This window comes from Parambassis ranga, chromosome 1, assembly GCF_900634625.1.
Source record: "Parambassis ranga chromosome 1, fParRan2.1, whole genome shotgun sequence".
NCBI classification, from domain to species: domain Eukaryota; kingdom Metazoa; phylum Chordata; class Actinopteri; family Ambassidae; genus Parambassis; species Parambassis ranga.
In genome coordinates, this window is record NC_041022.1 from 21,777,882 (window position 1) to 21,848,688 (window position 70,807).

The window sequence follows — 70,807 nt, forward strand, 5'->3', positions numbered from 1 at the left end:
TCATAGCCTGGTGTTCACTGTGCTTATCTTCCTGCCTTTCTGCCTCTGCCGTAAAGCCACACTTCCAGCTGACTGCCATGTGCTGATGTGTTCAGGCTGCACCTATATGTGGCAGGATATTGGCAGCAATTTTGGTTGTCAATCATATTTTTCCATAAATAAACCTATTATAATGCCAAAGATCAACATTTTAAAAGTCATTAATGGGCAGATAACAAAACCCCTTCTTGGTAAACAGTAGTAGCTGGAGGATGTTCAACAAGTGTTTGCTGCCACAGAATCCTTTGTCCTCTAGTATCAAACCACGTTCTGGCTTAGCCCTTTGGAACTGTTTAGCATCAATGAGCACAGAACAGCAGCACTAAGCACAAACATGCTGAGTGCAGTTTCTTTATTTGTGCATTAGAGGATTCTTGCCTATTGAAGTCAACAAGCAGTCACCACTTGTGCCATTTGAGACCGGGAACATGGGTTGTTTTAAGACTGAAAGTTAGCGCTCAAATGGCAATCCAGTCCCATAGAATAATGTTTTTGGCTACATTGTTCCACACAACAAAATAAACAAATGGCAAACAGATGTTTGTCTGAGCTTTTATTTTGAAATTTTGCACTGCACATCACATTACGCCACATTTTTAAAGTCATGGAGGCGTTTTCCAGTTGTCCATCTGTCTGTCTGTCCATCTGTCTGTTCATCCCAATGTGGTGGCTCTCAGATGTTGTGTAGTCCAAGGTCACTGTGATAAAATAATTAATAAATAATCATTTATATCCTGAAGGTCAAAGGTCATCTATACTGCGTACTCGTAATATCTGTGCAGACGTGGCTATAAAGTGAAGTGAAGAAGAGGTATTTAACTGCAAGGTGGAAACAGTGTCCTGCAGCCTCCTCTGTTATTTGCTTTTCATTCTTCCTACATTTTCTTTGTGACATTTGTTTTTAAGAAGTAACTGTGGTAAACTTTCCATCTGCCTCCCAGAAATGATCTCGTCTTATCCACTCTAACCTTTAGCTCTCTTTCTTTCAGCCTCCTTGGTCTCTCCTTTTCTGGTCTCTCAGTGCTGTAAATGAGCTGACAGAGAACCTGAAGCAAAGGGACTAAGCTCCAAGCACCAATCTGGTCTCAGCTCAAATGTCAACCACTCTAACACACACACACAAGCACACAGAAACTTTCTCCTCTCACCCTGTTCTCTTCTACCTCTGTCCTCTTAGTCTATTCTTTCCTCATATTATCTCCCCTTCCAAACACTCTTCCTCTCTCTCACCCCTCCTATTCTGTCTCTCTTGACATTTAACAGTCTGCACTCGTCTGCTCTGTAATTTCTTGTCATCTCCGGCAATCGAGGTATCTAAAGGGAGGTTAAGGAGGAGAGTTAAAATAGACCGGACAGGGTCGAGACTAGTGACGGTGACATTTGCTAGCGTGTTCACAGCTGCTGCAGCGACCGTAAACGGAGCTGATGATTTGACGATCATTACGGGACTGTAGTTTGAAGCTGAGACAGCAGGGAGCATTTCACCACGGTGTGACGCTGACACAGTTTGGACTCATCGGTCATTAAGAACCTCACTGTAAACAAGTTTAGGAGCTTTGGTCTTTCTGTTGAGCTGCATCCTCTTTCTTAGAATGCTTTGATGGTTATATTCATACCACTTTATTACTTTTGTTGGCAACTCATGGAACATTTTTTTTTCATGTAGGAAATTGTATAAACTAACTTTCTAAGGGTGATTGCTGCTATAAAGAAATGTTGGCCACAGCAAAGTGCAGTTTAAATGCAGATAAATCCTCAACAACTAGCTCAGTGGAATCATTGATTACATATACAGTACACTGTAAGTGTTCTTGAGTGTGCTGCAGCAAAATAGATTTCAGTGTAAATTGTCCTTTTTGACTCTGCGCACTCCACGGTGCAGCGGCTGCTGGTGGAGCAGGCTGGGTCCTGGGGTGATCATTGGTGCTGTATGATGGGGGGATGGAGACCCTGTGGGCGCGCCAACTCCTGTGGATGTACCATCTGGTGCCCCTGGCACACAAGGGCATTGGTATGACCTGGACTGTACAGAGCAGCATACTATACAACATGGCTCGCTTACAGAGAGAGAGGAGTGAGAGGTACATGATCTTTAGATTAGATTTTGATTCTAAAGCAAATGTGTGCTACCTCTTTCTAGCATGCTTAAAGGTAAGAAAAAGAAAATTATAGATTATCCTGGGTTTTCTTTGAATATCTAGACACCTCCTCTTGCCTTAGCATAAATAAATTATGCTGACCCTTTTATTAGGTGAGAAAAAAAATACTGTCCTGACAGAGTCAAACTGAAGTGGTGACAGTGAAATCTCAGTCCACTGACAGCTAGAGAACCTCTCCAGGGTTGGTAGCTCAGCTCAGTGAAACCCTTTGACCTGTTCAGCATCCTTTAGCCATCACGCCACAAGTGACCAAAGTGAGACAGCTGTGTGTAGAAAATGATCAAGAACCTGACTCGAGAAGCAGTGTGTGTGTGTGTGAAACAGCAAAACACCTTCAAGGCTGGTGGCTGTCAGCAGAGCAGCATGCCTGTGGTGTGACATCATTACCCTGTCGAGCTTGTGTCTGATGGAAAGTGCATGCTAGCCTCTGTTTGTGTGTGTGCGTGTGTTTCACCTATACCCCAGTGTTGTGTGATTGTTTGCTCATGTTCTGAGACTGCAATGCTACACTGACCCCTGCTGGTCAGTGCCAGCAGTGGCCCAAAGCTATGCCTCGTCCTCAGTATTCCAAACATGTACAAAATATTTGATATGAATCTTCCTAAAGTTAAAACCCACTCTGATAATACTGCACCCCAATTATAGTTAAGTATAAAATGATCTTTTTATTTTTCAGCTTCCTTTTTTTAGATGTCCTATTTATGATTGACAGATTATTAATAGAGAAAATTATTTCTGTTCATTGAAGTTTTACTTGGATCCACGTCTGAACATACTTTTTGGATATAGTGATATTTTATACAAGCTAAATTAGTCCTCCATGCCTTATGGGGCATTTTGGGTTTTATCTCTCTGCATCACCCATGCATAGAGACTCTCTGTGGAACAATGAGAAAACAAGTTTTGATAAGACCCCATTGGCCCATATTTGGGTAATATAATGTCAGTGGGGGAGTACTATGTGCACGCCTTTGACATTCATTTGTTCCTCTCGGTCTCGGATGATGATGATCACAGAGACCCTTTTTTCTTTATGATTTTCTCTCCTGCTGCTATTTACAGAAGTCTTTGAGTTACATTTGGGCCAAATGTAAGTATGTGTCACAGTTTGTGGATAATGAGAGCTCTTTTCCTCCACTACAGCCTCGTTTTTAGGATTTACACTGAAAATGTTCTGCATGTACAAGAATGCTGCAGGAGCTCCAGTCAGGCTGGGATGACCTCACCTCACCTGCCTGCAGGCTTCCTGGAGGATTCCTGATGAAACATGTTTCTGTTGCACCTTTCTTTATTCAGCGCTTGTTGTACATCGTTCAATACACCATGAGCAGATGTTTTGTTTGTTTTCTTTTTGTTTTTCTTTGTTTAGAAAGTTAGGACTTCTTTTAGTCTCTCAGCTCCCACAGGCCCCTTTCTGTCAGTTCACTGTCAGCGATTGCTGTTCATTTGTGGCCAATTTCCAACAGTAATATACTGTATATATAATAAAATATGGTTTTGTACTGTAGTTTGCAATGCATTATAGAATGCTCAACGTAAGGCTACAGCACACAGCCCACAACAGTATGCTAATGTTAAAAGTTACTGTAAACTACAGTATTTTTTTAACATCTGTGTGAGGGAAATTTTGCTCTCACAATGTCCTCAAACTTTAAATCCCATTTCAACTTTTAGATGGTTTGAATCTTGCTGCGCTGACAGGATAAATAAACTCATAAACTCATAAACTCAGCAACATCACCGGACAGAACCAGAGTCAGTGAGAGACAGGAAGTCACTAAACAATCCATCCCACCCACTGCACAGCTCACTGCGGAGACAGAGGAGCTCGTTCTCACATACACTCATGCAGCTCTGCTGTCATAAAGAACAGTTTAGGAACTCATTCATACTGTTCATCATTGGAACAATTGAATAGGGCACCTTTGCTAGATCTAAACGATAACTTTTCTCATCCATATCCAACACATGCTCATCACAATGTTGAACAGTCACATCATTTTGAATCAATTCTTTCATGCACAATGACGTGAATTCTTTTTTTTTCTCATGACAGCAGCCATGAATTTCTCAGTAATGCATTTTTATTGGGAACTGTGCTTCATGTATTCAGCATGTTTTTTTCTCAGTGAATATTAAGTAACTCACTGCACACACTTACCCTGTTTTAAATGCCTAATCCTAAACTTACCAAATGGGATAGTTGCTGTGACGGCTGCTACAGTCATAAGCACCTCACAACATGTATATGGAACAGGGTGGGTCTAAACCTCTTCCTACCATATGATGGCTGATTTGTATATACGTGCAGAAAAAAGGGACTTTTTTTTTTTACAAAAATAAGGGGATGACACAAAAAAAAACATTATGTGACTGTCATGTTATTGGATAAGTCTGTGTTGCATATCAATCTTGCTGGAAGAATAATTTAGGCTAAAATTCTGACTTGTGAAAAAGAAAAGCAAGTTGATCTATTGGTGTCATCATCACTGTTGTCATGGAGACTACAGATTTCCTTTGTCTTAGAGACGATAGCAGTCAGAGGTAAAATGGAAAGGTGTGGATGAACTTCATGAAGCTTAAATTAAATAACCTTTTTATATGTTTTATTCTTCTAGTCTGTCTATATTTAAAACCAGTGAATGAGGATTTGTATATATATATAAATGTATAAGGACAGGTCTCCAGCATTCAGCCTGACATCATTTTGCTCTCTTTAAACTTCACATTATGAAGTTAAGACATCTTGTTTGAGTTTATCTGTAAAATGTCCTTGTAATAGTTTTCATGCTAATGTTATCCAGTGCAAAACATACTAAATTATTACAGAATGAACCTGGTTTGGAGTAAAATGATGATGAATGACATTTTGGCTAGTTCATAACCAGGCATTGAGATCTGAGATTTAAATATTTAGCAGCTGAAAAGTAAAAGTCAAAACTTAAAAAGTAAACAAATAGTAAAGATAACTCTCGTACGGTGGCAATACACCTCCCAAATGTAGTGGACTGGAAGGATATGAAGTTTCTTAAAACTCTCTGCCATCAGGTTGTAAATCTTCTCTCTCCTTGGGTTTCTTTTCTTTGTTTACACCTTCTCTCTCCTTGTTCATTTCCTCTATTTTCTTTCCTTCTCTCTTTTCTTCTCTTTCGACCCTCCTCTTCCTTTGTTTGATTTTTTTCTCCTTTTCTGACCTCCTACTTTTTTCTCTCCCATCACACAATGGTGAAATCTTCACCTCATTACGATTGTTGCTGATTAAATCAGATTTTTATGTCTGTATATCTCATTATAGACTTGGTATCTAGTCTTCTACAATATAATTCCAGGTACAAAACTGGGACTTGCTCTTTCAGTAGGAAGCCTTATAAGTAGTCACATACAGTCACAAAGTCTCTGAGACAGTTTGTGAGAATGTCATGTAACCAGCAAAGGCTTTCTAGACATGAATGTCCAACAGGGGACCAGAAACATGTCCTGTCACCTGGATTGACCCGTTTATAAGATGAAAGGTGGCCTGGGTCCACTCTAGGTGGAGCAGTGGACGTGCATGCATTCACAGTTGAACAGAGTTCATGGACCTGTTAATGCTGACTGACAGCTCTGCACTGAGTCCTTTCTACCTCTTATAAAAGTGTTTTATCAGCTAGTACATGAGATATTTCATGAGCTCACACCATTTAAAACTGTGTCATTCACATGTGAATGCACACACATGACGATCCCTTCTTTCAATTGTTACACCTGTACCACTTTTGTTTTTGCGGATCCTGTATAATAGGCTGAATAACAATAGATGCACATACAGCTGTAGGTCACCTTAGCAACAGGTTCTAAGAGGTGAATGATTCCGTTGAAAAAAAATAAAACATATGCACATAAACATCTAGGAAGGGACATGGAGTCCATTCATCAGTCCCTGCATGGTGTGAAAGCTGATTGTTTAGGACCTGCTTTGCTGCCTAGTAGGATGAAATCCCCTCCGAACAACCACATGGGGATCTGAGCATTCATGGCAGGCCAACCACTGAGACCAGCTATGAATATCAGAGGCAGAGACAGGAAGACGGAGTGCATGTTTACAACATCTCATCTCTCATTGTCTCACATTCATATTCTGTGATGTATTGTTTGACAATTTTGGGGGGAAAATTTACAAAGAAATAAACATGTTCAACATGTCACAGAGCTGCTAAAGTTTGCTATAAAGCTTTATTTCAATGCATGTCTTTCCAGGCATCACTAACATCTAACGGCAGTCTCTTTATTCTCCAAATCTTTAGTCTTGTCTTTTTCACATTTTACTGTCAGTCCTGCCTGGTGCCCTTTAAAAAGGATGAGACGAATGAGTGCAGCCATCACTGCAGCGATTTCATGCCACTTGAGTTCACTATCATTTGCTCGCACCTGCCAGACCCACAGAATTTAAAGGCAGCCTGATAACCTCACACAGAATGTAGTGCTGAAAGCACACAGACATACTTCTTCAAATATGCAACTGAAAACACTCAGCATTTATATTGTGTGTATATGAGAATACAATCCTTCAACAATATTATGATTAAACATAACAAAAATATGTCTAATAAAGATCCTCAATTCACCTTAAAAGTCAAATTCATGTCACCTTATGTGAATCTCTGAGACACATATAGACCATCCAGAAGTTTGCTTTTTCCTGCAGTCTGCTGCCATCTTGTGGCAAACTGAATAACTACAGCAACACGTTACAGAGGAAAGATACTGTAGCTCTTATCTGTCAACTACTTTTTTAAAGAAAGAAAAAATTATTCATATAGAAAAGCAGGTGCATAAACAGCGACTCTGAGCTGTAGTAAAGGTTTTGTTTGTTTAATTAAAGCATTCACATTAGCTAATGGCAAAATCTCAGAAGGATCCACCTGGCAAACGCCACCACTTTTTTTCTATCATGCGTGTAAACAGACTGACAGGTGCAGCAAAAATGCTGTTTTGGAGTGCACAGTCTGCACAACAACAAAAGCCACCATGCAAACCACAACCTGATGAGAGGTCTCATATGAACCTACATCAGCAGGCAAACTGTATGTTGACAGGAAGTGAGCGCTCTGTTTTGAACACCATACAGGAGAGGTGTATTGGTGTTATAGAGACAGGTCTTGCACCTGTGTCGCTTCCCTCAGTATGAAAATACAACAACAGAAGTCCAATCTGCTGCAATGTTTGTGAACCAGCGTGTTTCTGTGAGGAAGTTGCATCATTTATTAATTCCAATCAATCAGGCTTCAACACAGACCATGGCGACGGCAACTCCTCCTGCAGCTGTGCCCTTTGTACAGACTAAATGCAGATTACAGCTTTATTTTGAGCCCCATATCCAGATGTGGGTCTTTGGTTTAAAGGGTTATGGTGGTGGGAATAGAGGACCTAAAAGCAAAATGGGGAACTTATTAAGCAACAACAACTAAAAAAAAACATAAGGCCTAAAATAAGAATAGAGCAAAGGGACTTCACAAGCAGGAAAAAGAAGAGACTGACAAGTGAAAAGGGGAAACACAGGGCTGGAAATAGAGACTAATGACAGTCAGGTGAAACCAATGAGCAGTCACAACAACACCATAAAATACAGACCATGGAATGGCAGCTACCAAAATAAAGCAGGAAGTACAACTAAACATATCAGATGTTTCAGAATAAGACAAACAAGCTCAATAGAAGCATGTGTCATAACAGAAAGGAGGCAATGATGACTTATCTGCCTGAGAGTCTTTCTAGCTTTGATTTATTTTTTATTGTTTATTTGATATTTTTTAATGGACATGGACTGTTGCTTGATGAACGTTGTCTGGCCATGTATCTACCCTGCAGACAGCATTTGTGTAGTTGCTTCTTCTGCCAGAAGGTGGAGACAGATGCTATAGTACATATTTAGAACTTATGAGTTACTTTTGGTAACATTCATTAAAAAACACATCATTTAGTGCGCACAGTGTTCCTCTTCCTCTTGTTGCTGTGCTTGTGTGTGTCTGGTCAGCAGTAACAGAAAGCTTTATTTCCTGTTAAACAACAGTTTTTCTTAATGAACTGTACAAAGTCAGCTGTGCAGGGAGATCAGCACATAAGATGTCTGCATTCTTACAACACTGCATCATGCTTACATCCTGCTCCCCTCATCTTCCCTCCTCTTGACTGGATGAAGAGATGATCAATGTTTGATTAGGAAGCATGTCTAAATTCAACTTCATGTGATGGGAAATGAGTTCTTCTCTTGTTGTCATGTTATTTTATTCATTGAACAATTGAACAACAGTATCACCAGATTCAAGGAGTCTAATGATATAAAAGTGATGTGAGTTCATAATAAAAAACAGAAGTCATCATTTTGTGTACACACTGTGTGTCCCTGCTGGTAGTCTTAGTGTATTTGTAGAAGGCTCAGAGTATCCAGTTAACATAAGACACCCTGACTGTGCATGCTTTCAAGACTCTTACATTTAAACTGGAATAATCTTATCTGTAAAAGAAAGGTGTCTGCATACAAGAAATAAAAGCCATCTTAGAAAGTTTAAATTATAGATCAGGGGTGTCCAAACTACGGCCCTCGAATTTTTTTATCTTAAAATGTGTTATTTTTGGCCCGCCAGCCAAACAGAGTAAATCATACAAAATCAACAGGCAATTCTTATTTTTGTTTTGAACTCATTGTGTAACGTTTGCAGGATTCTCTGAGCAGAACATTATCCCCCTCTGTCTGCATCGTGGTGCGTCACAGTGCTGCAGGGCTTGGTTGTTGGTTCCAGCTGCGCAGAGGGCTCGGAAGGTGCAAACACCGGTTCAGAACTTCGACACAATTCACCACGAGACTAAACATGCTTCTGCAGACAACCTGCTATCAGAGAGCGTCTGTACTGCATAAGTGAAGTTCTCCAACACTACGAAGCCCCTCTGTGACATGGTAAAAAAGAAATTAATTGTGGCCACGAATTATGTATAACGTGCACACGGAATATTGTTGTTATTAGTTGTAGTATAGTAGCCCTATCATGGACGGGGCGCATGCAGAATTGTGCGTCCCTCTCTGGGGAACGTGCCGGAGTACTGGGGGGCTCCAGGAGCGCAGGGGAGTGGAGCGGAGCGTCCCTCTCCCTGTCCATCGTGTCGCTCCGGGCCGGGCGGCTGGGAGCGACAAGAGAGGGACGCTCGTTGCTCCCTGTTGCACGGGGAGGCTGCGTCCTGGCCTCGGGCCTTTTTACCGGCGGCTGGATAAAAGCAACTCTCCAGAAATGCGAAAATTTGTAAACCATGAATTAGTTTGTGTCGTGTGAGCAGACTGTCTGTTATAAACTGTGATGTTTTATTGGAGCAGCAGAGCAGTCCGTCTTTGTTTGTTAACGTTCTCCGTTGTTAAACTGTCAGCTGTACAGTGAGACGCGGCACTTATCTCAAAAAGACTTCGTAATTCAGTACGCATCTGGCACGTCATTACGTTTTTACGTCTTGTTGGCATGCACTGCAAACCTGTGTAAACATTAAATTACAAGACCCTTTGAGATCACTGAGCACTAAATGACTCACCTAGTCTACCTGACATTTTACTGATGTCTGCTGCTCCTAAACCAGACCTGCCACATCTGATCAGATCTCACCTTCACAGTAGAGTCATCTGAATATATATATATATATATATATATATATATATATATATATATATATATAAAACATCTTAGCATTCAGATCAGCATACACATTTTTTATTGTTTAAAATAATGACATCGGGGACTGTTGGCCCCGACTTTCGCATTATGGAATCTGGCCCTCCCCGAAAAACGTTTGGACACCCCTGGTATAGAATAAAAACAGGAAACTGCCCCACATGCAACAACAGCAAACCCATTAGTAAAAAGCACATTTTATCCAATCTAACTCTGAACTCACAGAAGGTCACAGTCAGATTCTCGGCTTCTTGTGACAGAGAGTGTCAGCTGTGCGGCATAAAAATGAAGGCTAACTTGTTGGTTTACACACACACACACGCTGTTCAGGGGATTTCTCTTCCACTTAATGACAGGCATACCTCTGGTGTTAACATGTACACTCCAGTACACTGGTTTTACTTTGAAGTCTGTCCCACTGCTTCATGTTGTCGTTGTGTACTGTGGAGTATTACTGAAAGCTTGTACACTGTGTCACTTAATGCTACCACAGACTGGGATGTGTTTAAAGCTGCAGCCACTCTGGAGAACTCTTCTCTCAGTGTACAGGACTATGTGACTGGGTACATCAGCACTTGTGTGGACAACATTGTGCCTACCATTCAAGTCGGGAAGTTTCCCAACCACGTCACATGCTGCGTGCTCGCTCCACTGCATTCACATCTGGCAGTGAGACTGAGTCCAAAGCTGCAAGTACGGACTGGCAAAGGCCATCACAGCAGCTTCCACTGCTGACTCCGGGCACATGTGTCAGGGTCTGCAGCACATCACAGACTACAGGAGCAGCTCTAACACCATCAGCGCCGCAGACAGCCTGCCCGATGACCTCAACACATTTTACTCCCGCTTCGAGACCTCCACTGCCCACACAGAGAGGAGGCCCACAGACCTCTGGACCACTGCACCCCCCTCACCCCCACCAGTCGTCTCATCAGCCCAGGTGAACAAAGCTCGGAGGAGGATCAACCCCCGCAAAGCGGCAGGACCAGACAACATTCCTGGACGAGCCCTCAGAGCATGTGCCAACGAGTTGACACTCTCACCTCCATATTCAACCTCTCCCTCACCCAGAGAATTGTCCCCTCCTGCTTCAAGACCACTACTATTGTCCCCCTTCCCAAGAAGAGCCCCCCCACCTGCTTGAATGAATAGCACCCATACATATAGTAGCACACATGCACATTTATTTGTATATAGCTCCATTTACTTCCATAGTTTATATTTTGTGTACTTATATGCATCTTGTTCTATTTTGGCTTCTTAACCTTCATGGCATTCACTTTGAGCAGCAAAGTAAGAATTTCATTGTACAGGGAAACCAGTTTCTATACTGTGCACATGACAATAAACCTTTGAATCCTTAATATTAAAATCATTATTTGAAATGCACATTTATGAAAATGAACTCTTTTTGTGGTGAAACATTTTATTTAAAATGTATTGCTGTTTTTTCAAGACCTTTAGAAGTTACAGCTTTTATCTCAGGTGAGTGTTAATAAACATTCATGTTCTGGGTCATAAGGTTTATATCCCTTCTGTACAAAGTTCAGATAAAAATAATAAAACACAGCTTTTGTTGATTGACAGCAGGATTTGTTTTATTTTTTTGGTAAACTTTGTTAATTGTTGAGTACCAGTGTCAACACCCGCCGAAGCAAAGTCCTGGTATGTGCTTCGTACTTGGCCAGTAAAGCTGATTCTGATTGGGATTTATGACAGGGTAGGTAGGCGCCTTGTTTGGCCTACATAAACTATAAACTGTGTGTTTGCTCAGTTTATCGTCTGGGCAGCTCCCTTGTTGGAACATGAATGAGGGGTAGCTTAGAAGTGAAAGACAAACTCCAACAGCTGTTTCCACAGGACCAGCCCACTCCAGACAAACCTCTGCTGCATTCAGGTTCCCTCCATGACTTGTTCATCCAGTTTGGTCTTATCATCCCATTTTAGTATGATTGATTGTGTATATTGATACATGCGAGTTGTGTGTGAGGTTGTAAAAATGAACAGTATGACCAAAAAGGTTAAAAAGGATGTGGGGCCCATGTGACAGAGTGAAGACTACATTTTACATCCTGGTGTGCCAGCTCTAGTCTTTATCCCACTGGCACTTGAAGGCAGCACGGTCTCTGCCCCACCTCTGTCCCTCCCGGTCAGGTAAGAAAACCTCCGCTGTAGTTTACCTGTGTACACACGCATTGTCAAGAATCAGTCACCAGACCTCGGGGAGTTCCAAAGCTCAGGAGGGGTCAGGAACTATGGCGGAATCCCAGCTCATGTGCATGGAGGACGGGCACATCGGAGCCCAAGTCCCGGAGTCCAAACCGGAGTTTTACTACAGTGAGGAGCAGCGCGCAGCTATTGAACGACTGCTGAAGGAGGGAGACGGAGCCTTCAAGACGCAGCTCAAAGAGGACAACATGAAGGACTTTCTGTCTGCCAGGGAAATCAAGCTGGTCCTGAACACTTTCAGGCGGTATGACCCCGGTGGTGACGACAGCAGCGGCAGCGCATCTTCTCCCTCCAGGTTGGAGCAGGAAGCCACACAGCGCACGGACGCAGATTCAGGGGTCCATAGCACATACTGGCCCCTGATGTCGGACACAGAGGTGCCGCCGCTGGATATCGGCTGGCCCAGCGGGGGTTTGTTTAAAGGGGTGACCCGGGTGGCTGTCCACACACACCCGCCCAAAGACAACGGACCCCACATCAAGCAGGTGGTGCGGCGGCTCATCCAGGAGGCCAGCAAGGTGAGGGGCCAAGGCTGTTCCTTATAAACCAGTACCCTGCGTGACAGTCATTTGACATGCTGAATTTTGATTAATTACAGGTGAAAAAAGTGTGTGTGTGTGTGTGTGATGCGGTTTCGTTTTTCTCTGTAGGAACTATGTGCTTTACCTCCCTGTTTGAACTGGTATTCCCTCCTACTTGCCAGTAGGTCTGCAGTGTTGCAGTGTTGACACTGAAGCTATGGAAGGCAATGATCAAAACAATCAGCTGCATCCCACAATGCATTTCATTCCTTCTTCTTGCCTATTTGTTTATTGATATCATTAGATAAGGTGCATTTATAAGAAATGTCAATAAGGAACAACAGTCCACCTATAGTGACCAAATATCTGTTTCCATGACAACAGGTATGCTACAATATGTACTCTGAACCATTACTTCTATTAATCTAACCACACTCTTCACATATGTCCATATGGGGTTGTTGAATTAAAAAGCATTATAATAACAAATGCAAGAGTAAAATCAAGATTACACAGTGTAGACTGATTCTATATGTGGATGTTACTGCATTCAGTGTTAGGTGAGACAGTCAGAGTTCCCTCCTATCACAAGATTATAAAATACTAAATTAGAAGCACACGGTTGTTCATAATGTCATTTTGTGAGTACAACATATCCTTTTATTCAAACCGAGGGGCCAAAGGCAACAAGTGGACACTCAGTTGTGTCTCTACACTTCTGTTCCATCGTGTCCACACCAGTGAGTGTTTGAGTGATTAATACCTCCTCACAGTGGGCCTCCAGTGAGCCTCCAGTGAATACGTGCTGCCATTGGTAATGTTTACTCATGGCCTGCCGGAGCTGAGCTGACTCATCCGTTCCGCTTGTTCACAGTGAGGCAGTGACAGGCTCTGCTGGGCTTAGCCTGCCTCTTTAAAACTGGGTCAGGGAGGACGACAGGAGCGCCATGTGTCAAACACACACTCAAGGTGTTTAAATTAGCTTTATTGTGCAACGTCTGTCAGCAATTCCACCTAATTATCGTCGGAAATCCCCTTTCTGTTCCCTGTCTTTCTTAAGTGTTTACTTTTTTGCATTCCTTTCTTTAATGCTTTCTTCCTTCCTGCTTACCTCTTAAGAAGTGTCTTAAGCAGTAAAACAAGACCTTAGTCACTCAACAGATGAGGTTTCCCCTATATTTGGGTTTATGTCATGCACAGCTCATCAGTGTGAACATTACATGTTTCCTGTTTGTTCTTCCTTCCAGTTATTGCTTCTTCATGTTTGCCGTACACAGGTTTCAGCTGAGTATTGTGTTGCTATGTTAGTTCACTCCCTCTTCTGTCAATTTTCAATCTAAACCAGTGAAAGAACAGGCACACATTCTCTTTCCATATACCTGACTTCATATTATGCATCCTTTTGAAGTTGTTTTTCATTTCATTTCATTTTGTGCTGATTGAACTTATTGTGTGTGTGCATCTTATCACAAACACAATCAGGTAACACATGTGGAGCAACCAGTTCTCCAGGTACAAACATATTCAGGTTTGAGGGCAGATATTACACTGCACAGTTTTTTTCTGAATTTGCATGTTTATGATGATGATGATGATGATGAGCTGGTATTGTCCACAAGCCTCAGCTTGTAACTGTTTCTGCCCTCACAGGTCCACTCAGCATTTTTCTTCAGTGAGACACTGAGTGGAAACAACAGGCCCATTCTGCCTGACAGAGGAACATTTGTTGCAAATTTAAAAGAATCTTTTTTTCCCATGACTTTCAAGGAGCACTGACAGAGTGGAATAAGACACAATTCCCTGTACTGAACATGTCTGTACATGTGTGAAACCCCTCAATCTTCAAAATGAAGCTTCTGTCTGTGCCTTTGAGCCTCAACAGCAACAGGACAGACACATGTGAATTCACACTTTATTCCTTGATCACCACAGTTAGTCTAAACTCTATCTGCTTAGAGATCTGTTTGTAGTTTGGTACAGGCTGTACAGGAAGCCACAGAACCATTTTGGAGATTGCCCTATAGGAAGAAGTGGGAAAGGCCCTGTAATACTTGGCAGCTGATTGGATAAAACATCTGTCAGTCACTTTCTTTACGATGAACTTTAACCAACCAATCAACACAAAAAGCCAGCTGAAGATCATCTGACAGTTAGCAAGTATTGTAAGTATATTTGCCATGTATGTTATAATGATATAAAAAGCAGACATAAGTGCAGGCCCCTCCTCACAGGACTCCTAACAAGTCAGGGTCCTGAAAAACCATCCTCAAAATAAGCAAATATATTTACATGAGGTACTTACATGATGACATGATAGTAAAATGAATAGGACGATATAGCTTTGACAACAAGGCAAAAGCTAGCATTAAAAAAAAAAAACAATGACAGTCCTGAGTACACAAAGGTAGCAGAAAGGGGGGGGGGGCTGACCAAGCAGAAGGTCTAAACACACTTGGTGTGGTTAATGAGACACAGGTGAAAACAATAAGGCTAATCACTATGGAGGGCGACCAACAGGAAGTACAACAAAACACTGTCAAAGTAAAACAGGAAGTACAAGAAGAAACCAAGAAACATGTGGGCTGTGTTCTAAACATTGACAGTAAAAACTATGGACAGAGCTTCCGTGACGTCACCCGTTTGTTTCTGAAGAGCCATTTTGAGGCTCGGTGGGAGGTTCCAGGACGTGATGACTGCCACCATGTTGACAGCGTCACGTCCGCCAAAACTCTCAAATAGGGACAAAGAGGGAGAGCACGAGCGGGGTTTAGGGGGGCGGGCGATCGTGGAAGCAGGAAACTCACACTGTGATACGGCAACTGTCTGTCACTCAAGCGGCAACGCCCATAATTATGCGTAATTTTAAGTCCGAATACAATTGAAACGAGTGGGTTGTAAAAAAATTCACCCCCCCTACAATTGACACTAGAAGAGAACCTATCATCTGAGACCAGAGTGGTTTTTTGTACCAGGCCGTAAACATGTTAATTTCTGCTGTGAAGTCGGCCATTTTAACATGGGAGTCTATGGGAAATTACTCGCTTTTGGAGCCAGCCCCCAGCAGTTGCAGCGTGAATTACAAGTTTTGACACTTCTGCATGGGCTTCCACTTTGAGCCCCGAAGGTTGCCTGCTTGGTTCTAAATCACTCACTCCCGACTCCCCATATGGGGAGTTTAGTGTAGGCCACCATATAGTGAACTCATTGTGAAAACCTTTTTCAGACATTTTGGACACTACCTTTGCCATTTTCTGTCGTTGTCAGCATGGCAGTACTAATGCAGCATTAGCTTCACTAATGTTGGTTTTGATAGACTATGAGAATGATCAGTCTGTCATCATTCCTCTTGTACATTGTTAGCACATTAGCATGGTGTACTGTAGACACTGTGCGTGAGTGTGTTTGTTTTAGGTCCATATCTTATTTTGCCTTCATACACTCATTGACTCTTAGCAATTGCTTTATTCAGTAATCCCAGCACTCTGACACAGGAGAACACTTAGTGGGAGCATATTCTAAGACAGCAATCTCCTAAATTCCTTGACTGATATCCTTTTGTTGTAAAGCTTTATCTCTGATCTGTCAGCCTGACTGGAAAGCAGTAAAAGAATAATACAGTGACTCTTTCATGAGGGCCTACTGGACCCTCAAGGTTAGTGTATTAGCAGGAGGCAAAGTGCCTCCCAGACAGATTAGCTTCACCTCACAGCTTCTTTGTTAGCTCTGTAGGAGGCAGTCTGCCTGTAAGCACTGAAGTGGCTTTTTCTCCCTTTCCTATTGAAAGGTAACATGGACGAGAACCAGTGCAGTCAGCCTCAGCAGAGTCATTCTTTCAGATGCTGTGAAGCACACACACACATGTGTTGGGTTCTCTTTCTGTAGTGAATGTCATTATTTGGGTTTATTTGTGTTTGTGTGTTATTCAAACTTTCATGGTTGTTGCATCTAAAAACATCTGAATAACATCCATCCGTTTGCAGGTGATAGCCATCGTGATGGACATGCTCACAGACGTCCAGATCCTGCAGGACCTGATGGATGCTGCATGGCGTCGCTCTGTGCCTGTTTACATCCTGCTGGACGAGCAAGGTGTGCCGCACTTCCTGGACATGTGCTCCAGGCTGCAGATTGGTGCTCAGCACCTCCGGGTAAGACAAAAAGAAAACAAGGAGACATGTTTATAGACATACAGCTCTGATCATAAAAAAAATGGCTGGAGGACTGTTTTATGGACTGTCCAAAGAGCACTATCAACAATGGTTGGATGATGGTTGATGAGGACATCTATATTTAGACATATTTAGACATCGTCATATGTCATTTTGACAGGGCATCTGTGGGTTTCTTTATAAAATCACTTAAGTTTTTTGACAGTTTTTAGACACCAAACATGCTTGAAATTTTAACCATTTGCTGTTTTATCATAAACTATTATTTAATTTCTCCTTCTGTCATTGCAGAACATAAGAGCCAGAACTCTTCAGGGAACTGGTTTCGGTTTGTCCTTTGGCAGGCTGCCTGGTTCACTCTGTAATAAATACTTGCTGGTAGATGGAGACAAAGTTGCCTTTGGCTCCTATAGGTGAGTTTATCCTTTAATACCCCTACTGTGGGAGAAGGTCTGTGTATGTTGTTGCATATCAGAGTGCAGGTTATCACAGTGCAGAATTGACCTCTGTGTGAAAGTGGGAGCCACAGTAGTAGAATGGTATGTAGAGTGTAGCATGGTTGTTTGTTGTCTCCACACTGGTGCTCTGTGGACCTTTAGAGATGCTTGTCCACCTTGCTGTAGCTATGTAATGCCACAAGGGGGAGTAGAGTCAAAATATGTGAAAAAATGAGTGAGGTAGGCTCCATTTTTTCCCATAATGCTTCACTCTGTACACACAGAGCATTCAATTCAGGTTTTATGTATGTATGTGTACAGTGTGTGACTGTTAGGATGTTGCTGTCTAATCATGTGACTTACAGAGAAATCAAAATAATGTTTAAAGCATTACATTAGACTTTCAGTTTGACACACACAAACTCATACATACAATTATTCTCATATTATGTCACAGAGTGATTAACCATTAATAATTAAAGTAAAGCTGCGTGACCTAAATTCCAGCAGCTGCTGCCTGCTCTCTGCACAGTGCACCGAGGAATTTCACATTACATTTTCCAACAATCCAAACCTGATCGCACACAGTCGATCAGAAACAAACCTGATGGTCTTGTTTTATAAGTGCTAATGTTTTTTTCGTTCTGAGCTTTGTTACTCAGTTGTAGCAGACTCAGTTGTTGAAATCTGACGTCAGACATATATAGTAGTGTTTGTTTGTACATATAACTGCTAATGCTGGTGAGAATAATAAGACTATAGATGAGCCACATTAGCACTTTGAGCTTTAACAAGCTAATTTTAGCAGGGTAACAACAGGGTAACATGCTAATAATAATAACAGGCTTTGCATGGTGCTAATTACCACTAGGTTAAGGGAAGGTTGTAAGATGAACGAGCGTTGCTGCTTATAATCATAACATTGATATTTGCTTTAACTTGTGGACCAATGATGCTGACAGGACATCTCTGTCTCTGTCTCAGTTACTCCTGGTGTACATCTCGTATGGACCGAAACATGATCACAGTCCTGACTGGACAGGTGGTGGACTTCTTTGACCGGGACTTCCGTGAGCTGTACGCCATCTCCGAGAAGCTGGACCTCTACAAGGAGTTTCATGTTAGCCGCCCTGCTGCCAATGTAACCTCCACAGTTCGCTCCAAAACGGGGTCTATACGCCCACCGTTACCAGCAACCACATCCCGCTTCCAGGTCACCTTAGGGGACTCACGGAATGCTCCAATCCAAGTGCCTGCACACAAATTCTACAACCCCAAATACTCTCTGGTGTTTGGGGACACTCCACGTCCAACAGGATCTCTGCAGGAGCCAGGACCTAAGAGGGGTTCAGTTCTGGCTCATGTTCCTGAGGACATGGACCTAGGAAATCCCCGAGTGACCAGCAGTGAGAAGATGGACCGGCTGAGCCCGCAGCCCTCAGAGACACCGAGTGAAATCTCAAAGAGGCTAAATGGAGTCACCCAGGTCAAAAAGAGCCGGTTCACAATGAAGCCAAGACTCTTCAACAAGAAGCCTTCCAGTAAGCATTCTGTTAAAAGCAGTGCCTGCCCGTCTCCCACAGAAACCCATCGCACTGATGAGAACGAGGACAGCTTTGAGGTGGTTGTGGTAAATCCATCCAAAGTCAGCAAGAAGCCATCTAAACTGGGCCGGAAGACGGCGTCTGAACAAAGTGTTAATCCTCCACAGGACAACGAGAGTAAGTCACAGACAGAGTACAAATATGAAGATTTAATCCACTATACAGTCAATGGAACACTGGATTAAATTAACTATACTATAGTCAATCTGTGGATTAATGTGTAATCTAATCTGGAAAATACTACACAACTGTAAACATATTCAACTGGTAACACTGTTTTGGTGTGTGTAACACTTTAGTATAAAACTTTTTTAACAGTGTTTTTTTTTTTTACCTCAGGTATTAAGAGTCGACGACGAGCAAACCAACCATGCAAAGTCTCCTGAGCTGAAGCTGACCAGTGAATGCAGCCTGAAAACAGATTTTTTCAGCGCTGACATCGCACACTATGTGCTATACTGTACTGTTTTAAACTGCACCTCACTGAAAGACCAGATGAATGTACAGTCCTTCAGTTATGGACGCATGCACTTTTTATCTGAGGTGCCAAATGTAACATTGTTGGATGAATGTTTCCCTGGTATGTGGCACACAGAGTAAGATAGTGAGATGTTTTTGGGGATCACTTGCATCTTAATTGCTCCAAATCTTGTGTATATTGCAAACATATGTAAAGCAGATGGCTGTGGCCAGATGAATTCCCTCTGATCAGACATAATTTGTCATAATTTCACCTGACATTGATAACCGCGATTAGGAATCGCCTGTGTTTTTACACAATAAATAAAATTAAGGCGTGCATATTGTACATCGTGTACAATGTGTGCTGCATTGTGCTGCAGAAAATGTTATTGTTTGTGTTATTTATGCACAAATGAATTTCTCCAGGATGTCATGTTAATGTCAGTTTCATCCACCAGTGCATTGTGGGATATTTGTGCTCATTAAATAGTTTTTAAAGTTTTTAAATAATTTTGACAAAGGTGATATGTTTGGTATGTTGTATTAAAGCCCCACAGCCCCCTTTTTGGGGGGCTTTTGCATGCACCCAACAATAAAAGCCTATACTTTTATACTTATCCTATACTTTTATTTACATGAAGAAGCTGTTCTTAGCAACATATGAATAAGAATACAGTAATACATTTTAAAATATACAAATGAAACTATAAGATGTTTATATAAAGGCATCACTTTCATTCTCCTTGTGGTGACGTGGAGTACTTCAACATTTAAAATGCTAAACTTTGGCTGAGCTGCACAAACCGGCCGCTAGCTGCCCCCTGAACCTCTCTCTGCTTCTCTTTTCTGGCCTTTTGCTTACAGCTCACATCTTTAGAGAGGAACCACGGGCCGGATGGGAATTCAGTGTTGAGTTGTTGGCAGGAGGGGGGGTGAGGTGAGAGAGAGAGTTGGGTTTGCTAATGGGATGTGGTGCAAGACTGAAACAGGAAGTCAGAGCTGCAGCAGGAAGAGGTGTTCTCACACACTATATTTTTAGTTTAATTTTACTGACACACAGTGAGCATGAAAATATATTTCCTGTTACACTTCTATTTAACTCTTGAAAAATAGACTGAAATTGATCTTGTTCACTGCAGACATTGTTACTTGTTCATGAACAGATGTTCAATCTGTGGTCCTAGGGTGTTGCTGTTCCTAATGCATCTGTGTATTAGGTATTAGAACCCTGGATATGCATGACTACAAATGTATATAACCATGGTACTGTAACCATGATCACAGGTCATATGTACATAAACACACTCACAGAACTCAGTACACACAGGTGCTGACACAAGGCGCAGAAACAAATCAAGCCATCAAAAAAGTCTGTAGCTTCATTCATTCATATATATATATATATATATATATATATATATATATATATATATATATATATATATATATATATATATATATATATATATATATATATATATATATATATATATATATGCTCCTCAACTGCTCTATTTTGACTAGCTGAGACACACGTGTATTTAATGTCAAAATAATATAATTTTTTCCAAATGTGCCTCCCTGAAAGTTAAAGCTTTCTTGGGATTAACCTGCATCATCCATGTGATGTTAACAAGAGGCAACTAATCTTGGTTAAATTTGGTTATACCATAAACTTCTTTAATTTACCATGTAACAAATCCACATATACTATGTAAGTAAAATCATCATGTAAAAAGTCACTTATACAGGTTACAGGATAGTGATGACATATGAGGATGTGTTGAATAGAGGAGGCCAGAGGAACATTTATGTGATCAGTGTTTGTTGGACAAAATAGCCATAGTTAGAATTTCTAAAATTCAGATATACACAATAAAGGTGGTTTCACCCAAGAACAGCACGCAAGGATGTCAGCCGAGCATATCAACACACACACACACACACACAGCAAATATGAGGAAGTGAGGTGTGGCCTGATGGTTCCAGAGTGCACTGAAGCACAGCTGTGCTTAAAAAACAGCATCCATGCTTACATGTCAACAAAGATCTGAATGCTTTTTATTAAATAATTATTCTGAGAACGTTCAATGACAAACAACACATTTCAATTAAAAATATTACAATATTTACAATCAAAGCAGGCATAACTTATTGCACTTATTGCATGATGCTTTAGAAATGTCACTCTATAAAGTACAGACAAGTGAAGAGAAGAGTCAAATCCCACCCAAAAAAACTATATTTTTACTCAAAATAGTTTCAAACTAAAGTATGCAATATCAGCTGACAACCAACCTAACAATGCTAACATGACTCACTGTGTATCTGCTGAGATGTCACATGCTTGGTTTTAACAAGAAGTCAACAAACATCAACCAAAAATATGTGTGGCAGAAAATTCATATCCTCTGTCAACAGAAATCTAAGTCTACAATATCTATTGGCAAACTTTGAGATTCTCCTAACAGCATTTTGTCCACCAGCGCTCATCCTAGGAGCAAGAACAACAAAAAAAAGTCATAGAGTCCTTCACCTTTGACACCATTTTTCTCAGTCCCAGAAGAGAGAAGTGGAAACAGAAGTCCCTCTTATAGCCTTTACATCAACCCTCAGTGTGCTGCTGTCTAGCCTCCACGCACGGTTGGGCTGTCAAAACAACTTAAGGTGGGTCACAGTGGTGCAATGGCACATTTTTTTCTATAGCATGGGGAACCACACAGCTCAGTCCTGAGGAGTCTGGTTTATGACCTTCTTCTTACGGACTGAGACCAAGTCATAGAAGGGATCCTTGGTGATGCTCGCTCTGTTTGAAGCAAAGATGGGTGTTTATGGATTAAGTACATTACATCCCTGAGAAGTAAAAGGAGTAATCAGTTTTGTTTGTAATTTGTAATTGGAACCTTTTAGGATTTTATTGCAAATACTAAGACATGGTTAAATTATTAACTAGTAAATGAATGAATGAAGAAGGATTGTGCATAAAGGGTGCTGACATTTCAGTGGTTAATGCTTGGGGCCCTAGTTTTAGGGGTTCCAAAGTTTATCGGTTCAATGATGCAAGCTGAGGTTTGCAAACTAGAACCAGACTTGTTCCCATTTTTGTGTTTTATATATAGAATAGAATCAATATTTAACCTACATTAACATTTTCAACTAAAGAATGATTTTCAGTTAGGTGCTAGAAACTAGAATATAGCTAAAGAGGAAGGTACATGGAGTTTCATTCATTAGAAGGACCATAACTGTACCTATGTGTGTGTGTGTGTGTGTGTGTGTGTGTGTTATTTTTGTGGTCTGACCTGATGGCCTCGATCCAGGAGTCTCTCTCCTCGGCGCTGGCAGCACAGATGGTGTAGGACTGGTGTTTCCCCTCCACCACCCTGCCATCCGTGTCTGTTTTACACGCTTTGATCTTCTGTCCTTGACTGTTTGGATTGTACAGCTCCAGACAGTACTAGACGACACCAGACCGTTAACATGACAGTCGATTTGTTTCGAACTAATAAACCACATTTAATTTCATTCACTTATCTTTTTACATTTGTGTTTACATTAAGGACAGCTGGACGGGTTCTTACCGGTTTGCGAGGATGTGGCACTTCTCTCACACAGAGATTCTCCAGTGGGATGATGCCTCTGGGCTCTTTGTCCTGCAGACGAATTAAAAAGAGATGGAAGGAGTCAGTAATGTACGGAGAACCTCTGATGACATGGTCAAAAAATAAATAAATCGTGGCCACAACATACTATATATTTGAAAAAATAACTTTTTTAAACATTTTGGACATTAAATGCTTGTTAAGTGAACAGATAAATTGTTTGGTTTGAAAGGTGACCATGATATGTAACAAAGGCTTACAGTGGTGAACTCAAAGTAGTACAAGCAGTTGTCAGTCAGAATGAACCATCGCCGCTTCCACGTCTTAACCCGACCTCCTAAAATACAGGCAACAAACACGTATATGGAAACTTGTTGCGCTTTTAAAAGTTGTGTAACTTATCAACAAAGAAACCAAAACACACAAATATAACACGAACCTCTATGCAACCCACCTGAAACCATGCTGTGTGCATGCAAAGACGTAAGAGTATATTTCAACATCGGGTCATTTTCTTTGTGCTTCCTCTGTACTTTCCATTTCTTAACTGAGAAGCACACTAAAGTACAATTTTTAAACATTTGACTTACCGAGTTTGAGCAGCCAGCCTTCTCTGTCAGGGTTGAAGAAGGTGTGAGTCAGATCATTCCCATCATCCTCTGGGATTTTGAACGGCTCGTTGCGTATGCTCTCATAAAGTTTCTGAGTGGTGAAGAGAATAACGGTTGCAACCACTGAACATTGTTGCCTTTAAAATAATAAACAAGCTCTGCTAGCAACACTGTTTTATTACTTCCCTAACAGTATTAAGCCTATATGTCAATATGAAAGTAAAACAGCAGCAGCGCTCACTTGTATGTCCGTCTGTGTTTGTTCACACATACTGAGACACTACAACCCTTTAAAATGTGATGATGCTGTGTTCACTGTTTCCCGTAAAAGCAGGATGATGTGTTTTCTCACATATTTGTAACAAAACACCAGGCCGCAGTGTGTGACATGTTTTAATACCACCCTCTACTGCAGCCTGCTATTGGGACTCAAATGTCATAGGAAAGTGGGCATGAGAACATTCGTTTTAAATATCCGTACTGATGATCAGTTACTGTTGAGAAGATGTAATGTGCGGCATGATGAATTAAACACTTCCTGATTTCTATTCATTGTAATTGGTTCTCACCGAGAGCAGGTCTTCAGGTAGGTCTTCTCCATTGTTGATGCCTCTGTTCATAGAGATGAAACGCTCCAGAGTGGTCTTGTCCTTCACGTTGGGGTTGTGAAGGCTGGTGTTCAGCATGATGATGGCAAAAGATAGGATGTAGCACGTATCTGGTGTTAAGAGGAAGATGAACTTACAAAAAATGAATAAGAAGTCCTACATGTTTATACAGACATTTGTTTGTCACAGAAATACAGAATCAGTGAGGAAGAGAAAGAAAAAAGAAACACACAAAATGAAATCACCCCCACACACTGTTAATGGTCCAGACAGGAAGTGGATAAGTGTATATTTAGTGAAGCCTACCAGTCGACTGGAAGACGTGAGCGTTACAGTCACAGTAGCGCGTTGCAAAGGCCTCCATCATGCGGTCGATCTTCTGAGCTTCACCGGGTAGACGGAAACTCCACAGAAACTGTCTGTCACACACACACACACACAGCAATGACATAAGACCCCCACAATACATGCTGCTTTATTCACAGGTCTGTGACCAGCATCAGATTTATTCACATTTTTTCTTGCATAGTTGATAGATTTGCATGATCTCTTCACATCCTGTCAACTGCCCACTGCTCAGACCTTCTGATGCCCCTGCAGTACCTCAGGCCAGCCACATCATGCAGTTGTGGTGGAGAGTTTCTTATTTAGATTTATTTATTTATTTATTGTGTCTTACCTGAGAGCCTGGACCAGGTTGAGATCAGAAAACTCATGCAGCTCCACAAAGGCCTTTAGGGTCTGGAGGTGGAGCTCCTCTCTGTGAGACAGAAGAAAACAAACTGAAAGACGTTCACCTTATCCAGATGGAATCACATTTTTGGCTTCTCTTCTCCTCTTCCTCACCTTTCTCCAAGAAACTCTCCGATGGCTGTCTTGTTGAGTCCCTCTTCCTTGTAGAGAAACTCAGCAATGGACTGCGCACGTTTGTCCAGCAGCTTATGCTCCACCAAGTAATTGATGCCCTGCATAAGAGTTGTACATGTGTGATTGTTTGCATCTGCAGCTAAAGCCTCACAGGAGAGTTTTTTTTACATTTCTGACATCCTGCTCGAGGCACACACAGCATCTCACTGTGGTTAAATGTCTTCAGTTTCGTAATGATTTCATCTCTAGTTGGTAAAACAGAATGAGCTCACAACTTCTGTAGTCCCAATTCCTTAAAACTAATTTCTATTCCTGTTTCTGCTTCATCACAGAGTTTGGAGAAGAAACAGCTAAAAATACATGCCTACATACATTCCACACTTTAAAGGTTTAAAGCCATATGCTTGTGTGACTGTAGCAGTCATGAGATAACATGCTTTTACTTTCAAACAGTTATGCACTTGGTCTGCCAGACCACCACAGAAACTACCGTGGGCTGCATCAGTGTCGGTTCACAGACCCCTACAGTGTGAGAGGAAGTCCACACAAGCATGTCCACACAGCTCAGACGCTGAGAAGCATGATGTTTGACGACAACAGTAAGAAGATTGGCCTCTTGCTGAGCCTCATGCAGAGCAACATGTTAAAAAAACACATCTCACTTTGTATTGTATGATACTTGTGTCTCAGACTAATTCACATACTGACCTTTTTAGGGTCCATGTTAAATTTCTTCTTTCCATTTGAGAATTGTTTGTTCCTTTCTATGGTTTTACTGAAAAGCAAGCAAATAAACACGTTTATTCTATCGTACATATAAACTTCACAGGGACATTAGATGGGCCGATTATTGATTTGGCAGTAGCACAGTTAGCGACAGTGATGATTTGGATAATATGCATTTGATCATATTGGGTATTTGATCATTAAATGATGATGTCAATATATATAGGCCTGTCTGTATTTGTTAGGCACTTGTGAGAATAGAGCATGACAGTTGTAAAAAAACACACAGTTGGCAGGTTTTTGGGGTCACGGTTAGACTTATATAGCTCTGTATAATAAATTCATGTGCATGATGACTTTTAAGTTGTTGTACCAACATGAGGGGATTTGTTTGAATCTGAATCAATTTGGACTCTGACATCATAACATTTATATAATCACTATGATGTAAGAGTTTAGTAATTTCTAATTTTAAACATCAGGAGTTTAACATGGGAGAGAATTGCTGGAAAGCCACTGTGAAACTAACATGCATGACATTTGAATTTTACGCAGGAGTATACAATGGTTTGTGATATAGGTGTGGGGTTTTCCCATGCAGGCTGCAGAAAAAACTCACTTTTCCTCTGCAGACTCAAAGCTGAGTATTTCTGCCATGACGCTGTCTATTTCCATCTTTAACTTCTGGACAGAGCACATTAAAAAAAGGCTTCAGTAGTCATGATACAATCCACACACACACACATGTTGTGGTGTCTGACTATGTGCATGTGAATGCTGCCTCTGTTACCTGTATATCATCCAGGAGGTCCTTCTTATACGTCTTGATGCTCTCGATCTCCATCTTCTCCTCTGATGTGAAATCCAAGGACACTGCAAAACATCAAATCAAAGCAGAATGTTACGAATTTAGGTTTCAACCACAATTTGGCATGAAGGTCTTTAAATGTAATACGTATAATTTTAAAGATAATTCAGTTATGACATTTACATGGGATTTCAAAGACAGGTAGGCTTTTCTGGGTAAGGATTTAAATAAAATATGCTAATAGTGTATATTTAAACAGCCACAGAAAGTCTTGTCTTAAAGATAAGTCAAACAGGTGTTGTGGTTTTCTCATGAATGATATTGGTCATCGCAAAAATATTTATATAGCTCACTCATACACTCAGACCCCAGCATGCAAATCCATGAACAGGAACACTCTCAGACTAGAAATAATGCACACTTCACCAGTAAGACAATCTGATAAAATGCTTTTTTAAAAATTACATTTCAGTGTAACTGATACAGTCTTGACAGAGTGAGTCACACATGTGAGGATCTGTTGTCATGGTAACATATGTTTATCACAGCCATCTACACATTAAGTTCAACTACGAATTCCAAAGTCCTCTCAACATTTTCCACAAATAATTCAAACATCATTTTACTTTAAGACCTACTACACCCAGAGGTTTTTTTTTTTTATATTATGAATCCTGATCTTCTGTGTTGGTTGGCACAAATGTATTAGGATGTATATAAAGAATCCTCTATGCGTGATGCATTCCATTGAGTCACAGACTTTCACAACTCACTGATGTATCAGCATCACACAAACCACTCACACCTTCTGCTCGGGTGCCATCACACTTATATATATATATATGTGACCATCAGCTGTGACATGTGTGGCATGGAGCTTCATGCTGATTAAACGACAACAACTGGTTCCTATCTGAGAAAAAAAAGAGGTGTCATAAAGGTATTTCTCATGAGTCTGACACCTGAGCTGGGCTGTACTGCTTCCTCTGTATTCTGACCCACTGTGTAATGTAGTTAGTAGCATATATTCAATTCAATTCAGTTTTATTTATATAGCGCATTTTACAATCAGAAATTGTCTCAAAGCGCTTCACAGAAACTCAGAGCATGAGACCCAGAACCCGAGCCCCCCTAAGAGCACTGTGGAAGGAAAAACTCCCTTTAAGAGAAAGAAACCTTGAGCAGGACCCGTCAACTTATTTGGGGTTTATCCTCAGTGAGATATACAGTGTTAAAGAATGGCAGTACTTCCTGTCAACATATGAGTGTTGTTTGCTGTTAATGATCTGACCACAGCGACTTCCACTTCCCCACCCTTCCTTTACATATCTTGTGCAACAAAGCTGACAGTCATCAGACTCTTCATTTAAAATATCACAAATTTAAAATGGACATAAAGTAATATGCTGAATCTGATGACTCTGACAAAGACGACAACTTCTGTTTTGATATTATTGTCACTGATGTGCAGACCTGTGAGCGCCTCTTCCTCATTTTATAGCCCACACTGCATGCCCCCGTGCATCAGATACGTGCTACAGCAAGAAGTATACGTGACTTCAGTATTTAAAAACCAGCTATTCTCACGGTGAATGGAACTTATTTTTTAATGTTATTTTTATTTCACACGTGTTTTGACAGTGTGTGATGCTGGAAGCTACAGCAAACAGCTGGGACGCCTTTAAATATTCAAGTTCCTCTGATTCCTGTCTAACTTCAGTCCTAATCACAGTGTTGATGATCACACATTATATTGTAGGTATTATGCAAGTAAGTAACATAACACAGACGATACACACATGGCTGCACACAGTGATAATAAAACACCAATAACCATTTTCAACCCTTTAAAATAAAATATCTAATGTCAAATCTCAAAAAATTATAAAAAAAAAGGCGTCACATCTTACCCATTTGGCAATCAGTCATTTATGTCCAAAAAAGAGAAAATAATGGCAACACCAAAGAAGGTCAATACAGTCAAGTGCAGATGTCAAGGTATGCAGGCTGTCTCAGCATGCAGTACAGCTGAATGAAGTGGATGTTCTCTTTTAACCCCACCTCTTCCCCATCCTTCACAGTGTCGAGCTCAGATCAGTATAATGAGTGTCTTTCAAAATAAAAGGGTTTAAAATCGATCACGTTTTGTAATTCAGGACTAAGGATATCAGAAGTTATCCCAATGTTTAATGTTTTAATGGTAAATGAAAAACAAACATAACCAGTGGGGATGGAGCACAGATGAAAAACAAATCTATAGTATTTTAATTGTATTATTAATTTTTCAATACATGTTGAGATTTTTTAGTTTTTCGACATGTGTATCACATCCTCTGTTATGACACTGAACATCATCAGTGTCCTTGACAAAGCATTTTGAAATTTAGTTGTTCAATGAAGCCCTGTTGCAAAACTGTCCAGGAAATTACTTTTGAAAGCCTGGAATCTCTTCATGTGGTGAGGTAAGCAATACTGCTGCTGAGCTTGACAAAGACAACAGAATAAAATAGAATTTATTAACCTGTAATTAAAATGGGATGCTTTTATTTTGAAGCTAACCTCTATCAGGCTAACTGAGAAGCAGACAATGCAACATCCTGACTCCTACTCCACATGTTTGTCCACATGTTTCTTATGTATTATTTATTGGAATGAACACTACCGTCCAAAAGTTTAGGCTCACCAAGGCCAGTTCTATAGCTTCTCTGATCAGCACAGCAATCTGCCAACATATTTGCACAAGGCTTTTCTAATCATCAATTAGCCTTTTTACACAATTAGCTAACACAATGTACTATTAGAACACAGGAGTGGTGCTTGCTGGAAATGGGCCTCTGCACACCTATGTAGATATTCCATTGAAAATCCACAATAGTCACTTACCACAATAACAATGTCTGTATGTCTGTTTACTTTAATGTTATCTTCACTGAAAAAAGCTGTTTAAAAATACAAATATAGACATTTCTAAGTGACCCAGACCTTTAACTTGTATTACACCTAAAGCTACCAATGCACACATGCACTATAAATATATTTGTCAAACATTTGGCAGACAAAGTCATCCTGATTTATTTTGGTGTACTTGAGGTTAGGTTTACATATATATATAACATGAAAATAACGGCAAATAGGTGTAATAGTAGAACAGACTGCTCCTCAGGTGATCGATGTCAGAGCTTTGGCCAATATGGTAAAATGATACTGGAGTGCCATCTAGTGGTTGCTAAGAAAGATCTCAAGTACTGCTGAGCACTGATGTGTAATTTAGGTGCAGGTAACAGCGTTGCTGTGGCTTATTGTACATTTAATTCTCCTATCTGTCATTTAAAATTAAACATCATCTATACCTATCAATTTACTATACATTTACAAACATGTATCACCACTGTAGAGAGAAGGTTTGTTTAGTTGTCTCCAGGAAATGTATCTAGATCAATATCTGTTTGGATGCAGTTAAAGAATAAGTTAAACTTAATAAATTAAAGGTCGATTTTAAACAGGGAAGTGTGGCTCAGAGTCTGCACACCCAAGCATGATGCAAACAAAGGAGGAAGTTTCAAATAAAGCTGCTATTGTTACTGCAACACCTTCCCCTTCAGGCCAAGTTTACTGCTCTCATCTACTGCAAACTTTTCCAACAACATTCAAATTATAGGTCTTTTATTAACATTCTATACTGTTCTACAAGAAAACCAAACAAAACAGGAGGGAGGGAGGGAAGAGCGCAAATGTGAAGCAAGGAGAAAAAAAGAGGGAGGGGGAGGAGGGAGGGAGGTGTGCAACAATTTCCTGTAGTTGCATGCTCATGTGCGTCTCTCAACCTTCCTCTCTGAGTCTGTTTCTGTCAGAGTGAAGAGCACAGACGAAGTTGAGCGGAACAGGATGCAAGCTATCAAATGTGTGGTCGTGGGAGATGGGTATGCTGTTTTTTTTTATTTTAATTCACTTGTTATAACTTAATCTGCTTTCAAGTATTAGGCTGGCTCAGCTGATGTATGCTGGTAATGTTTGGCCTAAGGCTAACGAGTCAGATTTTGTGTGATAGAAAGATTTTTTTTTTTTTTACATGTGACACTCCAATCAACTTCCGCAGTGAAGAGGCTGTGGTGCATGACTAAACCCTGTCGTATTTCAGACTTGTAGAACTTTAGAGTCCAGTGTTAGGTGTAAATCTTCAGGTGTGTGTTTGACAGCGCTGATTCTGAGTGAGGGTGCAGGGTGAGAGAGCGGTGCAGGCCATAACATGCAGGGACATACTTTATGCTGTGCACTCAAAGCACAGCTGTAGAAATGTAAGACATGCCAAAAGGAGCTGTTCATAAAACATAGAGGAGTAATAGAAGGCCAAAAAAGGAATCGTTATAAAAAAAGAAACAGATTTTTAAAAGTGTTTAAGCCAAGCTGAATCTGTTTGGGTTAAAGCCTGATATGTGAAGTTTGGACAGAGCTGTCTATGAGATGTTTCTTATGTTTAAATGTGAGGCAAACAGAGCTGGTTGTAATGATGGAAACTGTAAATCAGAGGTGATCTGAGGTGTTTCTCTAAGTAAACAGGGGTTAACTGTTTAGAGGCAGGGCACAGGTACTGCTGCTGCAGTTCCGTGTGGGTGTTTGGCTTCCTGGTATGTGACAGCTTTGGATCAGGGGAAACAATAAAAATAAAACATGAGACACTGCTTAAGTGTGAGCATAGAATGTACCTTATATAGAACATGTCAGGGACTATGGGAGACCTTTAACAATATCAAACATGTCAAAAACTTGCCCTATGTGAAACAAGCATCTCTGACATTTTTTCAGACTGCTACAAAATTTGACTTTTTCTTATTGTCTTTCTGGTGAGGATGGTCTTATGTTTTGTTGCTCTAACAGTTTGGAGGAACAAATCATGCATTTTTTCCAGTAAGCGTGGCATGTAAATGCTGCTTAAAAACCCTTGAATAACAAGCTCAACTTGTCATTTAATAACTGCACATGTCTTGGCTGCTGTCTGCACACCACCACCATAAAGCAAACCTGTGCGGTTTAAGGGAAGGCACAGTCAGGAGGAAGCAATGTGAGGAATGGAATGAATCTGAGAAGAGACCTGGAGGTCTGCCCAGTTTTACACCTGAGATCATCTGTCACTATACCCAAAACCTGCAACAAACTTTTTCTTTGAAACAGCTCAATGGGCGTCTAAACAACATCTAAACAGATGGATGTAGAGAAGATACTTTATAACTGTTCAGCTGCACAAGCTGTATGATCAGTGAAGACATGAAAAAAGGCTACACTTATCTGACAGAGAAGGGGAAGTTGTCCACAGGTTACAGGGAAGTCTGTTGTGCAATCTCTATGTATACACTAAACATTAACCAGCAGAATTATTCTGGACTGAATTTTGAGCAGTTGTGTCAAAAAAAATGGATCCAAATTTTACACCGTTGTTAGAAAATGTTAAAACGATGTTCTCACAGCTAATGAACGATGTTGGACTGTTTTATTTAACCATGGAGAATAAACTGCTCGGCTAAAATGAGCCGTTTTTCTGACATGAAATTTGTTAATTTCCACCTGACCTCTGACAGCTGATGTTATAAAGACAACACATATCTATATACATTCTGACATTTACTTGACTTCAAACAGAGGAAGTGTGTTCCACTGAACAATAATCTTAGCACATTTTTCAGTTAGCACATCAAACTTTTTGACAGCCTTTTTTTGCTGTGGTTGGGACCATTTCACCATTCACTAGCTTCTGCTTTCAGGACTAAACCAAGTAGCGGGTTTTGACTTGAGAAAAGGATTGAAGAGAGACAGAAAGACATCATGAATTTCCTTTGAAGATATGCCAGGCTCAAACCGGATAATGTAGGTAATGTAAGTGTCCGCAGGAGGACAGAAAAGTCGATGGCAAACCAGATTAAGAACAGACAGAGAGAGAGAGATGTGAGGTCGAAGTTGTTTCTTCGCTCTTTTTTACTCAGTTTATCTGGTTCCTGTTTTCAGCTCAAACTGATGCTTCTGAAACAGACCAGTTCCTTTTTGACTCTAACACAACCACAAAAACACACACGCATGCATTTCCATGCTTCTGAGAGCCAAGCACTGACACAGTGCAATGCTTCACCCGCAAACTGTACGCATGATCATTTGAAGCCTGACAGGATGACCTAAAACTGAGACTGGTCCTCACAAAGATGCTAACTCTCACACATACACACTGACAGCTCTTTAAGCTGTTTCTAGTTTACTCATACTGCTGCTGAGTCATCATGTTCCTGGGCTGGTCTTTATGAATGTTAAGTTATGAGATGGTGATGCTGATTTTACTTTTATGTGTTCTGTAAGGAGTCTGAATTAATCCAAATGTAGACTTTTAATACGTCCTTTTAGGGAAGGTGACCTGTCAGTCTATTCAAGTTACAGACATATATACTGTACACTGTATGTCTTTGTTTCTATACCAGCTAAATTTTAATTTACGTTTTTATTTTAGATTAAAAACTTTAAGAACACAGTCAAATAAAAAGCTGCTCTTAATGATAAAAAAAATCTTGTTTTCTAAGTGAGTAAGTGGGACTTATTTGTGTTGCCCAAAAAACCAACAACTAACCAAGTTGCCTGTGTGTGTTTTGTTAGTAATGAAACAAATTAAATCGAACATCTGTATAACCAGACAGGGTTAGTGGGATTTCTGGTGTTGAGTGACACCTAAGAAAAGCCTGTGCAGTCCCTGTATTGGTCTCGCTATAAACAACTCAGTATGAACACTCTTATATTTCACTTTAACTTAGAAATGTTTTATTTTTCATATCAGCTTGTCAGAACTGATGTTTCCAGTTAAGCTCACCAAAAGTGCACTGCACAAAAAAATTAACCCAAATTACTAAAGGTGCACCCAAGAACTACTCCACTGAAACACTTTGATGTGGTCTGATGGAAGATTTGACCTACTAATGGCAGTACGAGCAGGAGCTGTGATTCTAAATGGACTGACTTCACAACAACAAAAAAATCTGAAGTTACATTCCAGTACGCACTGATGACTGAACTTGGAAACAACAAAAGATACACAGGTTACAACATTTCTTCTATATGAAACAAGATGATGACTGATAAAGCATCTCCATGACGACCAACAAAACTTCACCTACTAAAACTAACTTCTGTGCCCACTGTTCAGTTTTAGGTATTATTATAGTTACAGGTGTGCTCAGACTTTCATCAACAGTTAAGTTAAGGGTAGAAGATAGGGAATGAGCTGCTTTATTGCTTCAACTGAAGCATGGGCGGATGTAAGTAGGCTGATTACTGTGGGCCTAACATTAATCCTCACAGAAAAACTAAGGTAAAACATGTAGAGAATGAGAAAAGCAAGCTTCATTACATAACCATGGGAGGGATGCTCTTACAACGATTTAAAGCAACAAGTAATTTCTTCTTGAGCTTGTGAGGGATCCGATCCGTGCAGCATATGTTATCATCTCAGTGTAGCACTGCTTCTGAGAAACAATGCCACAACTTCTAGGGATATGTTGTTGTTAAAACGCTGACAACAAAGCTCTGAAGCAAAATAAGAGCGAGTCAGAACTTGTTGGATCGTCTCTGCGCACTGCAGTGAAGTTTCATCGCAGTGGTTGTTGAGTGGTTGATGATGACTGTGAGCTGGTGGTTTGTCTCAATTCAAATGTCAATAATGAAACCAATACTGTTAAAAAAAGGTTAGGTTGAATTTTACACACTAAAACACACACACACATGAAAAATATACACAAAGTGAACAGCCAGCCAAACTGCTCACTCAAACCATACTGAGCGTATAGCAATGCTGCAAACTGCTGTAGGCTATAACTTTGTGTGGTTGTTACTGAAAAGAACAGAAGTGCTTCCACTAAAGCCGCGCCCATACCGATCTTCTTCTAATACTTCTCTATGTGTTTTTACTTGATTCAGGGCTGTGGGTAAGACATGTCTTCTCATCAGCTACACAACCAATGCCTTCCCCGGGGAGTACATTCCTACCGTGTGAGTATGATGCACATAAAAACATGCCTTTCTCTCCGTGGAGCCCTCTGCTGGGTTATTTTCACACAATTTAGGTCATTTCAGTGCTTGTGCTGGTCAACCAAATCCAGTAATGGCGTGTTATGCATGTTAGCTTATGTTTGATGAAGGTAAGGAATGACTGTAACTCACAAGCTGTAATGATCCAGTGTTAACACACGGGGCAGTGCTTGTCTATTTGGCCTTTACTATTCAATGGCAATGTTCCATAATGTCAAGCTTCTTGAATGTATGACCACTGACTCACAACAGGATCCTTTTTTAAATAATCAGTTAAATTACAACAGACTAAAGAATACATTACTGACATCCTCTGCCCTCTACAGATTTGACAACTACTCAGCTAATGTGATGGTAGACAGCAAGCCGGTCAACCTGGGCCTGTGGGATACAGCTGGACAGGAAGATTATGACAGGCTCCGCCCACTCTCCTACCCACAGACGGTATTCAATCAATCATATTCACACAGTTTGTTAAAAAAGACTTTGCATCCAGGCTGTGAAACACAGTCCTGCAGTCTGAGCGGAGCTACATCCTCATTAAATCACAAGACAAGTACTGAACAGAAAGAAGATGCTACTGATGTTTGACTGGTTTGACTGGTTTCTTCTCTAAACTTTAATTGACCAAAAAACAAAAACAAACCCACAATACCTGATAGGCATGCACCCCTAGTAAAATGTAATCTGCTCACTGTGTCTGTCTGTCTTCCCATGCAGGATGTGTTCTTGATCTGTTTCTCCCTGGTGAGCCCAGCATCCTATGAGAACGTCAGAGCTAAGGTTAGTCTGTGACATTATTCATATGTTTTTTACTGTGATTGGTCACCAAACATAAGAAAATAACACAACTTACTTTCTGTTGATGTGTTATAAGGTTTTATAATCCTAATTTGGATTTGAATTAGAGCTCAGATTAACATTTTTAAGGTTACCCCATTGTTCCTGCTTCTCACTGTGTATCATAGGAGTTAAAGCCATCTGTTCTTCAGTCCCCACACACTGAGGAGAACCAGACTGGTTCAGGTCAAACCCAACAAACAAACAAATGTGACTGCTGAATACTCAAGAAACAATTCAGTGTTTATGTAGTTCGTGTCAATGAGTCCATTTAAAATCTGCCATGATCTGTTACTGTAGCCCAAAGGAGCAGGGCGGGGGAGCATGTTGAGATGAAAGACGTTTGCTTATTCCAAGCATTGAATTTGACTGAATGTCTCAAACACTACAACATCACTGGCCTAAAACAATCTAAGTGTTAGTTTTAGCAGATACCATCTCACATTTTACAGATAAAAGATAACAGAGCAAAGTTCAAACTGAGAGTGCAAGTGAAGAGGATCTATAATGGAAGGAGGAAAAAAACAAAGAAGAGCTCAGAAAATAAGAGAGGAATGTGGATGAGAGAGGTTAGCATCAGCCTGAAAAATGTGAAGCCTACATTTAACCACAACATACACATGTGTGTAACCCGTCTGTGTTTCCTCCCCTCCACGCTGTGTCTTCACCTACATTTTGAGTCTTCCTCGTTCTCTCCTCTCATCCTGTCATCTCTGCCCTCTGCTCTCCAGTGGTTCCCTGAGGTTCGCCACCACTGTCCCTCCACTCCCATCATCCTGGTGGGCACCAAGCTGGATCTGAGGGATGAGAAGGAAACCATCGAGAAGCTGAAGGAAAAGAAGCTGGCGCCCATCACCTATCCACAGGGCCTGGCTCTGGCTAAGGAGATAGGTCAGTCACAGTCATGGTGTCGCTCATCACACACATTACTCACCTCCTGCTCCCTTGAATGGTGGTAGAGACATGGTTCCACAAACACAATCCTGCTGGAAAAATACTAGTTAGCAAATGTAACTCCAGCTCTACATACACTGTTACACAGAAAGTCTCTCTGTGTTCTATAAAGATAAATATGCACTGTAATGTTATGGATTAAGATATTGATTTCTGTTTTTGCTGTGTGTATGTACAGATGCTGTAAAGTACCTGGAGTGCTCAGCCTTGACCCAGCGTGGTCTGAAAACTGTGTTCGATGAGGCCATCCGGGCCGTCCTCTGCCCCCAACCCGTCAAGGTCAAGAAGAAGCCCTGCTCACTGCTGTAAATGGTAAGACTGAAGTAACTGCATGGAGCAGAGTGTGAGATAAGAAATCATTGCCCTGTTGTTAGCTGGGATTGATGTGGACGTTGTTTCAGATTCTTGCAGGACAAGAGAACAGGAGAGGAAGACATTCAGACTGCTGACCCTGGTTAAAAGAAGATTTGAAAGTCTGTTATGTCTCTAAAAGAAAACTGTGGTTTAAAAAATAATACTTTGGCGGTTATGATTAAACAGTAGCAAACCTTTCTGTACAGCACTCTGAGGCTGAAATGTAAACGTGCATTACAGATGCTGCAGACAGGACATGCGCCTTTCAGAATAACTGCCCCAGTTTACACACTAAGTGTAAGACCAGGAGCAGCAGCCTGCTAGCTTTAGCTAAAGCATCATCTCACTGTCCCTCTGGGGTCAGCCATATGCTGTGTACTGTACCTTCACATGATGATAATATGTGTTACTGTGTGTGTTCCTAAAGATCAGTAAGAGCTGAGCAATGATAAAACATGTGAGCAGGGAGCTGAATGATCTTTGAATCAGATTTATTAACCCGTGTATTTGTTGTCATTTTAAAATAAACGTTTGGAGCTCTTAGCAGAGAACATGTTTCATTTCTTTGACATGACTGTGGTGCTACAGCTAGATCTGCATCATCTAACAGAGGGATGAAGGAGCAGCGTGTGGACGCTGTGTCTGAGGTAATGCTGATGAATCTGATCTGTCTTTCTACCATCTTCCACCAGCACCATCTATCTCACTTTGTTTTCCTCAGTGAACAGTGGCATCAGTGACCTGGCACAACATTTGGATTCAGAACATAAACATATTTAGATCCAGATTTTTACCTCAGTAAAGGACCACCACAGTTACTGGATAACATATTTAAGGCCAGGTCAAACATGTTGGGCAGAATATGACAATATGTCTTCTTCGTCTCCCAAGCAACTTGATCATGGGAGACTCAGATCTCCCATGTAATTACAGCCCTATAGCCCCCACATTCATTTTCGCAATTTTCATTTTGCACAGATAAAATGAAGCTCTTAGCACAAGTTCAATCAGGAAGATTGTTGTCTTCATCATAGTTTAAAGCACATCATTCACCAATTATCTGCCTCCCTGATCTCTTCCTCTTCACCCCTATCTCTCTCTCTCCCTCTCTCTCTTGCTCTCCCTCTCCTTAACCTCCCACTCTGGTCAGGTCATTAATAGAGAACAGTAACCAAGCTAAAGCTCAAGCTCAATACGTTCTCAACAAAGAATACTACAAGTTGTCTGGAAGGCCAGTACGCTCGGAAAACTCACAAGACGAACTGGTACCATGTGGAGGGAAGACACACATTATATACATTATATTTACTAAGGTAAAATGGGAGAGACAATGAGACACAGGTGAGACACATGGAAGGGGAAGACAAGACACCTGAAAGGAGAGGGAGAGCAGCGACTACAAAATCAAACAGAAAGTAACAAAATCAAACTAGAACTAATACAACACAACAAAACAAAAAACAAAAGCCCTGGCTCAAACTGAAACCCTGACACCAAAGCGGACTCATTCACAAGGCGTTGTTGATGTATGTAAAACATCATCATTCACACACATTTCTGAGATTGATAACGACAAATCATTTACGTAGATGCACTTTTTCAGGCAACAAAATCGGCCACGACTGAAAGTCCAAACACAAAACGGTCAATAAAAATAAACACATTTCATTTGTTCCAACAGCTCCCCCTGTTGGCAGAAATCTTGATCATATCTTGAAGTGTATTCCTTAAAAGAACTGAACCCTAAACATCTGTGTGTTTGTTTGTCCAACAACACTGCTCATATCAAACATGTACAAAACTGTGAGACACAAAGTGACAGCTTCCTTGGAAACATTACAGTACTGTGACACAACAAAGCAGTTATTATAAATGCAGGGAACAAAAACGAGCTCATCATGTACCTGTGGCGTCGGCTTCAAGTGAAGCTGTAGTTTGACACAAAACTATAAGTTGTCAGGCACAGAGAGGAGCACGAATACAAGGGATTGTTGATTAAACTCCTCCATTTCAGAGCATTCACTGATGACAAACTGCTGAAACACATAGATATGCCAACCTACATTCACACCCAAGAAGTGACAGGAATACTAATGAGGTTATAGTATGAAATGTGTTATAAGTCACACACTTCCTCCTTTTTAGTGTTTTTTATCACAATGAAGCAGCAACAAAACATGTAGGCTACTGTTTTACTCACATAAAGAGACAGGACTTTGACTAAATTAAAAAATAATAACAGCACTGGCTGATCAAATAAAATGAAACTTCCAATAAACAAGAATTCATAAGTAAAGTTTTATGTTTACTAAAGATAATGTGTGAATCAGGAAGGAAGTGAAGGTTTGAGGGCAGTCTGCTAACTACAGTCCTCTGAGCTCTCTTGTTAATTAGATGCTGCTCACTTTAAACCCTGGAAGAGTTTTCTTGAAGGCAGCAGCTAAAACATCCACTTACACAATGAACTGAAAGTAAAGGACGACAACAGCCATGTTACTGGCTGAAGCTGGATGTGTGTTCATGGGAATCATCCTGTGCATCTCAGGTATGAGTTATGTTTTTATATCTTGTGTAAAATAAGTAACTCAGAGAACTGAAATGGTTTTAGTGAAATGTAGGAGGAAACATCAGAAATACACAAGTATGACTTGTAACAATCAGCTTTTAAAATGATATCATGTTCAGATGTTTGCTAACAAAAGCTTCTGTTGAAGGGATGAATGGAGAAGAAAGAACAATCTGTGCTTTAAAAGGTTCTTCAGTGGATCTGTCCTGCTCAGCTCAACATCCCACAGACAGCATGAAATGGTACACTTGGACCAAAGATTATGTTTGGAGGGAGTTATCCACCATTACTCATCTAACATACAACATGTCTGAACACTCACACACTCTGACCATCAATGATCTGAGAGAAACTGATGCTAACTACTACTACTGCTGTGAGGATGAGAAGACATGGCTCTGCTCTAATACAGCATTTAAGCTCATTGTTTCAGGTAGATTGGCTGTTGATAAATATATCTTTAAGAATCAGTATATACGACACATGACATTTTAAATTTAAACTGCACTTCCTCAGACCTGCAGGTAAAGGTGTTTCCCACCACTGAGGGACAGACAGTAACACTGATGTGCAGCACCAGCTGTCCTCTGACTGAAAAGCCTGCAGCCTACATCTGGTACAAGAACAGAGAGTTCCTCTATGAGGACTGGTCTCCCTGGTACCAAGAGCTGGTCAGCAGTGAGGAAGCAGTCAGATACTCCTGTGCTATCAAAGGCTACGAGGACCTCAGAGCCCCTGAAGTCTCAGTGGGTGGGTGACAACAATTAGCTCTTCAGCCTGTTACACAAACATGAAAAAATGACATTTTGATCATTTAAACTCTCAAAAATACTGAATCTATTTTTTTATCATTGATTCAGATTCTGTCACAGCGACCTGCTTCAGTGTGACCTATGCTAAAGGGACAATGTGTTCTTACAAACAGACATCAGTGGATGAGTCCTGCTCCATCACACATCCCACAGGTGAAGCTTCACAGCACAGCTAATATATTCACAGTCATAGTTTCAGAGTAGATCATTGTTTTCTGTAATGACTGACACACAGTTCTACTCATTCTAACCACTCACATTACAAATATGCTGATCAATGTATAATTCATATATTTGTCAAGACAGAGATGAACAGCTGAAAATGAATTGATCATCTTCCAACAGAAACACATGTTCAAAGGACTCCTCCAGACACACCAGGTCATGTCAGACTGACCTGTAACACCAGCTGCGTTATGACCGACCCTCTGACTTCAGTTACGTTGTATAGAAACAGACAGATTCAAAGGACGGAGGAGAAAAAACAGGTTTTAGTTCCCAACACTTCTGCAGACAGCTTCTCCTGTACTGTTAAAGGTCATGAGTATCTGCACTCTGCTGACATCTGTGAGTATGAATATGGTCTGTTAACATGTGTTATTTTGTCTTCATGGTCTGCAGGAATTAATGAAGTTGATGATGGTTTTAATAGGAACACTGTAAAGTTTAATGATATTTAAAAAGTAAAACACCTCCTGTGAGAGTCCAAAATGTTTTACTAAAGATAGATTAAATTTGATGTTCACAAGGCCGCAACTATTGAAACAAAACATCTTATTAATGTATTTCAGCATCTGTTACTAAATGTCAACAATATTAAATCCTTTTATTTTTTTTTATTTTTAAAATAAGTATCTGTTAAAGAACAAACACTTTGTCAAATATAATAATGATCCTAATTAATCAATACAGGCCTGTGTAATACCATCTCTTATCTTGTGTAATGTTTCCATATATTTCACATGTATTTCAGGTGCTGAGGAGAAGAACTGCTGGAGTGTGAATCATGTCAGCAGGAGAGTCTGTGCTCTGAAAGGCTTTTCAGTGAACATCTCAGCCCAATACTCACATCCTGACTACCAGCAGCCAGAGTCAAAGTTCTGGTGTAAAGTAAAGAGAAACAGTGAGGAGGAGTCTGAACAGCTGTCTGAGGAAGCACATGATGTGACGTACTATGACAACACGAAGAACAAACACATCCTCATGTTCAAACATTTGAAGCAGACTGACTCAGCAGAATACATATTCAGAATCAAAGCAGATGATGGAATCAAACTGTCCTACTCTCCTGGAGTCACTCTGTTTGTTACAGGTTAGTGTCATGTTTTTATTCCTCTACCAGCAGCAGTCACCAGACGGCTAAATATCTGAACATGTTTTAAGATGAGAGCAGAGATGTGGCTCATGTACATACAGGTGCAAACATGTGGCTACCCGAAGTGGGCACTCATCAAAGCCACAAAAACAAGACCCCCCAACAACAAGAAGAAGGACAACACCAGGCGGAGAAAGAACATCTCCATTCCATATGTGTCAGGAGTATCAGAGAAACTCCGCAGGATCTTCAACAACCATGACATCCCGGTCCATTTCAAACCTATGACAACACTGAGACAGAGACTGGTTCACCCGAAGGATTAGATTCCCAGGGAGAAACACAGCAGTGTGATATATGCAGTCCAGTGCAGTGAGGAATGCTCTGATCTGTACATTGGAGAAACTAAACAACCACTCCACAGAAGAATGGCTCAGCACAGGAGAGCCACCTCCTCAGGACAAGACTTAGCTGTTCACCTCCACCTCAAAGACAAAGGACAATCCTTTGAGGACAACAATGTTCACATTTTAGACAGGGAGGAAAGGTGGTATGAAAGAGGAGTCAAGGAAGCCATCTATGTTAAGCTGGAAAACCCTTCCCTTAACAGAGGTGGTGGCCTCAGACATCATCTTTCCACCACATACAATGCAGTGATTCCATCCATTCCCAGGAAGTTTGCACATACTCACAGTAAGAACAAAGGGCTGTCAACCAGTCCCCCTCCGGCAGTTTCATAGTCGTTAGCCAGTCGTTAGACACACCTGGCCCAGTCAGCCAGAACATCACAGGTAAGTATGGAAACATTTAGTGCTATTGTTTGTAAGTTTTTTAAGTTTTACCCGGACCCACCCACTGAGGTCTGTAACCACATATAAACCATGTTTCCCCACCAAACAGTTAGAACTGATGAAGCTGCTTGGATGAGCAGTGAAACGTCTTCTAGAAAACTCTACAAGTCCAGACGCCTTGCTTCAATCTTCTCTACGTACATACAGGTCCACATCATGAAAACACTGATGTTATCTACATTATATTTATACATGTCAGCTCCATATTTACATCATCTCAGCCATGTAGCCAGATGTGCTGTGCTGGTTATTAGTAACATCACCATGTGCTCATGCAGACCCATTCAAATGTTTTTATTAATGCCAAAAAGATGAAGAGAAAACACTAAACTATTTCATCTTTACAAAATCTGTGTTACAAGACACTGAAATCAATGGTTACATGTATGTGAATTTAACACTTACTGTAGCTCTGTCATATCCATGGACACAAATAGTCAAAGTTGCTTATGCTTATCTTTTATTTAGGGTGAACAGTCGATGAAGGGTAAATATTGAAACACAATCTTACATTTACTGATCAATCTGTCTGTCTTCCAGACCTGAAAGTGAAGATAACACCGTCTGCAGTGGTGACAGAGGGACAGACAGTCAGACTGACCTGCAGCACCAGCTGTCCTCTGACTGACACAGCCTACATTTGGTACTTCAACAGTCGACCTCTGAACCTGTCACACAGCCAAAACAAACACCTGCTTCTAGACCCAGTCAGCAGCCAGCATGCAGGAAGATACTACTGTTCAGTCAGAAGCAGCAAAACAAGCCTCAGATCCAGTGAGGAGACTCTCACTGTCCGAAGTATCACAGGCAAATGGGAAGAAGCAGCAGCAGCAGGAGTTTCTGCAGCTCTCCTGGCTTTAATCCTTGTCGTGGTGTTCCTGTGGATCAGGTCAGTAACACTGTTCTTTGATTTAGATCAGGGACGGCATCAACCATTTATTTTTATATTCACTCTTTTCACTAACTAGAAAAACCAGCTCTCCAGACAGGCTCCTACAAACACAACTTTTGACAACTTGGAGCAGGTAAGTAATCCGGTTATGTATGTTTTCTCAACAATCCCAACAATACTTGGCATTTTTTGAAAGTGGTGTTTTTCTTGTATTTTTGACATTAACTTCTGGTCCCAAGTATGATGTCATCGCAGCGCAACCAGCAGAGGAGGAACTTCACTACAGTGATGTCCACTTCTCAAAGAACAACCCGGATCCTCTGTACTCCGTACTCCAAAATAAAGAGCAGGTCCCTTATGCTGAGGTGAACTTTAGAACCACAACCCCTGCGTAGGCACACCAGGGTATCACAATCACAAGCTCACATGGTAACAAAACACAGGAAATAAAAGTTATTTGTTCTATATTTGAAACGATTGACCACCAGAGCCTCATCCTACAACTAGATAACCACAACCTTTTTCTTGCAAATAGCTCAGTCACAGCTACACATATCAAAGCCATGAGCCGTGAGAAATAACATGCTAGGTGGCGCTATTTACATCTCGGCATGGCATATTTACTTCTATTTACTATATAGGAACTGTGCAGTGCAACACCTCCAGGCTATTTCTTTAAAAACGCGAACCTATATTAATTATTTATTTCATACTAACTGAAAGCTAAAGCTTTTATTGCCACGTAGGAATTTCGCGGTTGAATTCTGAGGCCATGTAAGAGCTGGCTAAAGATGGCAGTTTTAGCCTAGCTTAAATTAGCTTAATCATTAATTGTTAGCTACGTGAGTAAGATGTTTTGCATTAGAGCTCACATATAGGTGATTAAAACATACTCACCAGGCATACATTATCTGTGGCAATCCGGCTCGTATCCTGGTATCAAATAATTGTATTTTATCACGCATTGTTTTTTTTTAACTAATATTACAAAGGTGTTAGCAGCAAGCAAACGATCCGTCAGTGCACGCGCTGCGCCGACTCCATGATGTTTTATTTCCTGTGACGTCACAACATAATCACATAAAATCTGATATTTGAGGCTGTCAGGATGCTTTGATCATGTAAACTTTGATTTTTGTGTGTGTTTAAAATAAAAAAGTTTTATTTTTATTAATAAGTTTTCTTTTTACATTTATATTTCTTTTTTTATTTATGGTATAGATCTAATTTATTAAACTATCAGTAGGAAATTTGGAAACAAATAACAGGGTGCATCTCAGGTTATAGGTTATATATTTTATTATCATACAAGTATACACTAATCTAGATACAAAAAATGGAAAATAAGGATAAATAAGAAAATTGTTGGCAACAGCTCCCCCTCCTGGCAGAAATCTTGATCATATCTTGAAGTGTACTTGAAAGCAGTGGTCCCCAACCACCGGGCCGGGGACCGGTACCGGTCCGTGGGTCATTTGGTACCGGGCCGCACAGAAAGACTGATGTAACCATGTTAATTGGGCTATGGCAATGCATTTAACTGCACACAGGGAGAAAAGGTTGTTAAGAGCCTTGAATGGGTGTGAATGAAGAGACACAACGGATTTAAGTGCAAAAACAAAAATATATTATATTAATATAGTCCATACACAACACAAAGTTCAGTTCACAGGATCTCTTCCTGTGTTAAAATTAATTGTCCCAAAAAAATGCAATGAGGGGGAAAAAATAAAGCTGGTCCATAAATCCAATGGTTCGCAATCCAAAGGGGAAAATTGAAATGATCCTACCCGTTAAGCTCGCCACTTGCTTGCACAAGAATGTCCAATTGAAGGGTCAACAAAAAAAACCTGACCTGCAGGGCCAGAAGTAACAATTAGTAATCAATAAAAAAAAAATTCAGTTTACCGGTAAACACTAGTCATAATCATAATAGTTTCAATTCAATACATTCAACATTTCAATATCTAAACACAGTTTAGTAACATTCCATGCAATATTCCAATAAGAAATCGTCCATTTTAACTGCGCAGTTTTCATTGCAATATTGACTTCCTGGTTAGTATTTCACATTAAATCAAAAGAAAACACAATAAATGAAAACACTTGCTTAACAAACAAGGTAGCCGAATTAAAGTTCACATTTTAATGTGTAAAACAAGGTGCACAATGTTGGGGTGCTTCAAATATTGAAGGCTTAAATTAAGCAGAGTGTCTTAAAACACTCGCGTTCCAAAGGGAATTCCACTCGCGGTAGCAGCACCGCGTAACAAAAGTTTAAAACATTAACTAAACAAAACTGCTATCGATACAGAGTTCTTAGCTCGGTTAAATATAAGTTATGCTTACCGCAGAGTCAAAGTGAGGTTTACAACATATTATTTGAGGAGAACCGGAGTTTCCAAAACGCTCAGCATGCCACCAGCCACAGCAGGAGTTGAAGTGCGGCCGGATCCCTCCGCCAGATAGGACTTATTTTTTTGCCGCGATACTGAGACAACGAATCAGAGACGACACAGAGCGTCAGGTGGAGGAGCAACTAGTGCAGTCACGTGACATGGGTTACAGGTTCCCCCCCTGTTCTTATGTACGTCCCTGTACATGGTGCTGGCTGGCTGCGGATTACAGGCGGACAGATGGTAGTTGGCAGTTCATGTTCTTCCTCCTGTAGGGCATGAATGAAAGCTGTGGATAACCCATGAAACAGTGACTGAATGCTCTTCAGGATTGGTTGTCCAAGCTTGTTGTATTGCAGTCTGTCTGGAGGTTTCCTGGTTCGAGTGGAGATTCGTGTTGTTGGTTCTGGTTCAGAGTGGTCAGAATTGTCCGGTGATTCGGCTGAGGAAGAAATGCTAGATTCCAGTGGTAAGTCTGTTTCTATTTCAGGTTCAAAGGACAGGTTTTCTTCAGGTTCTATGGTAAGTATGTCAGGTTTTTCAGTGGTTTCGGGTTCAGAAATCCTCTCTGGTTCTGGTGTCTGTGCTGTAGGGACAGCAGGTTCAGAGGATGGGGTGTCAGTGGTGGAAATGGCAGTGGGAGGTGTCGGCAGATCAATCACACTGGTAAGTTTGGTGGGTTCAAAGGTAAGTGGTTCGTACCAATATTGTGGTATCAATTCCTCTTCATCCAACTGAGGTTCAGCAGGATCCTCTTCAGGTAAGGTGTCTGAGGTTTTTGTTTTTTTTACAGTTGGCTTAGTTTGGGCGGTTTCAGGTAAGTATCCACAAGGCAGTAGAAGGTCACGGTGGAGGGTTCTGATGGGTTTGGCTTTGGTTTCAGGTCGTACAGTGTAAACTGGGAGATCCCCGGCTTTCCTGATTACAACGTAGACATCAGTTTCCCATTTGTCTGCAAGTTTGTGCTTGCCACGGAGTCTCACATTACGGACCAGCACCCTGTCACCGATGTCCAGGTTGGAAGGTGTAACATGTTGGTCGAAGCGGGCTTTGTTCCTCTTCATGATCTTTTCTGCATTTTCCATAGCAATCTGGTAACTTTTCTGTAGATTAGTCTTGAGATTCTGGACGTACTCTGAATGACTTTCACCGTTTTCTTTCACAGGTAGCCCAAATAACAAATCAATAGGAAGGCGGGGCTGTCGACCAAACATGAGCTCATATGGTGAATAACCGGTGACATCGTTTCTGGTGCAATTGTAAGAGTGAACCAAAGGCTTAACAAAATCTCTCCAATGTGTTTTTTCTTCTGTGGTGAGTGTTCCAAGCATGTCCAAGAGTGTTCTGTTGAACCGTTCTACTGGGTTGCCTCGAGGATGGTATGGAGTTGTGTGAGTTTTGTGTATACCCGTCATTTTGCAGAGTTCTCTGATGGTGCGGGATTCAAAATCTGGTCCCTGGTCGCTATGAAGCTTCTCCGGCATGCCATAATGGACCAGGAAGTTGTCCCAGAGACACTTTGCAACAGTTCTGGCTTTCTGGTTTGGAGTGGGGACAGCTATGGCATATTTGGTGAAATGATCAGTTATGACGAGTATGTCTTTTGTTCTGCTTTTGTCAGGTTCCAAAGATAAAAAATCCATGCACACTAGTTCCAGAGGTCGGGTGGTTTGGATATTCACAAGAGGTGCTGCTCTTTCAGGTAAGGTTTTTCGCAGAATACATCTTTCACAGGTTTTGATTTTAGTTTGGACATCAATTGCCATTTTCGGCCAATAGAATCTTCGCCGAACCAAATCGAGCGTCCGTTCAATGCCCAAATGTCCCATTTTGTCATGAAGGTCAGACAACACTTCAGATCGGTATTCTTGAGGCAGCACAAGCTGGTAGTAGAGATGGTCCCCCACCTGTCTCTTCCTCACGAGAACGGCATTTTGGAGCTCCATACGATGTTGTTCTCGGAGGAGAAGTGACAGTTCTGGGAGTTCATCCCTTACGGTGGGAGGTGGAGTTTCCCCAGTTTCTAGCAATGTGATGATGTGCCTCAGTGTTTGATCTTCTCTCTGCTTTTCAGCTATCTCTGTATGGGTAAGCTGATTGATAACAGGAGAGGCAAACTGAGTGTCGTTAATGAAGCTGTCAGGCAGACTGTCAGTGTGGATGGTAAGTGACTGGACAAGAGCAATCTCATCGGCCTTACTGTAAACAAGCTGGCGGTCACAGATTGCCTGGACAGTGTGCTGGTCAATGGTGATAGAGGGATCATCAAGGTGATATTGGGCAAACTTGAGGATTCTCTCCCTCTCTTTTTGGGACAATGGGTCATTAGTTACTGGTTCGTGTGGCATGCGTGAAAGAGCATCTGCATCCAGGTTCCGTTTTCCAGAGCGGTATATGATTTTAAAAGAGAATGTTGAAAGAGCAGACAACCATCTATAACTAGTGGCATCTAGTCGGGCAGAAGTCAGCAGGTAAGTGAGTGGGTTGCTGTCAGTAACAACTGTGAAGTGGGTGCCATACAAATAGTCATAGAACTTATCAGTGACTGCCCATTTTAAAGCCAAAAATTCCAATTTGTGAGCAGGATATTTGGATTCACAGCGTGAAAGGCCTCTGCTGGCATAAGCGATGGCTCTGTTTTGTCCATTTTGTTCTTGATACAGGACAGCTCCGAGACCTGTTGAGCTGGCATCGGTGTGAAGGAGGTACGGTTTCTGTGGATCGGCAAATGCAAGGACAGGTGCAGAGGTGAGTTTGGTAATGATTGTCTTGAAGGCTGTTTGGCAGGCTGGAGTCCAGCGACCTCCAAATGGCTCTTTGGGGTTGAAATACTGGTTGCGATTTATGGTGGATCGGATTTTCTTTTGTGCAGGTGGGTATCCAGCAGTGAGTTCATGCAATGGTTTAACTACTGTTGAGTAACCTTCCACAAACCTTCTGTAGTAGCCTGCAAAACCAAGAAATGAGCGTAGCTCTTTCAGGTTTGTGGGGATTGGCCAAGACTTGAGAGTTTCTATTTTATCAGGATCTGTTTGGACTCCATGTCTGGAATTAACATGCCCAAGGTACTTCACAGATGTCTGAAAAAAATGCACTTTTCCACAGACAGCTTCAGTCCATATTCTTTGAGTTTGGCAAGAACTTTCAACAATCTCTCCTCATGTTCTTCCAGTGTAGGTGCAAAGACAATGAGGTCATCAATAAAGACTAATACTTCTTTCAGGTTCAGTTCTCCCATACACCTTTCCATTAAACGCTGGAATGTACTGGGTGCATTTGTGACACCTTGGGGCATTCGATTGAACTCATAGAAACCAAGTGGGCATGTGAATGCTGTTTTCTGTTTGTCCTTTTCATCCATTTCTATTTGATAATATCCTGATTTCAGGTCAAGCACAGAGAACCATTCTGATCCAGATAGAGCAGTGAATGTGTCTTCAAGCTTTGGCAGCGCGTAGGCATCTTTGATGGTTTGTAAGTTTAACTTCCTGTAGTCAATGCATAATCTCACACTTCCATTTTTCTTCCTCACAACGACTATGGGTGAAGCAAAAGGTGACTCTGACTCCCTGATGACTCCCGAGTCAAGCAACTCCTTCAAATGCTGTCTCACTGCATCCAGATCTTGGGGATGGATGGGCCTGGGACGCTGCTTGAAAGGAGTAGGGTCTGAGAGCTTTATATGGTGTTTGACTTTGTCAGTTCTCCCAAAGTCGAGGTCGTGTTTTGCAAAGACTTCCGGGATGCTGTTGAGTTTCTGTATTATGCGATTCTTCCATTGAGGTGTTAAAGGTGAATTGCCGAAATTGAAATTGAATTCAAGATTTGGTGAAGACACAGGTTCATGCACGCTCTGTTCTTTACTCATAATGGATTGGATGGCGCTGATCTCAGCAATGGCGGCTCTGGCTGGGAGGGTTATGTCATGGTCAGACTCATTCTTGATCACCACAGGTAAGTGATATGGCTGATGAGTTGGGAGATCTACTACACAGGACTGGACAATTATACCACCAGGTAGTGAGAAGGATACTGGATGCTCAACCAAGATGGACTTTTCAGACTGAAGGGAGCGAGTGATTGCTATGCCCTCCAAGGCAACAGTGTGTCCAGCCGGGATGGTCTGTGGACTGGTGGAGTGCAGTTTCAGGATGCCATGATGTAGAACGTTTGCCAGCCTGTGTCTTAACTCAAGGATTTTGTGTACTGCTCTGTAGCCATGTGCATAGGGGATGAATGAAGGGTGAGTGGAGAGGTAAATTTCATACATAGGGTCAAGTGTGTTGGTGCCGATGAGAATGTATGGCTGGCTGGAGGTTCGGACATCAGGCACCACTAAGGCGAGGGTGTCAACATCCTGAGGGGCACCGAGGAATTCAGGTGGGAAAGTGACAGTTAATTCTACATACCCCATGTATGGGACCAGTTGTCCATTAGCTCCTTCAATTTCCAGCAGGTCATGCAATGATTTTATCTCTTGATCTGGTAAGTACTGTTGGTGAAATGATTGAGAGATAGTGGTGACCTGAGATCCGGTGTCCAGTAAGCAATTGAATGTGTTACCGTTTATTGTGATCTGCGCCGTACTTTTTGCACCGATGAGTCCTTTTGGTAGTGAGATGGCTTGTCGAGGTTGGTATTTGGGACTTGGTTCTGAAACAGCCTCTGCCTGTCCCCCTGCAGAGACTGTGTCTAGTTTAACTGATTATTGTTTGAATCCCATGCTTGTTGTTTCTGTTGTAATTTTTTCTTCTTCTGTTGCACAAGTGTTGGATTTGGGGCATTATTACATCCAGCTGAAATGTGTCCATCCTCTCCACACTTGAAACAATATCCTGGTCTGGGTCTGGATGTGTTGCTGCTGAGTACTGGTTTTGCTGGTTTGTTTTTGGCTGAGACTGGATTGGAAGAGGGAGATGAGGGGGATCCTTGTGCCAGCAAGGCTGACATCTGCCTTTGTAATTTCTGCATCTGTTGCTTCAGCTCACTTATAGCCTTGTTGTCAGTGTGGCCACAAGAACATGCATTCTGAGAGTGGACATGAGCTCGCTGCTTGGAGGTTGTAAGATGTTTTTTCATCAGACTCTCTTTAGTCAGCTGCCTGTCCTCTTCTGTACGGAGCATTAGCAGAAACTCAGAAAAGGATGGTGGGTTGCTCTTCCTGTGCTCCAGCTGCAGCTTGTCAATCACAGTGTCCCAGCACCCACGACAGAACTGCTTAAGTAGATGTTTGTCAATGTCAGAAAATGGAATGCCACCTCTCTTCACCACTGTGTTTAATGTGAGTTGTAATCGTTGTAGATAAGCTGATGGTTTCTCACCCGGATCTTGCAGAGTATTCAGAAATTGAGCAAAGAGTTCCTCTCCATCTTTAACAATTGCGTAGGCAGAGTCTAACACTTTCAAATAGACAGTTGGTAATGTGTCTGGACCCAAACCTTTGACAACATCTGCAGCAGGTGAGAGCAGGCTTTCCAAAATTCTGCGAGTCACATGTCGAGGTGGAAGGGATGGATCAGCCAGCAGCAACTCAATATATGATTTCCAAGTTTCATAATCAGTTTCATTATTTGGTCTGGGGGATTTTCCAGAAAAAGGACGGATTCGGAGGGAAGGTAAAACATGAGCATTCAAGTCATCAGTTTTCACAATGTGTTCAACCACCACTTTTTGTATTTCAGTTGGATTTAAATCAGAGGCAGACAAAGTCAGTCTTTGGGTTCGGGGCAGCGACCCCTGTTGGTCAGGCATGGAAGGGCTGGAAGCAGAACCAGGTTGGATATTTTGTTCAGTTGGTGACCCCTGTTGGCCAGACAAGGGTGGTGCAGTTCCCACAATCTGAACTGAAGCTTCCTCTTCCAAGTCACTGCTTTGTTCGACAGAATCCAAATGTTGACTTAGCTGATTCATGACTTCCTTTAAAACATCTTCAAATTTTTCACCACTGTGGTCTGCCATTTGCTTCAGTTGGTTGATGTAGTCAGGGGGGTTTCGAACTCCTGCTGTGGCTGGGCATTCAGTGGCAAGTAATTTGACACACAACATCAAATCAGGATCGATCTTGGATTGGTAAGAATATGGCAATAGCCGTTCGAGAGCGTTTATTGCTGTGTGGTAAGTATACTCAACGATCAGGTTTTTATAGAAAATACTTTTAGGATCGTCAACATAAATAGTGTTCTTTATCGAACCATACTGCTTAAGGCAATCTATTATTTCCTCATCACTCTCTGTGTTAGTAACACCGGAAATAATCACAGAATGTGAAACATTTACCCCACTCTTTTCAATGAAATACATTTTTTTTTTTGGACATTTCTAAAAAAAAAAAAAAAAAAAAAGATTATACATTCATACATTCATTCACACCACCATCAGTCTCCTGGCTAGCTCGCCAAGTGTAACCATGTTAATTGGGCTATGGCAATGCATTTAACTGCACACAGGGAGAAAAGGTTGTTAAGAGCCTTGAATGGGTGTGAATGAAGAGACACAACGGATTTAAGTGCAAAAACAAAAATATATTATATTAATATAGTCCATACTGTTGGGTGAAAGAATTTATTCTGCATGGTGTTAACATGCAGTGTGTTCAGATATATAAGTTTTCATGTTTATATGTGTTTATCGCTTAATAATGTGATTTTCATAAGTGTTTATGTGTTAGGAAGTTTTATAGAAAATCAAAGTAATTTGCGGATACTGAATGTATTAATAAGTAATTTCATAGTATGTCATATAACGTTGTTTTCTGCAGTTCAGGCTGTGGCAGATGAGATCAGTTGTTTTTCTGTTCTCTGGAGAGAGCTCCGGTTGGTACGAGATGGTCATAAATTCAGACTAAGGACAGCAGCACCTTTGACCTGATAAAAGCCAGATTCTAAAGGAATGTGTTTTTCTCCTGAGTACCCAGTTTTATGGTCACCCCCAGATTGGACTCACAACCTATGAGATTTGAGGAATTGAAGTTTTACCTTATTTGGCAGTAAACACTAATGGTCTAGTTGCTGTATGAACCAGGGTCTGCAGGGGGGCGGTAGATGCCCCTGTGGGCCGGCAGGCAGGAACGCCCATGGGGTATATCAATGTGTGAATTCCATGTCCAGTTGTTGTTGCATTGTTCGTTGTTGCTGTGTGGTTGTTTGTTCTTGTTGGTTGTCCTGTTCTTGTGTTGTTCTTGTTTGGTTCTGTGTGTGCAACAACCCAGAGCTCTGCAACTCAGAATTTGCCTCATTGTTTAATAAATTATAATTTTGAGACCAGAATTTATCCGCTCCTTCCTTACAAACTAATTCAGGGGGTGATCAGAAGGAAACAAGGGGATTTTCACCCCGACAATACACAACACAAAGTTCAGTTCACAGGATCTCTTCCTGTGTTAAAATTAATTGTCCCAAAAAAATGCAATGAGGGGGAAAAAATAAAGCTGGTCCATAAATCCAATGGTTTGCAATCCAAAGGGGAAAATTGAAATGATCCTACCCGTTAAGCTCGCCACTTGCTTGCACAAGAATGTCCAATTGAAGGGTCAACAAAAAAAACCTGACCTGCAGGGCCAGAAGTAACAATTAGTAATCAATAAAAAAAAAATTCAGTTTACCGGTAAACACTAGTCATAATCATAATAGTTTCAATTCAATACATTCAACATTTCAATATCTAAACACAGTTTAGTAACATTCCATGCAATATTCCAATAAGAAATCGTCCATTTTAACTGCGCAGTTTTCATTGCAATATTGACTTCCTGGTTAGTATTTCACATTAAATCAAAAGAAAACACAATAAATGAAAACACTTGCTTAACAAACAAGGTAGCCGAATTAAAGTTCACATTTTAATGTGTAAAACAAGGTGCACAATGTTGGGGTGCTTCAAATATTGAAGGCTTAAATTAAGCAGAGTGTCTTAAAACACTCGCGTTCCAAAGGGAATTCCACTCGCGGTAGCAGCACCGCGTAACAAAAGTTTAAAACATTAACTAAACAAAACTGCTATCGATACAGAGTTCTTAGCTCGGTTAAATATAAGTTATGCTTACCGCAGAGTCAAAGTGAGGTTTACAACATATTATTTGAGGAGAACCGGAGTTTCCAAAACGCTCAGCATGCCACCAGCCACAGCAGGAGTTGAAGTGCGGCCGGATCCCTCCGCCAGATAGGACTTATTTTTTTGCCGCGATACTGAGACAACGAATCAGAGACGACACAGAGCGTCAGGTGGAGGAGCAACTAGTGCAGTCACGTGACATGGGTTACACTGAGCAAAACATATATTATTCATTATCTGAGTCTGAAAGCTGTTTCATTTATAAATCGATCAGATTCATCCGCCTGTGCCTTTAAGCACCTGCCCAGACGCTGGTCTCGGTCACGGGATACGGAACCCCAAAATTAAGCCCACAAGCAGCAAAAATGAATAAAAAAAACAAACGTCTTTGGAGAGCTTCTTCGGAAAGGGGAAAAGGCCTAACGAGGAGACAGAAGAAGAGGAGCCTACCCCTTCAAAGAAAAAGAAACCTGCATTTAAAAGACTATATCAGGAGTCCTATTTAAAATACGGATTTATTGCAACAGGTGATTCTCACACACCAAGTCCGCTCTGAGTGATGTGGCGACAGACTCGCAAATGAGGCAACGAAACCTTCAAAACTGCGAGACCGAGCACCCTGCATTAAAAGACAAGCCATGGAAGAAAACATGAACAAGAACGACTGAAGCAATTAATGACGGCCAAAACAAAATTACGGAGTGGACTGGACATAAGAAACACACTTCGGGTGTCATGTCTCCCATTATCCCCAGATGGGACCGCCTCATTGCTGAGAAAGTGAGAAATTTTTTTTTTTTTTTCCTGTGCCGGTCCGTGAAAGTATTGTTTTACATGATACCGGTCCGTGGTGCAAAAAAGGTTGGGGACCGCTGCTTGAAAGAACTGAACCCTAAACATCTGTGTGTTTGTTTGTCCAACAACACTGCTCATATCAAACATGTACAAAACTGTGAGACACAAAGTGACAGCTTCCTTGGAAACATTACAGTACTGTGACACAACAAATGTAGAGAACAAAAACAAGCTCATCATGTACCTGTGGTGTCGGCTTCAAGTGAAGCTGTAGTTTGACACAAAACTATAAGTTGTCAGGCACAGAGAGGAGCACGAATACAAGAGACTGTTGATTAAACTCCTCCATTTCAGAGCATTCACTGATGACAAACTGCTGAAAAGTTACTTGGCTGTAACTCAAGATCCATGTGTATCACCCACACATAGATATGCCAACCTACATTCACACCCAAGAAGTGACAGGAATACTAATGAGGTCATAGTATGAAATGAAGTGTTATAAGTCACACACTTCCTCCTTTTTAGTGTTTTTATCACAGTGAAGCAGCAACAAAACATGTAGGCTACTATTTTACTCACATAAAGAGACAGAACTTTGACTAAATTAAAAAATAATAACAGCACTGGCTGATCAAATAAAATGAAACTTCCAATAAACAAGAATTCATAAGTAAAGTTTTATGTTTACTAAAAATAATGTGTGAATCAGGAAGGAAGTGAAGGTTTGAGGGCAGTCTGCTAACTACAGTCCTCTGAGCTCTCCTGTTCATTAGATGCTACTCACGTTGAACCCTGGAAGAGTTTTCTTGAAGGCAGCAGCTAAAACATCCACTTACACAATGAACTGAAAGTAAAGGACGACAACAGCCATGTTACTGGCTGAAGCTGGATGTGTGTTCATGGGAATCATCCTGTGCATCTCAGGTATGAGTTATGTTTTTATATCTTGTGTAAAATAAGTAACTCAGAGAACTGAAATGGTTTTAGTGAAATGTAGGAGGAAACATCAGAAATACACAAGTATGACTTGTAACAATCAGCTTTTAAAATGATATCATGTTCAGATGTTTGCTAACAAAAGCTTCTGTTAAAGGGATGAATGGAGAAGAAAGAACAATCTGTGCTTTAAAAGGTTCTTCAGTGGATCTGTCCTGCTCAGCTCAACATCCCACAGACAGCATGAAATGGTACACTTGGACCAAAGATTATGTTTGGAGGGAGTTATCCACCATTACTCATCTAACATACAACATGTCTGAACACTCACACACTCTGACCATCAATGATCTGAGAGAAACTGATGCTAACTACTACTGCTGTGAGGATGACAAGACATGGCTCTGCTCTAATACAGCATTTAAGCTCATTGTTTCAGGTAGATTGGCTGTTGATAAATATATCTTTAAGAATCAGTATATACGACACATGACATTTTAAATGTAAACAGCACTTCCTCAGACCTGCAGGTAAAGGTGTTTCCCACCACTGAGGGACAGACAGTAACACTGATGTGCAGCACCAGCTGTCCTCTGACTGAAAAGCCTGCAGCCTACATCTGGTACAAGAACAGAGAGTTCCTCTATGAGGACTGGTCTTCCTGGTACCAAGAGCTGGTCAGCAGTGAGGAAGCAGTCAGATACTCCTGTGCTATCAAAGGCTACGAGGACCTCAGAGCCCCTGAAGTCTCAGTGGGTGAGTAACCAGGGACGTCTCCTCCTCATGTTACAAATGCTCTGATTAATACACCAATACTGAACCTCTTCTTTGTACTGATTCAGATTCTGTCACAGAGACCTGCTTCACTGTGACCTATGATGGAGGGAGGATGTGTTCTTATACCCAGACATCAGTGAATGAGTCCTGCTCCATCACACATCCCACAGGTTAGTTAGTTTGTTTTTATCATTGATCATGACATATGTGTTTTGACATTTTAGACAGATATTTCTTTATATACTGACTTGTTAATTATAACCTAAGTTAAATGTATGTATCATCTTCCAACAGAAGTACAAGTTCAAAGGATTTCTACATATCAGTCAGTTCAACTGACCTGTAGCACCAGCTGTCCAATGACTGACAGTCAAACTGTCTTTACCTGGTGGTCCCACAATACAAAGTCAGACACACAAGACCGTCAGTATTCAGTTTACATATACTCTGCTGATAGTTTCTCCTGTGCTGTAAAAGGCCTCGAACATCTGCAGTCTCCTGAAGTCTGTGAGTATGGACCAATCAATGCTCTGACTTACAGAATGACACATGAACACACACAGAGGGCTGTTAAGAAATATGATGGTCTGAATAATGAGGCATTATACTGCATACAAATAGAATTAGTGGATTATTAGTGGGACTTTAAATGAATCTGGGATAAACCTTTTGACCACTAGGTGTCACTGAGAGTTTAACATTCTGTTATAGTATAAACTAAATATCAAAGTAAAACAAACTAAAGTCATAACTGTATGACTACATATTTGTGAACATATGTAAACTGTATGTGTTCATCATGTTCTGTTGAAGTGAACAGTAAACTACTGTTAGTGTTTTCTGTATTTCAGGTGTTGTGGGTTGGAGCTGCTGGAGTGTGAACTATGTCAGGAGGAGAATCTGTGCTCTGCAAGGCTCCTCAGTCAACATCACTAGTCAATACTCATATCCACACCGACCACTGTCAAAATCATGGAATAGAACAAAAATACGAGGTAGGCAGGACGAGGCTGAGCAGGTGACTGAGGATGCAGGTCGTGTGGAGTATCATGACAACATGAGAAATCAACACAACCTGACAATCAAGAACCTGACGGAGGCTGACTCAGCAGAATATTCACTCACAATTCAGAAATATGACAGAACAAGGAAACTGTCTCATTTTCCTGGAGTCACTTTGGTCGTCACAGGTAACTCAGAGCATTAAATAACTTGTAACAGTGCTGATGTTACCACAGTGTCTTTGTCCTGCTTTGACTAAACAATGGGACCAAAAATGACCAACTGATCACAGCCTTAGTTTGTTTGTCTTTGGATGCACTTCATAACATGAACATCAACACAAAGCCTGTTTGCACTGCAGCAGTAAGAAAGAGACACTGACTGACTCTCACCATGTTTCAGGTGTCAGAGTGCAGCTGCATCCTGCAGTGGTGACAGAGGGACAGACAGTCAGACTGACCTGCAGCACCAGCTGTCCTCTGACTGACAACACAGCCTACATCTGGCACTTCAACAGTCAACCTCTGAACCTGCCACACAGCCAAAACAAACACCTGCTTCTAGATCCAGTCAGCAGCCATGATGCAGGAAGATACTACTGTTCAGTCAGAAGCAGCAAAACAAGCCTCAGCTCCAGTGAGGAGACTCTCACTGTCTGAAGTCTCACAGGAACTTCAGCTGCTGCTGCAGGAGTCTGTGCTGGCCTCCTAGTCATGACACCTCTAGTCATCTTCCTTTGGATCAGGTGAGCAACACTCTATTGTAGATCAATAACATTGTAGATCAACTCATGTTTTCAGAGTTTCAGATGTGTCACTGTTCTCCCTCTCCATTACATGTGCAATTCAGGTGCTGAATGCTTGAAACCTGAGGGTTGAAAGGGTGGCATTCTATTTTTAAATCTGGGCGGATGTACTTTTGCTCTGCTGTTTCAGAGCTAACTTTGCAACCAATCATGTGATTTTTGGCCACGTCTCTCTGTACATATCTTTTATATCACATATTTCAGCTGTGGTGTTTCCCTGCACTCTATTGAAACTTACATGAATATTCTCTTTTTTTCTGTTTTTTTGATGGCATGTGCTCAGGTTTTACGACCGGGTATTAGGGCCACATTAAGAAAAAAAAATACGGACCCAGAAGAGGAGGGGGAGCTAATATTCTGAGATTTAAAGTAGCAAATTTGCTAGAAAAAACTTCAGAAATGTAAAAGAAATCCTCATATAGGCTAGACGTTCTTGCAGTCATGGTCGCTGTGGAAAACCTCATCAAGTTTAATTTTAAAGCTGGGTTCAGCAATGAGGAGATACTTATAAGCTTAGCCCAGATTCATCATGTTATCCTCAGCATCCGGACTTAAAAAACACACTGCAAGAAACTGGGATTGTTCAGGAGAAAAAATCATACCAGGTTGGGTGAAGTCATAGCATTTGTTCACCAGGAGCTGCAACAGACTGGACAGATGCAGGGCTACCGATGGGTACATCAGCGGGCAATACAGATGGGCTATGTGGTGCAGCAAGACATCATAAGACAAAATATCAAATTCATTGATCCACAAGGGGTGAACCTTTGGAGAGCACAGCGGCAGTACAACACCAAAGGACCCAATGCTCTTTGGCACATGGACTCATACGACAAATTAAAACCCTATGGTATAGGGATTAATGGATGCATTGATGACGTCAGCCATTTCGTTTTATGGATGGAAGCTTACACAACAAACAGCAACCCCAAGGTTGTGGCAGACTACTGCATCCGATGCGTAATGCGTTTGGGAGGGTGTCCGGAAAGGATGCATGCGGACAAAGGCACTTAAAATGGACATGTTGCCAACATGCAGGTGTTTTTAAGGAGAAACCATACCAACACTTTTGCCAGAGAGAACAGTTTTATTTATGGACACAGTACGGGGAATCAACGCATTGAATCCTGGTGGAGAATACTAAGAAAACAAAGCATTCAATTCTGGATGAACCTGTTCAAAGCCCTCCAAGACAATGGTCATTTCTCTGGAGACTTTTTGGACAAGAACTTAATGCAGTTCTGCTTCCTTGATCTCGTCAGGTAACACAGTACTATCATATTAAGCCTTTAATAATAATAATTTAACACTAAGTAATACTTTTGCAATAAAATAGGTAGAATTTATGCATTGTAATTTGTTTTTTTTTTTAGTTCTGCCACATTTAATAGCAATTTATCTCTACCTGCATTATCTCGAGGTTACAGGAACAGTGTACCTAATAAACAACAAAAACAATATTAAAGCTGCAAGCAGCGATGACGGGCCCTCACACTCCTTGCGGTCCACGGGACCAGCAGCCGCCTCCCCTATCGTCCCACATCCTCTCTTTCCCCGGTACCGGCATGAGCTGTGGTCTGCAGGGCAGAAGAGGACATCAAAACACACATATACCAAATTCAGGTCCTCCGGCCAGTAGTTGGCGCAGTGACTGTAGCATATCAGCATATCAATCTGTGCAGAGTCAGATGTTCAGCATAACTGTAAAGTTTCATCCACATAGGGAGAAGTATGAGGTAGAGGAGATACAGGCACAAACACATCTATGTCCTGTGCGTTGGCGGCATGGGCAGATCGTGTAATAAAGCTCTACACTTTTGATAAGTTTTGGTCCTTATGTGCTTAAGAGTGAGCCCACAAATTTTGAGACCAATGGGAAAATTCTGTGAAGAGGAGTTCGTAAAGTATGGCAGGTGTGAAACACAAAATGGTGCAGGTTTTTCAAAATGGTGGACTTCCTGTGCGCTTTAAGAGTATACCTCCAAGAGGTATACATTTTCATGTATGTAGATCAAAGTGGGACCCATATCTAATCCTAGGGGGCGCTGCTGAGCCACGTGGCCACGCCCACATATGCATATGGTTATATCAATCTGTTCAGAATGACAGCCTCAGCATGCCTGATTTTTTTCATCCACACAAGATGAAGTATGTGAGAGATACAGGCACAAATACATGTGCATTGGCTCCACACAAAACCTCCTCCAAAAGAGGAAGATCCAGCTTAACTGGCAGGTACTGGCATGTTTGATAACCTACAACCAGAACTCTGCCAATGGCCTTCCAAGTTTCACAGTTGAAGTCATGCCTGATGAAAGGGACTTTTACAGATGTTCCTACTGTACAACACATAAAATTCCTGCCAGAAAGAACAATACACATCTAACATGAGCCAACACGACGTTCCTCTGTATTATCAGGGAGTAGCCGTTTTATAATCAAAGGTTGTCCCAGCACTGCTGGATCCATGAATCCACTGATCATTTCATCAAGGCATTTGCCATGGTGAATGTATGTATGTATGTATGTATTACCTTCGGAGCTGTGGTTGTTGATGTGGTGGGTGGTTGTTGTAGCGGTGCATCACTGGATTTAAGTGATATTGAGCGCTGTTCTGGAGGAGCATCATGTACCAGTGATGGTGGCTGTTGCAGGGGACTATCACTGGAAACATCTTAAGTGCTGGGTGGCTGTTGAAGCATGACCTCAAAATTAAATGTATCAGTGTCATCGTCGTAACTTGGATGCTCACTGCCACCTGGACCAAATGTCAATCAATCAAGAACATTGAGTATGAGGTTATTTTCTGAATTATTTTGCAGTATTACATTTGCCACAGTATAGTGATCAGTGATGAGTTGAGAACCTAGAGTATCATAGGTGTCAATGACAGGAAATAATGCATACAGTTTGCCCTCTTCTATGCCACTGTTGAAAGTTTCATCTTCATGATATAAATCATCCTCTCTCTCTTGCTCTGTGTAATCAGCATCCAGCAGTAGACTGTCTGGATATTCATCATCATCATTATCATTATCATGATCATTTATCACTACTACCTCATCACCTTCTGCTGATTCTGTGAGACTCATGGCACTTATTATTGAATTACTCCTTGGTGAAAGTAGCAATGTAGAAGCATTACCTGGCCATGCAGAGAGCATTGTAGATAAAGCCAATGGTCACATTCTCATGGATTGGATTGTGTTTGTAATCCCACAATTCAAAGTTGAAATGTGGTGCATGGCCTTTTGTTGATGTTCCTTTTGGAAAGAAGAAATTCTTTCCTTTTTCTAGGACAGTATCCATACTACATTCCACATCAAGAAGTACTGTCCTTGTTTTGCTCTCATTTGCTTTTACTTGTTCAGATTTATTTTAGCCATAGTAGTACCATATCCTCCTCCAGGCGGCTTATTACGTCTTCAGCAACTCTGTGTTGTTGTAAGAAATCTGACACTGTGATGACTTGTGGCAATGCTGTGAAGAAGATAACACTGTGATAAAAACCTAAGCCCTGAAACAGTTGCATTTTATCCAGTTTACATTTCATATAAAATTTGTCTGGTATGATGTTGAGAGGCCCAGATGGATCCAGCTGATTTGGGAGAATAGAGTAAAGGAATACTACAAAATATTCTTATTATCTGCATTGGCAATGATTTTAAACATTTTTTATTTCTGTTTTGCTTTAATAGTCTACTTTGGCCCAGCACCTCTACATACCTTTAACATCTGCAAAGGCTAGCAAAGATCACTCGTGACTCACAGCTGTCACACACAAGTGTAAATCGCTAACTCAGCTGCACAAGCTATAGTATTAAAATCTGATTCATTGGCCAATTGTGCATAATGTAGCGTTCGTTTGGCCGAGAGTCAACGAAAATGTGAGCATTGACCACAGACTTTGCTAAAACAAACTAACCTAAAGAAATAACAGGAGACTAGCAACTTTAGGCTACGCTTTTCCGAGTAGCTATTTTGACTGTGCAAAGTTGAATATCTAATGAGAAAGATATAACAGCAGGTTATCTAAGACTTACTAATTTCATTTGGCTGTAGGCTTCACATTTTTAATGCTTCCTACGCCACTGACACAGGGGGTGGCACAAGCAGTTGGAAAAAAGATAATCTGCGGCGGTTTTCTGTGTGTATTATAGAGCACTGTGTGAAAAATTGGCAAATTAGCGCCCCCTGCAGCTGCAGGCGCCCCTGATGCTGAGAAGCTGCCGTACAGAAGCTGTGAGAGGAAGGGAGGGGGCGCGGGGGACAGCTCACCTCTGGGTCTCCAAACGGACCGGACGGGGAGTGAAGGAGGGAGGTCTCACTCTGTCCTGATAGCGTGCGTCACTGCGTGTTTGTGTATAGCAGCGTGAATGATCGAAGGAGTGAGAGGTCTCACTGTTAAGATCATTAAACAACACGGAAGTTTTGGGGCCATGACAACAAACTGGACAGAGAGCAGAGATGCAGGCAGAGAGACAGAGGTCTGTAGCCTGATGCTGGACTGATAGTTTGATGCTGTGCACTGTGTTTTTATAATGTCCATCCATGATGCTGCTCGTCGGTTAGCTAACAAGTTCATCAATGACAGGCTGATTAACGGCAAACTAATCTAAGAATACTGCTGCTCTCATTTGGTTTTATGAGTTAAATACTGGGTAAAAAGTGGGAGTGATTATTTTATTTTTCATCCATATTTATCATCCATTCAGCCTCTCTTCCCTGGCCCACGTCTGTACCATCACACATTGTTTCTGCTGACTTTGTTAAAACCATGTTTCAATAATGAAACAATGCTTTTACTGTTTACAGGTGATCTGGTGTGTTCACCTGCATGACAAATGAGTTCATTTGTAAGTTCATTCTGATCTCTGGCCACATTCTTTTCAATTGCACAACATATGTACATAGCCTTTTTTCACATGCACACACATATAAAGAGTATGTTAGCCACTGCCATATTTCAATAAAATATTGAAATGAATAAAGATATTAAAAAACTAAAATCTAGATTGAAAAAGTGAGTCTTTGTTTTACATTTAAAAATCTAATCCCAGTCTCTTCCACCATGCCACTCCTGTTGTATTGGCCTTTGTTTACATGTAAGTCAGATCACAAATAACCCAATGTCTCTGACTGCCTGCTTTGATGATGTTCATGTATGAGAAATTTAAGCCTCCAGCCTCCAAATGTGAATAGGAAGAGGATAATGCAATGATGGAAATATTTATAATGGTATAAAAATAAAAGACACAGATATCACAATTAACTGTGATGCTGAAATCTCACATTGTTTATTCAGAATGTCTGCTTGTCTCCACTAATAGTCTTTGTAATCCATTCCATGTAAGGACAGACTTTCAAGAACACAGCTGGTAGAAAACAGGCACGTTTACCAGCACCTGAAATGATGCCGTAAATCACATTGTTGTAAACCACTCCACCACCGGAGTCACCCTAAGAGAGTGAAAAAGTTAGTAAATTTAGTTCCAAAACATGTGATAACTACAAGATCTAATATGAGCTAATATTACAAGCCATGCCAACTTACTTTACATGTATCCACTTTATGTTCTTTGCCACAGAACCAATGTTCAAATGGCTCATTTGGAAATGTCTCCTGGATTTTAGTTTTGATTTCATCACAGCTGCTGATGTGCATTTCTGCACATTGGAGCTTTTTGGGCTGACCAGGCACTGTACAAAATCAAAGTGTTGATGGTTTTAAAACAATGTGTTTTTCAAAGGAAATTGAGTTGTAGGAGATCAATCAGTCTTACGTTTTTCCTTTGTCTTTTCATTAATTTTATAACGACCATTTCCTGCAACTTCAATTTTATCTCTAAAAAAAAAAATCAAAAAGTTATTATCTTCCATTTTTTTCTCAGCACAAAACAAAATATTAGAAATACCACATCTGCCCATCCACCTTTACTGGTCTAAATCAGTTACAGCCTGAGGTTACATGCTGCACTCTTTCTCATCACACGTATCACTTGAGACGATGGATGTAACCCTTAAAGGCCTACTGTAAAATACTGAAAGATACTTTACTCACATCTTAGGCTGTTCAGAACAGTCAGGAAGACGTATGGGTGTGATTTTTGAGGGATTTGGTAACAGCAGCAGCATGATGTCATGTTCTGGATAAACTACTGTTCTTGTAATTTCCACTTCTGGTTCTGAACCCACAGTTGCTTTCCTGCAGGAAGAAGACCAACATGCTCCAGTATCAATACAATCAATATGTGTAAAAGGTAAATTCCAGAAACATAACTTAAATAATTATAAAAGCAACAACTTTTATATTAAGCCATTAAAATGACAGGTTTGTAAAGTTGAATTAACTTCTAGCTATTTGTATATTAAGTAAAAGAACTTTTCTCACATTTTGCTCTCTTTGCAGTGAGCTGATGTTAGAATCCACTGTTTGTGAATCAGTGAGCCACCACACAGACCACCAGAAACTCCTCTTAGTTTGACATGATACGCCCTCTGTGCAGGGTCACAGTCTTTACCACCATAAATTCTCTTCTGCAGATCCAGCGCTGTGCTCACTGTGACACCTGAAAGAGACAGTCCTCAACAGATGACCTTGTGTTAGAACAACATTATTTTATACTCAGGCAGCTTCACATTTACTGTTCAGAAGATGAAAACAGGTTGAGGTGTTTCATCTGTTTCTATAAATTGATTAATTCTAACATACATCATTTTCTTGAGAGTTTACAAACAGGGAAAAAAACATTGTAAATTATGAAATGAAAAAAGAACAGCTAAGCACTCACCAACCCACAGCACAAGGTGAAGAAATGTAAGATGAGCCATCACTGTCATTGACCCTTCAACTTCTGTATGACAGTGTGACAGCGCTGCCTTTTTAAATCTGTTCATGATGTTTTACTGGCCTTGAAGCCACCAATACCTTCATGTGAGTTTATCGACATGATCCTATTGGCCAGAGAACATTACACTTTGATGCATGTCTTATCAAGTGTTCCTGTAGTACTCACAGTGCTATGTGTGTATGAAGAGAAGCAAGAGGAGGCATCCTCTTTGACAGAACGTCTTCATGCAAACTCAAAGTCCATAATGCCTTCTTTGGAATGTAACAAGATTATCTCGTTCCATCATGAGGTAAATGTTCTTAGAAAATGCATTAGAGCCATAGTTTGCTTATCAAAGCAAATGAAATGACAGAGTTATCTGTCTTATTTCCATAATTTGCCTTTCTTGTAACAGGCAGGTTCCCCACTTAGTTCTGCTGACTGAATGTAAGCTGCCCTTCTCTGTGCTATGCAGCATATGTTCATAGCTTTATAGCCAAATTAAATATGTCCAAGAGGTTAAATTGAGGTAAATGGACTCATGGATTTTTCCCCCTCACCACTCCCCCAGGTGGCTTCCTCAGTTCTCTTGATTTTAAATAATCTAGTTGTATTTTACACTATGATAATTTCTTGCCTTCTGTATGCTGTATATGTAATATTAGTGGCAGTTTTTATTTCAAAGATCCAAAAAGGCTTGTTTATCATATGCACAGTATTGATGAAATGCTTGTAACCAGGCAGGCAGGTACCTCCAAGTAAGCATATGTACATAAAAAACAAAAAACAAAAAAGTCATGTCATAATGTCAAAAAATCTCACAAACTGTCACAAACTGTCACAAACTACTACATACCATAAGTTGCACCTTTGAGTTTATAAATGAAGGCTTGCCAACTCTCCAAGCACAGAGTACAAGTATATTAATCTGTCACATAAAAATTCACAGATAAAAACAGGTTAAACCTGTGATAACAAAAATTGAAGAAATAAACTACAATCTATTTGTACATTGACAGTATGCCTGTTTGGCTGCTTCTGCTGTATTCTGAGGATTGTTTTCTTTTTGTTTTTTCCTTTCTGTTGAACATCACCATATATATATACAATACATTCTGTTGAGATGATCCATTACTGACTATACAGAGTTTTCGAGTCATTACTTTCTGACTACTCATTTATGTCATTGTCAATATGTCAGTTGTGTCAAACAATCCGACATAGACAATCCATAAAGCAATTGAACATACAGTAAGTGATTAGCATGTTGCAGTGAAACGTTTGTGTCAGTTAGGCTGTTTAGTAAAATATATTCTTATCAAGTTTGCTTATCAGGACAGAGGCAGAGTCAGTGAACTCCCTCACTGAGTATATTTGGTTAGATTTGGTTTATAGACTGATAGTTGGCATTGTATTGGAGACTGTTGTTATTCATTCAGTGAAGAGGCCACTGGAATATTCCACAACCGTATTTTACTCTTGACCACAGCACCAGCAATTGCTCAGAAACAACAGTACAGTATGATGCTTTATGAAGATAAGATCATTGTTGCCAATATAATGCTAAGCAGGACTAAGAATGGCTTGTTTATGTGTGCTGCATGTATTTGGTCAAGAAAATGATCCAGTGTTACAAATGTGTGAACCTTTGCTGTCAGTATCATCTGTGACTCCTTGTACAGCAACAACAGCAGCGGTCCAAGGTTTCTGTTAGCTGCTGATCAGTCCTACAGAAAGGTCTGGAAGAAGTTTAACCCATTCTTCAGTACAGAACAGCTTCAGTTCTGACACATTGATGTGTTTCCTCACATGAACTGCTTGTTTCAGGATCTTCCACAACATTTTTATTAGAATAAGGTCAGAACTTTGGCCCAACCATTTCAGGGTGTTAACTAATTATTTGTGTGGTTGTTGTTGTCTTGCTGTATGACCCACTTTGTCTTGAGCTCACAGACAGATGTCTGACATTTCCATCAATACAGACAAGTTAGTCTGGCTCAGATGCAGCAAAACAGGCCCAAACCATGATATTACCACCACATAAACAGGCTGAGGGAGGGTCATATGCTGGCCTGCAGCATCATTCTTTCTTCCATCATCAGGCTTCTTATTTAAAACAAATAATTTTATTCTGGTCTCATCTGTCCACTCTGGTTTGTCCATGTGAGCTTTCAGAAACTGTAGACAGGCAGCAGTTTTATTTTTGGAGAGTAGTGACTTTCTCCTTGCAGCTCTGATGTGCACACCATGGTTGTTGTCCTGATGTTGGATTCATGAACATTAACATTAGCTAAATGTTAGCCTGGGTTCCTTTGTGACCTCTTAGCTGATAGACCACTCCTGGGGAGGGTAACAATGGGCGTATTTTCCACCATTTGTACCATTTGTCTGTCTGTCTGTGGATTTGTATAGTCCAGACTCTTTAGAGATGGTTGTGTAGCTTTTTGCAGCAGCAACTATTTATATAAGGTCCTCAGAAATATCCTTTGATTATGCCATTATATATCCACAAACATGTTGTGACGATCAGACTGTCATCACTGTTGTAAAAGTAAAACTGGATACTCACTGACATCTTTCATTGCCTGAATACACCTCTGAACAGATGGATTATAATTTGGCATTATAATATATAAATAATCTTTGAGGTTCACATACTGTACTTGTACAACTCACACGCATGTAACACTGAGACAACGATGTGTGTATGTGGGGTTCTTTGACAGGAAATCTTGAACAAAATAACGAGTAATCAATACTTGGATCATCTGTGCAGTTTCAGCCCTGTGTTTTTGTCTCAGTTTAAATAATAATATGACCTACAGAATTCACAGTGACTTTATTACACTACATTTAAACAGATTTGGAATATCAATACATTTAGTTTTTCGATCTCACCTCTTTTATACTACCAATGAAACAGTGTCTTTTTCCTTCCCGTATGTGTTTTAGCCATGGGCCTTCTCATCAGCAACACAACCAATGCCTTCCATAGAGAGTATATTCCTACTGTGTGAGTATAACAAACAGCTTAAATAAATAACACCTTAAAAAGCATATCACAAGACAATATGGGTAAACCCTGTGGCTAAATTCTCCAGACTAATAATGTCATCTTCAACAACTAATGCAACAAAGTACCAAAAGGGCCTAATGGCATGTTATATCCAGGCCTAGGACGACACTTGTGTACATGATGATTTAAAGGTATTGTTAAAATAAAAGCTAAAATAAAAGCTAAAAATTAAAGCTGCAAGCAGCATTGTGGACCCTCACACACCTTGCGATCCGAGGGGCCATCGCTGTCCCCTCTCCTATGCTCTCGTCTCCTATGCTCTCCGCTCCTCTCATTTCCTGAGATTTACAGCAAACACACGTTTACAAGACAAAGTTTCTGTTGCCAGTAGGTGGCGCTATGACCGTATCATCCAGCGCAGAGCTCTTCAGTCTCCAACAGAAAAAAAAGATATCTTGCACCCCCTGCAGACAGGGAGAGAGAACAGCTCAAAAAAACTGTCCAACGACGTTAGAAGCACAATGTTCAAAGAAAAGCTTATTTACGTATTTGTCATTAAAATATTGTTGTTGCTTCTGTCAGCTGTCACTTCTTTAACATCTCTCTTTCCCTCCCCCCTTTGTCCCTTCATAAGAGGGAATATATTGCAAATTCCTGCCATGCTGACAGGCTGTGACCCTGGCTGTTATGAGGAGAAGGAAATAAATGGAGACAGAGGGCAGAAGGAAACAGAGGCATGGGGCCGGGGGTCGCTCCTGATTTTAATAAAACATCTTCAGTTTCTTCTCAGCTTCCACCTCAGGAGTCCTGGAAAGGGCAGGTGTGCAAGAGTTTACTGACACAAACCAGGTCAGAAGAGTGGAGGACAGATATAGAGGAGAGAGGAGGACAGAGGGAGGTAAAGGGTGATCAATACACTCTGTGGTCTTTTAGAATAACTGCAGATTTAAACAAGTGTTTTGGGGCTCTGGCAGGGACATGGGAAAGAGGACAGACTGGGACAGTTTGGAGATGTGAACTGATCCCTTCACACATACAGACCGTGTTAATGTAATACTTCTTTCCGTGTGAGGCGAGTGCACACAGAAATCCACTCCCACAGCACTGCCCAGCAGCATGTGATGTGTGTGCCCTCACACCATATTTGCTTTGGATATGTTTGTATGTAGAAGCCTTGTGGCTGTGGGTCCCACTGCAGTACTGCAGACCAGGTTTCACAAGCTAAAGACTGTCATAAACACAGGGTTGAATGGGTTTGAAGACAAGTTGAAAAACACATGAAAATACTCTGGGGTTTGAATTTATCTGACAACCACTGTTTGTTTTGACTGTGATTTCCGTACAGTTAAACAAATGAGTTGTTGTGTGGACACACTAAGAGGTCAGGTTCTGGGGTCCTAAAAAGAAATACCAAGACACCACTACACAAATAAACTTGAATTAATTTGAATATAATTATATTCAATATATGTAAGGCTGTGTGTAATGTACTGGTATTCTCCTGTTATATATTCACCTGATTTCACTTGGTGTGTAGGTTTACAGGAGACAATACCCCATGTCATAAAATAGAAATAGCAAACTTTCTGCCTCAGGTTTCAGTCAACCACATGAAACTGGATGACATCCATGTTTAAATTACAGTTTGTATAACTATACGGCAGCCATGAAGTACATTGTTCTGGCTTACCATTTCTAATTTTTAATGTTACTGCAACAAAGAGTGACATTAGTGGAAATGACATGACACACTGTTAATTTATTGCCCACTTTAAATTCTAGTTAAAATACTTATGTTTATCTTATTTCAAATTTCCTGCTGATTGTGTTGATTCCTGAACGTTCTGCCTTTATCAACAGTTTGATGAACAGATGATTTGTTGGCACTATGACAACGAACAGATAAGAAATACTATAACATCTTTGTAGATGCAGAAGTGGGCAAATTCTTCACTTAAATTTCCTTTTACTAAGAATCCTAATCTGTGAAGGAAGATTGATGTCAGGGGTGCGTGCAGACTGTTATCTCACGACTTCTGACCAACAGTCCTCAGACTGCTGTTAGTTACCATGAAGCTGCTTTAACTTGAACTACCCAAACACAGCAGCAACACGATTTGAGGATGACAACAATGTCAGTTGTGTTAAAGAATAGACATGAATACAACAACAAAGCTTCTGTTGAAGGGATGAATGGAGAAGAAAGAACAATCTGTGCTTTAAAAGGTTCTTCAGTGGATCTGTCCTGCTCAGCTCGACATCCCACAGACAGCATGAAATGGTACACTTGGACCAAAGATTATGTTTGGAGGGAGTTATCCACCATTACTCATCTAACATACAACATGTCTGAACACTCACACACTCTGACCATCAATGATCTGAGAGAAACTGCTGCTAACTACTACTGCTGTGAGGATGAGGAGCCAGTGATCTGCTGGGAGACAGAAATTAAGCTCATTGTTTCAGGTAGATTGGCTGTTGATAAATATATCTTTAAGAATCAGTATATACGACACATGACATTTTAAATGTAAACAGCACTTCCTCAGACCTGCAGGTAAAGGTGTTTCCCACCACTGAGGGACAGACAGTAACACTGATGTGCAGCACCAGCTGTCCTCTGACTGAAAAGCCTGCAGCCTACATCTGGTACAAGAACAGAGAGTTCCTCTATGAGGACTGGTCTCCCTGGTACCAAGAGCTGGTCAGCAGTGAGGAAGCAGTCAGATACTCCTGTGCTATCAAAGGCTACGAGGACCTCAGAGCCCCTGAAGTCTCAGTGGGTGAGTAACCAGGGACGTCTCCTCCTCATGTTACAAATGCTCTGATTAATACACCAATACTGAACCTCTTCTTTGTACTGATTCAGATTCTGTCACAGACACCTGCTTCACTGTGACCTATGCTGGAGGGAGGATGTGTTCTTATACCCAGACATCAGTGGATGAGTCCTGCTCCATCACACATCCCGCAGGTTAGTTAGTTTGTTTTTATGATCATGACATATGTGTTTTGACATTTTA

At 40.9% G+C, this 70,807-nt stretch overlaps 6 protein-coding genes across 8 annotated transcripts in view; 4 read left to right on the forward strand and 2 right to left on the reverse strand.

Annotated features, from left to right (window-relative positions):
- Positions 1-12,015: 12,015 nt before the first annotated feature.
- fam83fb (family with sequence similarity 83 member Fb) lies at positions 12,016-19,906 on the forward strand. Its single transcript, XM_028411127.1, has 5 exons — positions 12,016-12,636; positions 16,620-16,787; positions 17,100-17,221; positions 18,230-18,966; positions 19,189-19,906. Exons 1-5 carry the CDS (start codon positions 12,145-12,147, stop codon positions 19,233-19,235), a joined length of 1,566 nt encoding a protein of 521 aa, XP_028266928.1. The 5' UTR covers positions 12,016-12,144; the 3' UTR covers positions 19,236-19,906.
- Positions 19,907-21,350: 1,444 nt separating this feature from the next.
- Positions 21,351-36,292, reverse strand: cyth4b (cytohesin 4b). 2 transcript variants are annotated; one of them, XM_028411251.1, is made up of 13 exons: positions 36,101-36,292; positions 26,516-26,598; positions 26,345-26,409; positions 25,708-25,774; positions 24,979-25,097; positions 24,812-24,892; positions 24,439-24,551; positions 24,094-24,242; positions 23,504-23,615; positions 23,174-23,250; positions 22,893-22,964; positions 22,614-22,768; positions 21,351-22,117 (listed from the first exon to the last, which is right to left on the reverse strand). In XM_028411251.1, the coding sequence occupies exons 1-13, from the start codon at positions 36,279-36,281 to the stop codon at positions 22,036-22,038; spliced, it is 1,356 nt and encodes a 451-aa protein (XP_028267052.1). In that variant the 5' UTR covers positions 36,282-36,292; the 3' UTR covers positions 21,351-22,035. The 2 variants fall into 2 exon arrangements, with proteins under 2 accessions (XP_028267052.1, XP_028267062.1); XM_028411261.1 differs by lacking the exon at positions 36,101-36,292 and adding an exon at positions 28,444-28,581.
- A 3,545-nt stretch (positions 36,293-39,837) lies between these two features.
- Positions 39,838-44,340, forward strand: LOC114426513 (uncharacterized). The gene is made up of 7 exons (XM_028394020.1): positions 39,838-40,052; positions 40,163-40,267; positions 40,460-40,681; positions 41,088-41,426; positions 42,821-43,169; positions 43,249-43,305; positions 43,412-44,340. Exons 1-7 carry the CDS (start codon positions 39,869-39,871, stop codon positions 43,539-43,541), a joined length of 1,386 nt encoding a protein of 461 aa, XP_028249821.1. The 5' UTR covers positions 39,838-39,868; the 3' UTR covers positions 43,542-44,340.
- A 10,107-nt stretch (positions 44,341-54,447) lies between these two features.
- On the forward strand, positions 54,448-59,039 carry LOC114439612 (uncharacterized). Of its 2 annotated transcripts, XR_003671076.1 has the most exons (7): positions 54,448-55,339; positions 55,509-55,790; positions 55,874-56,107; positions 56,194-56,298; positions 56,423-57,318; positions 57,533-57,875; positions 58,219-59,039. XR_003671076.1 is itself a non-coding variant. In XM_028411674.1 (5 exons), the coding sequence occupies exons 1-5, from the start codon at positions 55,285-55,287 to the stop codon at positions 56,764-56,766; spliced, it is 1,020 nt and encodes a 339-aa protein (XP_028267475.1). In that variant the 5' UTR covers positions 54,448-55,284; the 3' UTR covers positions 56,767-57,418. The 2 variants fall into 2 exon arrangements, 1 of the variants encoding a protein (XP_028267475.1); XM_028411674.1 differs by lacking the exons at positions 57,533-57,875; positions 58,219-59,039 and having other exon boundaries at positions 56,423-57,418.
- Positions 59,040-60,610: 1,571 nt separating this feature from the next.
- LOC114427497 (kallikrein-8-like) lies at positions 60,611-64,774 on the reverse strand. Its single transcript, XM_028395633.1, has 7 exons — positions 64,727-64,774; positions 64,327-64,504; positions 63,997-64,140; positions 63,719-63,780; positions 63,490-63,635; positions 63,335-63,395; positions 60,611-60,693 (listed from the first exon to the last, which is right to left on the reverse strand). Exons 1-7 carry the CDS (start codon positions 64,764-64,766, stop codon positions 60,611-60,613), a joined length of 714 nt encoding a protein of 237 aa, XP_028251434.1. The 5' UTR covers positions 64,767-64,774.
- A 5,280-nt stretch (positions 64,775-70,054) lies between these two features.
- LOC114427574 (uncharacterized) overlaps positions 70,055-70,807 on the forward strand; it is an 8,666-nt gene continuing 7,913 nt past the window's right edge. Inside the window, exons 1-3 of the mRNA XM_028395760.1 lie at positions 70,055-70,250; positions 70,334-70,567; positions 70,654-70,758. Coding sequence (XP_028251561.1) covers positions 70,055-70,250; positions 70,334-70,567; positions 70,654-70,758 — 535 coding nt within the window. The remainder of the gene's footprint in view (positions 70,251-70,333; positions 70,568-70,653; positions 70,759-70,807) is intronic.

What these genes read in the sequence shown, in the direction of transcription:
- LOC114427497 (XM_028395633.1), bottom strand. Translation starts at nt 64,766, where the DNA reads ATGGCTCATCTTACATTTCTTCACCTTGTGCTGTGGGTTG. An exon ending in CACTGCAAAGAGAGCAAAAT is followed by an intron (nt 64,141 to 64,326) that starts GTGAGAAAAGTT and finishes TTCTTCCTGCAG; the next exon opens with GAAAGCAACTGTGGGTTCAG. An exon ending in CGGCATCATTTCAGGTGCTG is followed by an intron (nt 60,694 to 63,334) that starts GTAAACGTGCCT and finishes CATTTGGTCCAG; the next exon opens with GTGGCAGTGAGCATCCAAGT.
- fam83fb (XM_028411127.1), top strand. Translation starts at nt 12,145, where the DNA reads ATGGCGGAATCCCAGCTCATGTGCATGGAGGACGGGCACATCGGAGCC. An exon ending in TCATCCAGGAGGCCAGCAAG is followed by an intron (nt 12,637 to 16,619) that starts GTGAGGGGCCAA and finishes ATCCGTTTGCAG; the next exon opens with GTGATAGCCATCGTGATGGA. An exon ending in GTTGCCTTTGGCTCCTATAG is followed by an intron (nt 17,222 to 18,229) that starts GTGAGTTTATCC and finishes TCTCTGTCTCAG; the next exon opens with TTACTCCTGGTGTACATCTC.
- cyth4b (XM_028411251.1), bottom strand. Translation starts at nt 36,281, where the DNA reads ATGGGCGCCAGCTTCTTTTCCTTCAGCTTCTCGATGGTTTCCTTCTCA. An exon ending in GGAGAGTTTCTTGGAGAAAG is followed by an intron (nt 24,893 to 24,978) that starts GTGAGGAAGAGG and finishes TCTGTCTCACAG; the next exon opens with AGAGGAGCTCCACCTCCAGA. An exon ending in TCCTGGATCGAGGCCATCAG is followed by an intron (nt 22,118 to 22,613) that starts GTCAGACCACAA and finishes TGCTTCAAACAG; the next exon opens with AGCGAGCATCACCAAGGATC.
- LOC114439612 (XM_028411674.1), top strand. Translation starts at nt 55,285, where the DNA reads ATGTTACTGGCTGAAGCTGGATGTGTGTTCATGGGAATCATCCTGTGC. An exon ending in AATCATCCTGTGCATCTCAG is followed by an intron (nt 55,340 to 55,508) that starts GTATGAGTTATG and finishes CTTCTGTTAAAG; the next exon opens with GGATGAATGGAGAAGAAAGA. An exon ending in ATTTAAGCTCATTGTTTCAG is followed by an intron (nt 55,791 to 55,873) that starts GTAGATTGGCTG and finishes GCACTTCCTCAG; the next exon opens with ACCTGCAGGTAAAGGTGTTT.
- LOC114426513 (XM_028394020.1), top strand. Translation starts at nt 39,869, where the DNA reads ATGTGCAGCACCAGCTGTCCTCTGACTGAAAAGCCTGCAGCCTACATC. An exon ending in AGCCCCTGAAGTCTCAGTGG is followed by an intron (nt 40,053 to 40,162) that starts GTGGGTGACAAC and finishes TCATTGATTCAG; the next exon opens with ATTCTGTCACAGCGACCTGC. An exon ending in CTTTTGACAACTTGGAGCAG is followed by an intron (nt 43,306 to 43,411) that starts GTAAGTAATCCG and finishes TCTGGTCCCAAG; the next exon opens with TATGATGTCATCGCAGCGCA.